Raw genomic sequence first — 60,948 nt, forward strand, 5'->3', positions numbered from 1 at the left:
CATAGCAAAGCATGAACAAAACACAGGAATTACGTGCACTAGTACGAGAAGGGGGGAGCTCTTGGTTAAAATGAATGCACAGTAGAAGTCAGGGTGTGGGATTGCAGCTCCAAAAATACCTTCTTCAAGCATCATTTGTGTCCTCCATCTATAGTTCACATCTACTGTATAGCAAAACTAATTTTAGCCACACTCTCATTGCACTAACAAGAAGTCTTCAGAATACACTGACATAACTGCATGTAGAACTAGTCTCGCATAGACATTAGTATATCCAATGAATTTAGTATCCCAGACTTGTGTTTATTATTATTTTATTTAGTTGACACTTTTATCCCAAGTGATTTATAGAAAACAGACTTTGTGCCATTTCTTGCTGTGTACATCTTCAGGGACCCATTGATAAACCTCTGTCTGCTGGTGCCCCTCCAGTACAGCAGCAGTGTCCACACCCTGGTTTTAAAACCCTCCTGTCAAAAGACACAAGCCCTTAAGACTATTTCTCAACACCACCCAGAGAAAACCATTATTTTCACAGTATGTTTATTTACTGCACATTTTAGAACTTGATACTGATTGCGGAAATGTTTCTAGTTGACAGAAGCAGCTTTAAAAAAGCGCAAGTGCCAGTTCTTAGTTTTATTTTTACAAGGAATATTTGCGGGTTTATTTGCCTTATCTCGTTGGTTAGGTTATTTCTGTCCGGTTTGTGCAAGGCAGTCAGCTGAGCCTCGTTGTGCCTCAGTTTCGTCCTGCCCGTTCTGAGCACAATGCAAAAAAGCATGAGTCGCTCCTGCAATCGAATACTCATTTGCAAGATTTCATAATATAGGCTTTCATCCTTCTTAAAAAATAAAACTCACAAAGTATGTGGCTTGTTAATTGCGCTGCCTTCTTTGGTAAGACGAACATCAGTCAGCTACAATGCAACACAATAGCAGACACAGTACATTCGTGAATTGGGCAAACCCCACTGGGACACAGGAAAAGCTGAACACCAGATAGCTGTGAGTGCTTCAACAGAAGTGTTAGACTGTCTTCCCACATCAAATGAACAAGCGGAGGCTCATTCCATACTGAATAGTAGAAAAGAGGAAGGTGAAATATGTTTCAGCTGTGCGAAACACCCCAAGAAGACTACAGAGCTGAAATGTTGTGTTTCCTCTTGACACTTCTCAGCATGGAATGAACCTCCATGCTCTGCTCCATCGTTTGCAGTGAACACCATTGCCTATGTGAACCTCTTTAACATCAAATACTGCACTGTTCCTCATAGAATTATAAATATCTGTATATAGCCCTAGACGCTGTGTAGTACATTTACGTAACTCACTGTAATAAACAGCTGCCTTTACCAAACTGTGCAAAAAAAAAGAAAGAATGGATGTGCCGTGTAACACATGGTATTCCCTGCATGAATATTGTGAGTTTTTACAATTGGTGCGAATAACAACCTGGGGTCAGGACCTGATTTATTTGATATTAACTGATACGTCTTATAATTATGATCCCCAAACTAAAAACTAAATCAAGCACAGAAAATTGTATTCAAGATGCATATTATTACAGCTGTAGGTGGCTATGGATGTGCCTCAAAAGAAACTAGACACAATGGGTAACACCTGGCTAGTATCAACATTTTCAGCTTCAAAGCAAAGGGATAGTAGGTAGGTAGTAGTAGGTAGTCCAGATTCACTGATCAAAGCAATCGTAAAGTTTATCCTGATTTACCTTAGTGAATTAAGTTCTGTGTAAATGATTGAGTGTCAAACCACAGTCCAGAAAGACACCAGATAAGATCAGATCAAGACAGAATAGAGGCAAAGCACAGGACAAAACATGAAGAAAGATGGGAGACAAAATAAGATGTGTGCCAGGCAAGAGGTTCTTGTTTATTTAGTTTAGAAGACAGTTTATCTCTTAATCTGGCAGGTGTTAAGAGTTGAATATTTGGTAAATGTCTGGGATTTTCCTGGATAGTTAGGATTTTAGGCCTCTGGGACACCTTGTCTGTAAACATGTACTGTTGTAAGTTGATGTGGTGTGTAGTATAGTGTGTGCATTGTCATTGTTAATAAATATTTGTTTAACTGAATTATTACTCTTTTCACCAAGGCTGTGTCACAGGACAAAGAATTAATGTGCCTCTAACTAGATCAACTGCTTGGGTATATTCTTAGAAAAATAATTTACAAGTGGGTGGTGATGATCATTTATTTTATTTATTGATTTATCTGCTCAGTTAAATTCCTGCTTATTCTCTAATTTCATAACCCTTCATTTACAACAATATGAATAGAAAATAAGGTGGCATGTTTTACCAGGATGCTATAAAAGTATAAGTAATAGGTTCATTCCATGCTGAAAACAGAAGAAAGGAAACACAACGTTTCAGCCGTGGAGCCTTTCTCACACCTGAAAAAGGCTCCACGGCAGAAACGTTGTTTTCTTTCTTCTCTTTTCAACATGGAATAAACCAATTACTTGTTCCTTTGCAGCCTACGCATGCTGACACAGCTACCCACCTGAACTACTATAAAAGTAGGCTACCATATACAGTTCTATAAAAAGGCCCAATGTAAGCTATAGTGTACAGAACCTGGAAGACTTGGGTTGTTAATATATTGCTTATTGAAGCTAAGGGGTTCATAGCCACAGACCATATTATATTTAAGCCATGACCATAAGGACTGCAGAGCTCTGACCAGGTTCAGTCCAATTCAGAATGCATTTTTCAAAGCCAGAACTGAAGCAGACTGCCAAGCCTTGTCATTCTTACATCAACAGCTCCTCTCTTCCAGTCTCCCAGGAATTTCTTCACCGCGCGTTTGGGCAGCCCCGTGATCTCCACGATTTCCGCCAAGGACTTCCCACCTTCGTGGTAGCCCACGATCAGCCCCCGCTCGAAATCCGTCATCTCAGGATCTGCTGCCCCGCTGCCGCACAGCTCCCCCCTGAGAGCAGAGCACAAAGAGTTAAGATAAGATAAGATCACTTTATTGGCCATGTACAATTTCTTGCATTAGGAATTTGTCTTTTCGCATACCCCAACTTGCTCTCCATGAGACACACAGACAGGGAGAGAAGCTTGGGGTCAGAGCGCAGGGTCAGCCATTGTACAGCACCCCTGGAGCAGCTGGGGTTAAGGGCCTTGCTCAGGGGCCCAACGGCCGCGGGATTTGAACTGGTAACCTTCCAGCTACAGGCGCAGATCCTTACCCACAGAGCCACTGCTCCGCCCCTAGTTGATGCCAATCTAACATGAATACAGATCCCATTCTGGGGTGGGAAGGAGCGTACTTACGGAAGACAGGCCAATACAGGCTGTTAAGAGAGAACATCGTTAGTTCAACAGATACTTGCAGTTAAACAGGATGTTTTATTTTTGATCACCAATTTGATTGCGAGACGAGGATCTTTTGTGATCCGTTAGTAATTACAGTGGTTAATGTACGGTACCTCTGCTTTGAGATTTACATTTGTAAAATGTTGTGTGTTGTATATAAGGTACAATCAAACCTGAACTGGAATGCTGTACAGTGACAGACTAAACTAAACTCAAACTAAAACTGCGTGAAGACTTTATGACTCATTTCAGTTTTTGTAGTCAATACTGGGGTAAAAACTGTTTTTAACTGTGCATGAACTGTGCATCTACCTGAATTCAGGAGGCCTGTCTGGATCGCTGTGCTGATCCGAGAGGGGAATGAGCTGCATACAAGTTAACTCATGTCAAACTGTGCCTTTCAGCAGCTATCTGCTTGTGCTGCAATGACACACTGGTCTGCATTTTCCACTTACAGGCATCTAATAATTCCACAATAAATTAGATAGGCTTTTGACAAAAGTGGAAAATTGTGCCATGCATCTTTACTGAAAGTCTGTCTTTGATGGCTTTTTCGATGAAAAAAACAATGCTCTGCCCGACATGGGCACAAAAAACTAAAAAGGATGAGGACTGAATGTTGCGGACCAAAGACTTTCCGTGTGCTGTGGAGTCACAACGCCACCTAGTGGACACAGCAGCAGCATGCGTTCGTTTGCAAATTTCAGTATTAGTACTCTCATCACTCACTATTCAAATCACATTATTGTCAAAAGCAAAAATTATTGATATCTTTAGATCACACTTGGTTGCATTAATTTGCAGAAATGACTTTTATATAAAGAAGTACAAGTAGGTTGGATTTTGATAGCAAAAATAAACTGCATGGTCTTATGCTTCATTTCCAAAATTTGTTTAACATCTTGCCCATTTGCCTGTTTTATTAGTCTTGGAGCTCCAGTGTTCTTAACGCGGTATAATAATTAATAATAAGTCCTTAAACTTATATAGCGCTTTTCTGGACACTCCACTCAAAGCGCTTTACAACCACCAATGTGCAGCATCCACCTGGAAGATATCTGTTATATCTTCCTTACTGTTCTTTCTTCACCAAAAATGGTTTCAAAGTAGCAAAAATTATTATGAGTTGAACACTAGGTGTCCTGTTGTAAAGGGTGTTGAGGGATGCTCTGGTGCTGGGATCTTAAGGACACCGCCAAAGCGAGACTGTGATGCACATTCAACTGCGTTTGAATCCGTTTTCCGATTACTCATGCGGGTGATGTTTACAAGCTGATCTCGGGTGTAGTTTGAATGAGTCCCTGCTGCGATTAGAGGCACGTATACCCCTTAACCGAAATGCAATTACGACGTGCGATTTAACCACAGGAAAACCGATAACACTTTTCAGTGCAAGGACATGAGCAATACATTTTTGCGTCCGAGAAGCACATCGCCTTTTTAGAGGGCAAGCTTTCCTCTGTCAATGACAGGAAACACCACCCAGCCACTTCTAGAGCTACATCAGTAAACAGGATGTATGTAAACAATAAAGCAAAACAATTTAAAGGTATCACTTAATTACGCTGGTACTTTTCGATGGCACCGTGAGTCTCACCGTTTTTTGCATCAGTGCTGGTTGCCCTAGTTTCCATACAGCACTCGCTATGACAGACGATAGCTAAACGAGTACGAATACTTCTCTGAAGTACATCTTACCTCTCTTCAGTTTTGACAGGCACGCTGACTTCAGACATTGTGCCACACCACTCTCTGCTAACAATAACAGACGCACTCCGATGACAGACGTCCGACGCGCACAATTGTCGTCACAGAGTGGGAGTTCGCGGCGCATCAGTGATGAAGAGGAGAGTGTTGGTTTATTCATATTCTTAATCACGGGACATCGAGCTCACCTTTTCATTCTTAAAGTTGTGTTCTGCTTTTTAAAAAATAGCATTTGTAATTGGAGTCAATCCTGTAGCAATTGCAGAGTTTCAGATGTGTTGCCTGAAATGTAACTGATGGGACTTCCCTAGCAAGAAAACAAAATCCACAGCAGCGTTTGATAAACTATTACTCCCACCTGTCTGTTTAGAAATTGAGCTCCGATTAACAGTTGTTTAAGCAGAAACAAGGGTGAGCCAAGAGTTTTTACAGCCCTCCACACTGAAGTTGTTTGAGACAGAGCCTTTGAAGTGAGATACACTTGGCACTCAGGACTAAGAGCAGAAACAAGCAAACCAGTAGTCTAAAGAAGGAAGCAGATCAATTAACTGTGGAGATTTAACGTCCAGGAACAAAAACCAGTAGACAGAGGAGTTCTCCAGTCCAGGAACAGTTGGGAACCGTTGGTTTAGAGAAGTAGAAGTCAACCTATCTACCATTACAGCACTTTGCACCTTCCAATAAATCAATTACAATTATTTATTTGGCTGAGACATTTATCCAAAGTCACTTGTTTTTCACTTCAGAGCTACCATTTGATACACATTTCCCTAACCCTGGACCCTGAAACAAGTAATCTAAGTGACAGAACTGATTGTGTTGTTGCTTTATAGCTGAATTGATCCTCAAAGGAGGAGGGCACTGGAGCTCTAGTCCCTGATTCATACATGGGGAAAAATCTTACCTTCAACCAGATTTACATGACGATAGAATGCACACTTTTCTGTAGATGCAAATGTTAGAAAACACAGTGAGTTGGGGGTCATAATGGGGGGATCACAGTGTTGTGAGAGAGCCACAGTTCTTGGGTAGCTCTGTTTGCTATCCAGTCCTGCCAAAGCAATGCACCATGAGGATCCAGGAGTACAGGATTGGGTCCCACATTGCTCCCTGCCAGCCGTGTTAATAACCTGTAGCCTGATCTCCTCAGACCTCAGAAGCTACAACAGGCTGCTCCTGCGCAGTACTGGGATGGCAGATCTCTGAGGACAACCAGGTTGCTCCCAGAAGTAGTGTTAGTGGACTAGTAGATGTCGCCCTTGTTTCAGGAAAAGAATTTACCATTACCAGCACCCCAGCATGGTGACTGTGCTGAGGAAGGCATCATTGATCTGTTAAACCAAGGTCCTGACTGCTTGGTGACTAATGATCCCACTATATTGTTCACAAGTGTAATAGTGTCCTAGTTAATTCACAATGCAGTTTTTCATAACCTCTGTGTAATAGGGCTGGTGGCACATGATGGCTGCTGAGAGTCATCGAGATGTCAGTGGATGAAGTGGATCCCTTCTTATCTCATCTATGTTATATTGCCTTAGTGTCCTTAGAGGTGAAAAGTGTATATAAAATAAAGGAATTCTCTACTTAAAGCACTTTGCTCAGAATGTACTATGGAGTGTAGGAGGCATGGTAGAAGATATTTCAGGTGGGTAGCTGTGTCAGCATGCGTAGGCTGCAAAGGAACAAGTAATAGGTTTATTCCATGATGAAAATAGAAGAAAGAAAACAATGTTTCGGCCATGGAGCCTTCATCAGGTGTGAGAAAGACAGTTCTTTGAAAGGACTGTCTTTCTCACACCTGAAGGCTCCACGGCCGAAACATTGTTTGCTTTCTCCTATTTTCAGCATGGAATAAACCTATTACTTGTTCCATGGTAGAAGATATTCCTTTTGGAAAACTCCTTGTAACATGGTTACCTTTGGAAACCAATGGGGAAATCATGATTTTTGCCCCTGCTTTTCCAGGAGATTCTCACTTTTCCTTTCAGTCATGTTTCGGCGTGACGGGATTTCTCTCATGGAGGCTGTGCAACATATTGGAATATTTCTCCAGGAAGTCATGCATCGTATATGTTACACATATTCTGAAGATATAGATACATTAAAACACTGACTGACCTCCCAGGTCTTAATTCTGTGTGGCATACTTCAGCCCTCTACCAGAAAAACTCGGGTTTTCATGACAGGTCAGGCAAACTCAATCCTTACTCTGGTAATGGTTAACTAATAAGCTTCCTTTATACCGTGACAATAAGGAATAAAAAGTTGACACCAAGCCCGTGAGACAAAAGGCTTTATTGTTTTTCCTTCAGCTATAGCAGAATCCTTCAGGCCTGCCCAGCTCCTGCAGGGAGGAGTTGGTGAGCAAGACCGTCACCCACTGCTGTATAGCAGAAAGGTCAAAGGGCATAAACACAATGTGCTGTGGGGAAAGTGGGGGGAACTGAAGTTGGGGACCAAATTATTCCTCAGCGTATATGACCGTTATGGTTTATTCTCCATGTGGAGCTGTGCCACTTCAGTGACACAGTCCGACATGGTGTAAGAAAGTTCCGGTGGTTATGCCTTAATGGGGTCATAAAAAGTTTAGTTGGGTCATGGAAATGATTTTATTTTTATTGTGGGATTTTAAAATTCTCGTATGAGATCAGGGCTACAAGCCTATGATGTTGTCCAGATGTTGTCAGACAGAGGTCAGTACTTTGTGGTTGGCACAGATGTCTGACTCTCCCCCCATTTCCCAGCTCCACAGCCAGTGTGACCTTTAACCTCAGGAACCGCACTTCTGGACGGCTGTCTCTCTAGATGCGGGGCTGTTGTCTGGGTCAGAGGTCAACATCGCCGCTGCCTGCTCCGACGCCGACCCCTCCCGTTTCTCACCTGAGGACACATGAAACAACACAGCTGTGAGCACACAAGTGACAAACAATTTAAAAAAAAAGTATTTCTATTGGTTTGTCCCTGCAGCATTCTGAAAATAACCTTAAGTTCTTATGCTGAATATTTTCAGACTCTAAGTCAACTTCTTCTGCAGAGTATTTCACTCCAGTTGCTTCAGCAGATGCCCTGACATATAAATAGGCATAATCCAGGTCATCATTGTAAAGGAGAATATGTTCTTATCAGGGTTATATCATAAAAAAAGTGTAAAACGTGAACCATTAATAGTAATTTAATATTTGCATGCGATCTGCAATTGATACCAGACCTGTAAAACAAAACCTCAACAACAAAGAGCTGTTGATTCTAAATCCTTGAGATTAGTTTTCTACAAAAGAAAATCCTTACATCTGGTTGCACTGACGTTAGGAAGTCTTGTGTGCCCTGGTGTCCAACAGTCAAATTGTGTTATCCCTTCATGAAGCCACATACAAACGCTCACCAGAAGGGGGCAGCAAACTCACTCACAGCTGGCTTACATGAAAAATCGGGCTAAATAATTCCCATTTGAATTACATCTTGTACAAAAAAGATCCCATCAGGAATACTTGGGGCAATAACTGTATTCAATTTAAGGAGCCAAAGATTGACTCTGCCCTAACTCCTAGTGTAATTTTGTAAAGTATTCAATGGGGACCTACTTTTTTAGTGGATGTATTGATATGTGTGTGCAAAAAGTTCTGCTTACAGTTGTGGCTGCAGCTCTGACTCTTTATAGTTTTACATAGGTGAGTTAAAAGGATGAAAACAAGTTTCTAGACTTTTTACAGTCTCATCAATTAAGTTGATCAACGATGTAACCCAGTGACGTGTTCTGGATTGTAAACATTGAGACCAAGTCATATAAACGACCTACTGAGGTCAACACTGAACCCTCTTTAATAAAGTTAATAAACCCAAAGCTGGCTTTGGCAAATGTATTTCCTCCTTTCAAAGTCAAATCAGACACTGTATTGTGAAATGAAAGGGAATTACTTTATGATGCAATAGAAAAAGATAAAAATATTTTTATCTTCTGTGTCAATACAGAAGACGGACACCAAAGGTTAACTGAATCTCTTAGATGAGTTTCATACAGTCATTACATTTGGTTGCCTTGAAGTTAGGAAGAGAGAAAAAATATACAAAACTGTGTTAGATGTTGAACAATGTGACATTTGTCTCCTCACTGGTGTGTTCATGTGTCCCTTCGTGAAACCACTTACACACACTCACCAGTAGGGGGCAGCACACTCACCTTTCGCAGGCTTACATGACGAAAAATCGGGCTTCTCCGGCTGCTCCCTCTCTGCGATGGAGGCCGCGATTTTCCTGGCCACGAAGCTGCAGGCTGGAGGAGGAAGGAAGGATTTTGGAGTCTGGTTTGGCAAATGGGCTCATGTTGTTCTACAGAAATACCGTGACAGGACTCTCCCCGGCGATCAGCCCCAAGTCCTGCGCGGACGTGTACCGTGACTGTCAAGACTCGCTGCTGTCAATCATTTCTGCCAAAGGAGCTTCTACCCAAACATGATCAAAGGGAGCGTGAACACCTACGCAAGCAGTTCTTTTCTGTTTTGTAATTCTGCTAGATTTAGGAGGATCTGTGGAATTTTGTTTTCACTTTGACATCATAGAGTGTTTCTATCAGTGGTAAAAAAAATCCCAATTAAATACGCGACGATTCCATATTGTAACACCATTAAATGTGAACATGTCCAAGGCGGTGGATACTTTGGATAGTCACTGTAGCTTAAAACAGTCACAACGTCTGAGTCATGGCTGGCCAATCAGCAGGACTGAACCCTCACTGATAATCTGTGGGTTACCCTAAAAAAACAACCTAAGCATCCCAGCACGCTAATCTCTAAACAGCTCTACAAGGTGAATCCATTTATGACGGACAGGCAGGTTGAGAACACTTTACCAGGCTCACGACAACCGTGTTTTGTTTCCTTCTGCTGAAGTCCAGCCGGTTAGCTCAGATTTCACACCTCCATGTGACACTCAGGAACCGGTGCGGGCTTGATACCCATAAGAAACGCCTTGTAAAGTTTTAAGGACTGAACGAAAATTTGAAACCGTCTAAAACAGAAAATATTACTAAATTACAGTACATCCGTTATCATGCCTGTCATTATGAACTTAAAACCAACTGACAATTGTCCCCCAATTCTGTAATTGTCGTACAGAACCTGGTACCCCGGGAAAACCCCAAAGACTGCGATCTATTGGACTAAGTGGGAAAAGAAAAGGATAAATAAAACAATGAATACAATAACAGAGCAGTGTTAATAAAAACAAGTAAAAAATCTAAAGCATTTAACCGAACAACTGAAAAAACCCTCAGCTAAGAAGCTCCCTCTGCGGATTGTTCAGGTGTTGAATCCAGGATACGAGACCTGTCACTGCCAAACGCCAAACTGAAATTATTCTAGTATAACCGAAAACGGATCTGTTTTAAATCCATTTCCTGGCGGTATTGTAAAGTTCTGGACATCGAAAACCATTTCGGAATGGACCGCCACATATTCCAACATTAGATCTTTTGAAAAATGGGTGGGGAGAATACAAAACGAGAAACCGAACAGAAATTGTGCAAAAGCTGTAACAGAAGCGTCTACCTTTAATGAGAAGTCACACCATCTCGGTGAGTGTTCGTGTGCCTCGGTGTGCGAGTCGCTGCCGGGGACTATTTGTCAGTATCTGGACACCCCAAAAACCGGAAAGCTCGCCTGTTTGTGTGAGCAATCGCTTACAAAACCGGCTACATAACACGCGGGTGTGTCTGTGGGAGGGACGGGAATGATTCGCTGTCAATCCCGTGACAGTCTCCTGCAATGCGATCTGGGTAATGTAGTTCTAGGTTCAAGCTGTGATGTAATCGCTTCTCAGTCACCGAGTGGTGGGGAACGTGCCGCCGTTAGAGACGGCGGTCTCCATCCGCTGTCCCGGAGAAACCGACTCCATTTAGTCTTACAGACCAAGTCCATTTAGTCTCACACCCTTCGTAACCTGTAGGTATTGGTCAGTTAAGCAAGTCAGGAAAATTCTCATCCATTAGAGATGAAGACCAGAGTCTCCTAAATTTTTGTTCCAATTAATCTTTCAATTGCCCTGTGTGGCCTGGCATCATGTCAAGGGTGTACCCTGTGCCTTATGTCTGTTGTGTGCCGGGTAAGGATCCGGCATCATCGGCCATCACAGGGCAATTAAGAGATTAAGACTCTGGACTTAATCTCTAATGGATCTCTGAAGTGATTAGAACATGGGTAAATGTTCTTAGGTTCTTATGTACATGTTTAGAGCTTCTCAATTACTGTCAATGTTTTACCTTTACCTCATCCTCCAATGTACAGCTGGCAGCACACTGAAGCTCAGCAGGTGTGAGCCTGGTCAGTACCTGGATGGGAGACCTCCTGGGAAAAACGGATGGGAAGGCTGCTGCTGGAAGAGGTGTTAGTGGGGCCAGCAGGGGGCGCTCACCTTGCAGTCTGTGTGGGACACTGCCTGGGACACTATACTATAAAAAGGTGCTGTCCTTCAAATGAAATGTAAAACCGAGGTCCTGACTCTCTGTGGTCAAAATCCCAGGATGTTTCTCAAAAAGAGTAGGGCTGTTACCCCAGCGTCCTGGCCAAATTTCCCATTGGCCCTTACCAATCATGGTCCCCCAATAATCCCCATCTGTGAATTCTCTTCATCACTGTTCTCCTCCCCACTGATAGCTGGTGTGTGGTGAGTGTACTGGTGCACTATGGCTGCCGTCGCATCATCCAGGTGGTGGTGGTGGTGGAGGGGAGTCCCTATTACCTGTAAAGCGCTTTGAGTGGAGTGTCCAGAAAAGCACTATATAAGAGTAAATTATTATTATTAACTACAAATGATGTTGGGCACCACAGCAAAAGGAGGCTTTTCAATAGTCGAAAAGCTATTCAAATATGTTTTGATTTCCTTCTGTGCTCCATAAACACAGAATAAAACATTAGTACTATATTCTGCAGTCTAGAGAGACTCACATTAACAACAAACAGCACCAGGACAGTAATTTATTGTTTTAAGGTCAACAGCAGCCCAAAAGCGTAACATAGATACTAACGAAAATAGTGTTTTTCTATAGATGCGATAGCCCACAAGACAGGCTACATCTATTATTAATACAGTTTTCACAACCTGTCACGGAAAATCAGCATGAGACAGGTCTGTATATGCTGGGTCACATTCTGAGGTATGAAACCACAGACATGTCACATATCTGTGGTATGACATCCTGTTTATTGGCTCTAGTTACTATTATAGGCAATTATTTAGTTACACAAAGCATGGGAATGCAGTTTTAGAAAGACCTGATCTGCTAAACAGCCCTTTAATCACATGTTTTCTATTTGCAATTTTATTTTTATATAAGAACAGTCTAATACGTGTTGCAGTGTTAGATTAGAAATTAACTACTGTTCATTATACAGTCATAATGTTAGCTAATATAAATTATATTTTAATAGATTTTTCACAATTAGAGAAGTAAAACAAACAGCAGAAAGCCTACTATCGGGATATAAAGCCCTTAAAATTTTTTCTCATCCTGCCCTTTTGGCAGATGGGTTATTAACATATTGATTCAAAAATCTTAGAATTTGTAATGTAGGACCCTCTAGTGTTTTAGATCTATATGCAATATGAAGAAGTGCCTATATTTCACTGTCAAATGAACCTCCTCTTTACTCTGACTAGTGTCCTTATTTCAGTTTTATCCTGACTATTACATTGACATAGTCAGTACTTTTTTTAAAAAAAAGCAATTACATATAGAAGAAAATCCATCTTAAAAGAACACAATTGAAATATGCGACGTTTTGTTATTACCAAAGCGAACAAAACCTTGAACAGGGCTGCATATGTTATGAAATAGAAAGCATAAGAGTCTCTTCAATTATTCATGTATTGAATGAAACTAAAACCTGAATTTAACGAACACGAGATATAGGATAGGACTAATTTACATTCAGGAACAAAAAAGTAGACTGGTATTTATAAAATATTTGATTATTTTAAAGTGTAATAATGCATTCAAAAATTTTTGTATAGTATTAAATAGTTTCATAAAACTTTGGAGTAATCTGAGAGATTTATGCAATTTCATTTATAAGTACTTGCAAATAATTGATGTATTAAATTATTATATTGATGTTGCACAAAATGTACTTTCTTTAGTTTCATGCCACAGTGTTATTTACAAATTTTCTTTCAGTTTTTTCTCAAACCACACAAAACAAATAGTGATGTTTTGAACAGCACAGTACATGAACAGTATTAATATATTAACTGATAGTTTCATAACAGAGAGAACTGATTTCACAGAAGTCTTATTTGGCCTTTTGTGTGTATAAATTATATACACATAAGCAAGTTAGAACTAGTCAAAATTGTCTATGCCACACTGAAGAAGTCGAAACAGCTATCCATCGCCGCTAATATTGACTTTAAATGCACAAAAGGCAAAATTAGAAATCTCTTTAGACGATTCTCACACATCACTGTGAAATGGCCAAAGCTGATTAATATCTGTTGCCATTATATATTATATAGAGCGATGTAAAACTGCAACCAGATAAGTATTAATTCCCAAAAAGATAATGTATTTCTAATGAATTCGAGAAGCAACACTTAAAGCTCGCGGGTTTGACAAAAATCTAGATGAGTTTGTTAAAAACCTCAGCTGGGAACATGGCTTTTTAATAACACATGATTGACTGGTGTATGAGACTGTTCTGTGATTTACTGTCGTGCATCAGTGGGCAAATAATTGGGTCTCTGCTACAATGCACAATGTGTAAACCGAGACACTGCTAGAGCAAAAAAGAATTTACATTAACTGGAGTTTATTAGGAACTGGAAAAAGTACAGTAGCATAAAGTTTGCAATGAACCACAGATCCAGTACCTTCTATCCAGTTAAAAAGTTGTCTCTTTGTAAGCGGGAGGAAATCAGAGCAAGCATGCAAACTCCATCCAGACAAAGACTGAACCTGACCAGGTGAATTCCTTGGCTCACAGGCTTGGTTGCTCCTCAGGCCTCCGTGCGGCTCCTGTGAGGCTGAGAATGGCTGATGTCAGAGTAAATAACATCCATGTCCTTCACTCTCTTCTTCCGTTTATTCTGTTTCTTCTGGGGAGGTTTGGCAGAGAGCTCCAGAGCAGCATACTGGACATCATCCATGCTGGCTCCCTAAGATATTACAGCAACACATTACTGCAGCACAGGGCACTGCTGTCAGCAACACAGCACTGCAGCACACTCCTTTCTTTGAAAACTTTAATTGTTCCATTATTGCAGTATGAAGCCTTAAAAAATTTAAATGAATCTGATTACAATGAGTCATTATGACCAAGACAGTACAGTACCAAGGACCAGTACCAAGACTATACAGTATGTGCAGCGACTAACTTTAACTAAAGTAAACACCTAGAATGCACAAAAATGAACAAATATACTTAATACTATGAATCTGCATTGTCACAGCTAGGTAGATTGTCACACTTACCTTCTCTTCACATTCAGTCTTAGTTTGGTGGGGAAAATTATCTATAAATAATTATAAAGGAGAATCAGCTTCTTAAATATTTTAAGAATATTCGTTTAAAACTACAAATTAGTGCAGAACTGCGGTGCAGGAACAACATTTTTATTTGTGACAAAATTGTGAAAAGCAACCAGATATAGGTGTTTCTTTGAGCCCAACCTATCACCTGTTACCTCAAAAAGCTTTAAAATTGTTATACAGTATATGCCCACATGTGAATTAACGTGGTTGTTGTTTCACACAATTGGTTCTCTCAGAGAAGCATTTTGCAAGAATACGACTTGCAAATATGAAACACGTTAAACATTGCATGCAGCTTTGTAGTAGAGTTTTCTGTGATTACGATTCATGTTAATGTTACTGTTATGGTATGGTATGGTATGAAACAAAAGCCACAGTTTTATATGGTTTCAGAAAAGTGTGATGAGACAGCAAAATATGTAAACTTCACTGAAATTCCTTCCATTGTGAATTATCAGTTCATCAACCATTTTAAAATTCTGTTAAAACAGAAAATGCTACAGCCTATGCAATACAGTTCAGTATAAGACGTATACAGTGTAGATAATGAAATATCAACCTTTTCTTTTCTTAACACAGCAAAATACACCAACTCCACTGCACACTGCTGTGATCAGTGATGATCCTATCAGTCCATAGATGCAACTTTCCACAAATAAATCTAGAAAAGACAAATCACCAGGATTAAAGACAGAATGTGTCCCTTACACAATGCTGTAGAATTTTCTGAGAGTGTATTTTCTTCCTTTAAAAAATGCATGTAAAAACATGTACTGAATGGCCTTGCTGTATTTTTAAAATCATTAATATTTTTATCTTACAACAAAAATGGAGGGTTTATAGCTCTCGCTGGTTTCTTATCTGGGGATAACAGACAGATTAACAGGATGTTCTTTAAATCTACTATAAATAGACATCTTATTTCATTACAGCAACAAAACACATCTTAGTTCAATTTCCCAACAATACCTAGAAAGAAAACATGGAGCTTCACTTCCAACATGAGGTACCATTTTACCTTTTACACTGGTGCAGCTACAGTTATGGTTCTTCTGGGTGATGTTACTTTGACCTGTAAATGTATTTGAAGCCTGAGTTAAGCATTTCTTTGTCAGTATGAAGTTTTATATGTCCAGTTATCTGCCATGAACTGTCTTTGGACCTGTTACTTTCATTTCATTTTTGCAGATGCGTTTGAATTTTTTAAAGTATTTAATTTAAGAAGCTTTGAAAAATCTCAACAAAAACAAAAAGTAGAAAACCATACAAATAAAACAAAAACCCAACAGCCAGACATTGAGCAAAAAGCACAAACATACTTATGCCTTTTTACAATTTTCTAGGTGGAATAAGAATACAGTTAAATCTTTGATTGGATGTAAAAAACATCCAGTTCAGTTTTACTTTCAAAACATTTAAGAAAAGGACCCCAGATCCTATGGAATCACTCCAGAGTGCCTGTTCTATAGAAATAAATCCTCTTCTTTGTAACAGATCTCATTGAGACAGCTTTTAAAACAGGATACAATGACTGATTACTATTCTTTAAGAATAGATGTGTTTCACATAAACTCTGATTGAACGTAAATTGCCACTGAATAAACTGTTACTGTATATGACAATAATCTGGCACATTCATCAGCTGCAGTCCTATTTATGCCAGCACTTTTCTAACACAATGATAACACTGAATTCATCTATATCATTCCAGCTATTCTTTGCAGATTGCAATTAAGAAATTGTACTTTTTAAAAATAGCATATTAAATATATGATTGCATAATTTATTATTTTAAATTCTGCATAGATACAATATACAGTTTCATTATAGTTTGAATCTATTGTAAACGTACTTAGCCTTTTTTTTCCAGCCAGTGGTTTAGTTTCATGTCGGAAAGCACACTTCTAGTTCAACAGCGGTGACTCACTATTATTGATGAGACACAAATTAATGTTTTAACATTAATTGTATCTAATTCCTGCTGTTGTCTTACCAGTTATTGTCACCAGAGATCCATTCCCAATGGCCACCTTCCCACTCTCCTTGCTGCAGTAGTATGTCGCTGTGTCGTCCTCAGTGACATTAACAATGACCAGAATATTAGATCCTCCTTCACTGGAAGCCTTGAACTTTGTGCCCAGGAATCCATTGTAATAAGATGGAGGCAGAGCAGAGTTCTCTGAGTAAACTAGGATGGCCTGAGGGGACTGACCAGGCTTGTGTCTGTACCAGGTAACTTCAGGGCTGGATAGCCCACACCACACTGTCTCATTGTGTCCAGCATACACCTGCACAACTGGAAGACACAAATGTCTAACAACAGAAAATTCTTCCACCTACTATTAATAATTAAAAAAAGAGCCATAATTGAACTTACAATTAAAGTAGTATGCACAAAGCAAGATGATCCTGATCATGGTGAATTAGTCTGCAACTGCACAGATTCTTTCGGTGTGATCTACTGATAGCACTGTGTTTCCAACTTCAGGAAATGGACCGTATTTATTTGACACACTAACCACGTGGGCCCCCTTCCATTACCTTACGGGTCATCAAACAGCACATCGGAAGTTAACTAAGCAGATGAAAATTAAGCATAGCATTATAAAAGTAATCATCTCAAAGTGTGCTTGAATTGACCTTGGAATTCAGGATCGTTAGTGCAAATGTGTTTTTTGTTAATATAATTACAAGTCAAGGAGCAGTGTGCAAAGTGTTATTGAAATGTTGCACTTGTAGCAGCGTAGAGTTACATTCACAGACAAAACCAAGGCCCGTGTTTAATCAGAACTTTCACAAACCCAGTAACTACAAAAAACAATAACTTGTTGGGGGCTTTTTTTGTTGACAGAGGCTTCATCCTTCGACCCAGCAGCAGAAAATTCCCATTGATCTTCTGATTAGTTGATTGGTTGATGTGTTCACTTAACCCAGGCCTAACTTTGGACCTCAAATGATTCTGCTTGACCTAACAATTTAAATACAAATAAAACTTACCAAGCTACAGTATGCACAGTATATTCAATTGAAGTGTTCAATCATTCAAATGAATTATGTAAGAATAATTGCAAAATTAATAACTGGATTGAAAATTGTTTTGGAAACTCTTAGATGTGCTGTTCTTGCACAGATCTTGTCCGTCATATCAGGATCTCTCTTCAGAGCCAGAAAAAGGCCACAAGGCGGGATACACTGTGGACGGGACACCAGTCCATCACAGGCCACATCACATTGCTGCCTTGCAGCACTGGGGCTGTGGGTTCAATTCCTGGGGTGTGCCCCGAGCACTAAGCACAAATTCATCAGGTCTCCGTTCGTTGCAGTTGAGCTCCGAGCTGGAGATGGTCTCTAGATAGCACTGTAACGAATACGGCCCACATACAGGTTGTACGAGCTGGTCGCAGTGCAGTGACGGCACCGCCCTCCACTCCCCTGCTGCATAATGGGGAGGTTGGCCGCCTGCGCTAAGGAAGGTCTTCTTTAGCTCTGATCCTCTTTGGATACCGCGGGTCGGAGGTGGGGGGGGTCTCGGCCTGGTGAGGGCAGCTGTCTGGGAGAGGAGGAACCTGGTGATGTCCAATGGCCTGAAGCCAGACCTTGTCAGGCTGTACGTCGCCAGGGGGAAGGACTGCTTCTCTCTCAGCCTGGCCTACTGCAGGGCTGAGAGGCGGACGGCCGACTTCCGCAGGATCTTCCTAAAAAATAACATCTTCGTGGACCTGCGGGAGGAAGGCCTGCAGGGTGAGGGTGTTCAATGGTTGCTTTCAGAATGGATGACTAGATGTTGAATTTAGAATGTATTTTATGTATATGTTTATGGGTTGTTATATGTGTTTTGTTTTGTTGTCTCTCTTTCCTTAGTTTGCTTTGTTTTTTGTACTACTGTATGTTTTGTATATGGATGTTGTTTAAGGATGTGTTGTATATCTTTTTCTTGCTTTAAACCATGTAAATATTTTATTGCCTTTTTTATAAAGAAAAGATAAAAAAAAATCCCTGTTGAGGGACGCTGGAGACCCGGGTTCGATTCCCCATGTGATGAGAAACGAAATGGGGCGGGAGTGGCAACGGCAGAAACCCCAATAATTCGACTTTGCTACAGTGCCGTATCAGCTAGTCTGCAGTCTGCAGTTTGCTGCGCAGCTGCGAGCTAAAACCGAAAGTGTGATGCAATTAACCCCTAATGTCCAGCCTCCAACATCAGTGTTACCTTCTACCTATTCGGTCTTGTCCTATTTTGTCTATGGGTCATAGTTAAACAATTCATCTGTTGATTACTATTGTAACGCAACGGGGGCTCAGGCGGGCGCCCTTGCCGCATCAGGTCGGCCCCACACTGTCCGGGGCTCGAACCCGGGACTTCCGCGTCTCTCTGCAGCGACCTAGCCCCGTGAGCTAAAGAGAGATCTCTGCTCAACCTAGTAGCTGTAGTCCTGCTATCACAGGGAAGGGCGGTGACGTCACCTGCTCTGGTACGCCGGCTCTTACACAGTACCTGTCGGCCGTAAGCGTTACACTATTCTTTCCCCCCTCCCCAGTTTCCAGTCCGGCGATCTAAGTCTGCCATGTACTGTAACATTAAACGTTCAAAAGAGCACCACGGCTTACGCCCGATTGACAAAATTGGTGGAAAACGATCACCCCCCATGCCGAAAGAGTTTTTTTTTTAATAAACGCTATGAGCTGATTAAGATCATTTCATTCTTCACAATAATAAGGAATACGTTTCGTTTTTGACAAATTGCGACTGGTTCTTTTAATTCCTGTAACTCCTCCAATGAGAAGACGCAGGGAACCCGTTTCATTTTCGGTTTACAGTACGTGAACGGCAGCATGAAATCTTTATAAGCTAAAATCAAAATGAGGTGAGTAAAACGCATTTGTATCTGATAAATAGTCCGTTTCTTTTACAGATGTCTTATGTTACGTAACTGTGTGTTACACGTCTTAAGTTACACGACTAAGAATCCTTCGCACAGCAGAAATTATGATCGAGAATTAAGCAAAAGAACAGCCTTAGTCAGACAATATACGAAGGTGAGGTAAGGAGGGACATGATGGTTGTGAATCCCCTAGCCTGACCTTTAAACTCCGATATTAGCGGCTGAACATATGGAATCGTCAAATTCAAGCAGCATCGCGATAGAAAAAAATCATGAGTATACAGTACCTACAATATAGACTTTCTGTATACTGTAGATCGTCGTATAGTCCATTTCAATGTCAATTATTAAAGATCACTGTGTAGGACGACGTATAACGCTACAGCTCGTAAATACATTTGAGGGATATGTATTGTTTTTTTATTATAAATCAGAGCATTGAGTTTTATCTGAAGCATTCCGTATAAAACGAGTAAATGCTATTGACCAAAGTGCTGTGCATGACTATGGGACTGTGTAATGATAAAATAAAAATAAAATCTTGCACTTATTCAGCGCCTGCGATCCAGTTACTACAACACAAGTATTGTCATATGTTATGGCGTCAGAAAGAGGAACTGAAAAGCTGAAACACCATGCTACTCATGCAGTTAATGCTTGGGCCTCGAGGACGACGAACCGTAGATTAACACCACAAACATTAGAAATATTTTTACCCCTTTTCTAAACGTTAACAGACCTATAAGTAGGCTACCTGCCTTAGATTTGGCTACTCGCTTCGTTTTACAATTTAAATGATCAGATCTCTCGTAGCAAAACAATTTAAGATTTTACATTTAGACATGAGAACAAATACACGTATTGTAACGAATTCGGGTTTCGGTACGGAATGGAGCAGACATGGGACTCAGGGAATAGGGTTGAACACATTTATTAACTTGAACTTGAACCGGGAAAGGTACACACACACACAAGGACAGGGGTTACAGCGGTGCACCGTCACTAACACACAAACAAGAAGGGAAGAGACTGTCTCCCAGCCTCCGCCAACTAGTCCCGCCCCCAGGCGCTGTTCTCAGCCCGCCATGAGTGCACATGACTAAAGCGCTCCGCGTGGCGCTACAGTATCTACAGGAATGATGTCTATTACCTTAAATAAAAAACAAATTACCTTAATACCTGTGTGTCAGTAAACTATTTTAGCCTGCTTTGTAGAATTAAATTCTCTGAAAAAAAAGGTGCACTTAAATATTAAAGCCGTTTTAGTGATTAAAGAATTGATTCCTAAACAAATATATCATTCCATTATCAGATGATTCCTGATAAGGAATGGAGCAACGTGGGAGTTTGAAAGCACAGTGTACAAAGTGAGACACTAGTTCATCACAGAGCGCACATACAGTACTGTAACACATACAGCCTCCATTGGTTGTTTGAGGCGGCTTACCAGCGCAGTGACGTCACCACCCTTCCCTGTGAATAGCAGGGACCGCAGCTGCCGGGCTGAAGGGAGATTTCCCTTTGGCTCAAGTGGCTGGGTCCCTGTTGAGTGACGCCGGTGGCCCGGGTTTGAGTCCCCAGCGGTGGGGGGGCCGACCTAAGGCGGCAGCGGCGAGGGCGCATACCCCCATGAATCTGGGAGCATTACAGTACACACAAAGGATAATTCGGAGATTCCGGTCGACCCAGAGCATTTATTCTAAAGAACACCGGGAACGGTTGTTATCGTAAAGCGACTCCAGGTGTTGTAAGTCTCCAGGTGATTAGTTTCTGCGGCATTTGGAGAAGGGAGACAAGTTGGCGATGACGTCATGCACAGCTAGCGGCACAGCAGCAGCCGGCGCGACCATGTATAACATTCAAACTCCACACAAATTCGAAATTAAACCTGTGACCTAAGTGCAGTGTGGCAGCCGCACAAACCGCTATACCAGCATGCAGCACAGAACACATTCAATAACTTTGAGTTGTATACGTCGGGATGCAAGAACCACGGCAAAGTCAGTGTCAAGTCAATAAGTTTATTGCAAAATAACTTCCAGAAAACTGAGCACAGAGACACCAGCGTTCTCTCTTTCCCTCAGCTCTTGAATTCAGACATATCAAGAGTAGAAAAGGTATAGGAATTACAGGTGAGGTCTGACAAACTGAGTATAGGAAGGGTGGATTAATCCTATTGTCAGCAGACTATAAAAACACTTTTAAAGCCTATTTTCAATTTGTAAGAGCAATGTTCTTTCTGACTTGTGAATTTATGTGCACTAGAAGTGTTAGCATTTTGAAGGAGCATAATAATAAAATATTTAGGCATTCAGAGACCTCTGTCAGAGGTCTAATTGGTTGAGCTGTTAAGAGAAAATCATTTTCAACTTTAAACAAGATGAAGAAGGTAGATGTTATACATATGTGAGAATAGGGCTGGGCAATATGGCCAAAAACATTATCACGATAAAAATGTTCATATCAGTCGATATCGATAATTATCACGATAAATGTCAAATCATTATTTCTTTCAAGTTTAAAGGCAGATTTTTTCTCCTGAGTGAAAGTCGAAGAAACCAGACAGTTAATTGGTAAATTAAACAACTCTTTATTTTAAGAACACAACAAACACTTGCCAAACAGCAGAAACATTAAACAAATCTGAGGTAGAGAGTATTCAAGTCAAAATTTATGTCAAAATATGCATGAGTAAAATTTACAAAATAAATATCTTAATAGAAAAATTAAATACTGCAGTGTGATAAAACACACATAGAAGATGGCTCAGACAGACTGCAAAGTTTAAAGTGCTCTGATTTATGTCTGATCATAAAAAGCCAAAATATCTTAAAAATACTGAAGTTGAATGACCTTTTGTGTCGACGATGTCATCGTCCTTCGAGCTGGTCATTGGCAGCACTACATTTGCTTCATTAGTGTCGCTCATTTCTCCACTCTAACTACAGTCCTGTCAGCCACCACCGTGTGGGTAAACACCACCACGTTAGCTGCCCGGTCTGCAACATGCACGCGCACTCGCGCAGTATTTTGTTCGCATGCGGATATCATGTGCAAAGCCTAAACATATATATTGAACATTTATCAAACTTTTGTTAAAATTATATCGAGGAAAATTATATCACGATAATTATCGTTATCGAATTATCGCCCAGCACTATGTGAGAATGTGTAATTTTATTTTTACTTCTGATTCTGTGCTTTTGTATTTTTTGGGGGAAATAAAGGTAAATGTTAACAATCCCAGTTTCTCCAATGTTTTCGCCACTCATACTATTATCCCTTCCCAGGTGGCAACTCCCCCTCTATCCCCAAAAGAACCCCAAGAATCCCACCGGATAGCAATAGGTAGGACACAGTCAGCAACATCGCTGATTGTGATTTTCATTTTGTGATTGACTGTAACGGGAACCGGTCCAGGCTCCCGCGAAGCATAGTTCAGGACCCTATGCAGACGGTATAATCCAGAAGTAAGTGGAGAAGGACATCAGGGGAGGAGACAAAGAGGATCAGGAGGGGTTGACAGACAGGGGGTCGTGATGATGGTGATCTGGTGCTCGGGGGGCGTTGCGATGGCAAACAAGTTGAGGCTGTCCAAAAGGGGGAATCCGGGGCGCAGTCCAGAGTCAAAAACCAGGGGATCTATCCAAGACAAGACAAACACAGTTAAAATCGGTAACGGGATCCGGAACAGGGACAGGGAACCAGGGAGATAAAACAGGATAACGAGGCCAGGCTCTCCGAGCCCCAGAGTCGGACGATCACGATGCCGTGATGAAGCCTATGCCATTGGGTCTCTCCTGGACTCACTGGTAGGTGGGCTTCCGGGCATCCATCTTCCAAGGCTGAGCCAGGAATAGTGGGAGTGCCAGGCTTAAATAGTGTCAGACTAAACAGGGGGCAGGTGCACAAAATCAACCAAAATACGAAATGGTCAGAGCACCCTTTAAGAGGAGGGATGCCGATCGGGACATAGATGTTTGATGATGTCTAGTGCCTCCCCCAGCCTCAGAGAGCCCTGTACTTAGTCCTGTTGATCAAGTACAGAGAGATCCAAAATCTACAGCAAAAAGAAAGGACAGGGCAGTCTGAAGGTAAAGACACTGTCAAGAGAGAATGACCATGCTTTCAGCCAATAAAAAATACCAGGCAGCCAAATCCACCTCTGCATCAATCTAGCGAGGAGCTGTCATTCATTCGAAGAAACACCAAATGGGGGATATTCTCCCCAATAGAAGAGATAGTTGAGGAGACCAGCCCTCCTGTACAGCCAGATTTAAACTCTTCTACAATATGTGAAGCAGGTATCCAGGTCCACTGTCCACTAAGTTCTGTGGACAAAGCTGAAGTGGATCAACTGATAGTGAGAGACTTTAGAGGCCAACTTCAAATTACTCCAACCAGCAGGTCAAGAGATGTCTTCATCTGCCTGATGTATGAGTAGAGAGCACGGAGCCCAGTGCTTTTGTTTCATTCAGTCTGTCAGAGGTCTGTGAACGTTTTGATTTTTTAAAACTTATTTTGTACATTTAAATAACAAATGGTATTCTGCAATTGTTGACAGAAAGTGGACAATAGGGAAATCTGTCTCTTTCTTTGCTCTTAACTAAAATCTGATTCTGTTCTGTTTCTTCACAGTGAGAATGCATCTTCATTGGCAGATTGGAGTTTTTCTGCTCTACAAAACTCTCTGCATGTGCGCAGGTTAGTCCTACACTGAGATCACATTGAGAAATTAAAATTCTAGGCTGCTAATAGCATCAAAACGTTTTGAAATAGAACTGATTGAAATTGCAATTGGAATATTCCTCTTTGTTGTCGTAAAAGAATCCAAACAGGATTTGAATGGTGGGATCTTCCATGGGTTAATCACCACTATTTGCATATATCAGGTCGGGAAACACTCTGTAATAAGACATTGTCACAGTGGAGTGAAGAACACCTGGAATTAAATGAGAACAAAAACCTAGTGCTCTTCTCTGTACATATTAGACTGAATTGGGTCAATCAAAAATACTAGAGTTCTTCACTCATCTCTGTGGAGCTGCCATTAATGCAGAACTAAATTTCTTAAAAGGGTATACAAATTGTCACTGCTTTACAAAATCTGTACAACAAAAAACTCTATATCTCCATATCTGCTGAGACTGGGGCCACACAAGATACCACATGCCCAGTAAACTTTCCTCATTAGCCAGTCGATCCAGATGATTTTCTCTGTCGAAATGGTCAATTTAAGTGAATTAGTCATTACATTAAACTTTCTCATGCAAAAAATGTAGTCTGTTAAATTAGTTGTAAATCATTAGTTTTAGTGTGAAGTGTATTAGTTCAAAACATTAAGCTACAGACCATTGAACTAGGAAGATAAATTTGCAATTGAACAAAACTAAGATAAAGAAAACTTGGTCTTCTTAAAGTCTTGACAAATAAAAAAACATGGTAAAAATGAGAACACTCAATTTAAGTCAATAATGGAGGGTGAGAATTTGGTGTTACTGTATAGTTTCATTCAAATCCCTGAAGCAGTAATTTTCTTTGTCACTGCTCATGTATGTTTACTCCTAAACTGTTTGTTATCCCTGAACAGGGAAGGACTGTACTGTTGCAATCATTGGAGAATCCACTGTGCTTCCCTGTGTCTATAAAAAAGGAAGTGAACTGGACCTAGGCAGTATTGCCATTGAGTGGAGATCAGACAGTGTCATAGTGCACAGCTTTGTCTATGGAAAAGACGCTCTGGACAAACAAGGCGAAACCTATATCAACAGAACGCACCTCTTCCCAGCAGCACTAAAGAAGGGCAATTTCTCACTGAGACTCTCTGACATTAGCATGGACGATGCACGGATATATAAGTGTATTTTTCATCAGAAGGGGCTTGAATCAAGTATACATTTGGATCAGGTTTGTCTCACACCTGCAGGTGAGAAAACTTCACATTAACCTAAAATCTAAAATGTCACAAAAAGTGAAGATATGTGTTGAAAATGTTGCTTTGTTAAGCCAGCTGTGAGAGGGTGCTCCATTGCTCTCTGCTCAGAGCTCAGTACAAACAGTAGCAGTCTGATCAGGTCAGTGTTAATAAAGTTTTTTGTGAGGACCGAGATGAAAGATTCATGACAATCGTTCATACAACTTGAAGAAGAGAATAATATCTCTCAATATGATTTTTCTTTGTCACCATCAGTATGAACGATAGCACATTTGACTTTATGATAATAATATCCTACTCTGTATAGGTTATTGGCAATCATTCCCTTTTTTATTTTTCACTGATTTTATGTGCTTTTGAGATATACAGCAAAATTAACTGGATTGTCTGGCTTGAATACTTTGTGGATAAAGGGCTTAACTGGAGGTTAAATATTTTAGATATGTGTTTTGAAATCTGCCTATTATTGTACTGACAAATTAAGCATCTTTAGACAGATGGATACAACAACCCAGTTTGCTCCTGAATCCCAGCCATGGTACCATGAGAAATCCTTGATTGATTATTCTCTGAAACTTGAAACTATGGTTCATTCACATTGCACCCAGTTGTGCTTTGGTTTCTGTCATAATATTGGCTTCCCACCAGCAGAGGGCACCTCAGTCAACAGGAGAAGGCATAAACCATCTGGAATTAGATCACCAATCAGACCACTCATTTACCACTACACCTCCACTCCCTAGTATACTTTAGCCCAGCTCACAGTAGTTACCTTGCTCAGTATTGGGTATTACCTGGTGAACAACACTTCCTGCTTTGCTCTAGTATATTTCTGTGCGTGTGTCTCTCTCTCTCCCTCTCCTGGACAAAGGCTTCCCTTCTGACTACGATTTCTGGATTTCATCTCTGGCTCTCAGTTTTCTTTTAAATTCCTGGTGGCCATTCTCCTGAATCATATCTACATTCATATCTGGATCCCTGCGCCTCTAGAGAATCGAAACAGAATTGATTCCTGGGAGTTCTGCTTCAGTCAAGCCTGAGTGCTGGGGGTCTTGAATAGTTGGGTAAATTCTAATGAATAGCAGCTCATGGCTGATCTTGTCTTTAATAGAAATCTCTCTTAGCTCAGATATGCTTTTTGTGTTTGTTCTGGGGAGAAGAGAGCTGTGAGCCCTGATCTTCTGTGTGCCCTGAAGTGCAATCTTCTTGCTAGGACTAGGAACAGGCTCTCTTTCTCTCTGGATACCAATCAGCACTTTTTTATTCCTGCCTCCCTGCCACAGAGTCAGTAACACAAAAATTAGAACAAGGTGGTACTGTACTTGCCTTCTCCCATTTGTCATCCTGGAGCCATCACATCATGGTGCAGTACATGTCGTGAGTGACACTGTCATGAGTGACAGATCCTCACTAGATTGAAAAGGTGGATTTGGTTGGCTGGTCCTACTGGCTGGCTAAAAGCATGGTCACTCTGTGCTGATAGCTTCTTCACCCCTAGAGTGCCCTTTCCTTTCTTGTTGCTGTAAATTATGGATTTCTCCATACTTGATCGGCAGGACTGGAGACAGTAGACATCATCAAAAGTCAAGTCACAACAAGAAAATCACAATCAGCAGTGTTGCTGACTGTATCCTACCTATTGCTATCTGGTGGGATTCTTGGGGTTCTTTGCTTTTGGGGGTACCATCTTAGAAAGAAAAATAGGTGGAGGATGGGTCATGAATAGGGGCATTGGCATTGGAGAAAATGTTATTTCTTAAAAAATTAAAAGCACAAAATTATAAGTAAGAAATAAAATTATACATTCTAACACACAGTATGCATAACATTTACATTTAGCTTATTTCAAGTGTTGATTTTCTCTTAACAGCTCATTACACAGAGCCAGTGGTGCAGAAAGATGGGGTCGCAGAAGGAGGTGAAGCCCAGTTCAACTGCTCCTCTGGACAGGGTTTCCCTGAGCCGACAGTCCACTGGCTCGTTAACGGAGAGCGCCCCCCTGTGGACACAGTGAGATCAACTGTCACACAGGAGCCTGACACTAAACTGTTCTCTGTCAGAAGCCTCATCACTGTCAACGTCACTCAGGAGATCACTGTGTCCTGTACCATAGAAAACCACAGGCTCAAAGAGAACAAGACTTCAGCAGTCATTTACTGTAAGTTTTGTATTATTGTAAAGTAACTGTATTTAAGAGTATATACCTATATAGCTCAACCTGTGAGACTTTCTGCTCAGAGAACAGCCTGTTGATCAATAATTCACTGGTTACCCCAGCTTCCTTTATTTCACTAGCGTAGGTTACTTTGGGATAATTAGCTATCTGTTCAAATTCAGTTCAAATTCAAATTCCTGTTATTCTGTGAATGGAAGATCCAGGCTTTTGTTTTATGGAACCTTCACAAAAGAAACTCTCAAAAATCTGATATTTTGAAGATCCAGAATAATAATAATTATAAGAAGAAGAATTCCTTACACTTATTTAGCAGTTTTGTAGAAATTCCACTCAAAGTGCTTTACAGGTAATGGGGACTCCCCTCCACCACCTACAATGTGCAGCCTCACCTGGATGACGTGATGGCAGCCATAGTGCACCAGAACGCTTACCACACACCAGCTATCAATGGAGAGGAGAGCAGAGTGATGAAGTCAATTTATATAGGAGGTTTATTAGGAGGCCAAGATTGGTAAAGGCCAATGGTAAATTTGGCCAGGACACTGGGGTAACATGCCTACTCTTTTTGAGAAACACCCTGGGATTTTTAAATGACCACAGAGATTCAGGACCTCGGTTTTACATCTCATCTGAAGGACAGTGCCTTTTTATAGTATAGTGTACCCATCACTATATGGGGACATTAGGACCCACCCATGCTTTGGGGTGAGCGCCCCCTACTGGTCTCACTAATACCTCTTCTAGCAGCAATCTTAGTTTTTCCCAGGAGGTCTCCCATCCTGTTTACCAGGCTCACACCTGCTGAGCTTCAGTGGACTACAAGCTGTGAGTTGCAGGGTGATATGGCTGCTGGCAAAGGATATTTCCTCTAATTTTTTTAAAGATGTTCAACATAAACACAGAAGTCTCAAAGAAACAGAGTTCTTAACGATTCTGACTTAACAAGTCTGACTGTCAAGTCATCGTAATTGTATTCAATTTTTATAGGGTAGGCAAAAACATACGTACATCACTTATTTCTGCAGTTTCACATTAAGAAAGCTGTGTCATTTCTACTTGTCACAGAAACAGCGAAAGCAATATGCATGTAACACAGGAATGGTCACTGGCACGGTGTTGTACATCATGTATACAAAAGACAGAACACTTGCTCCTTTCGATTTTTTTATCCAAAAAGAGGAGTTTGACAATATTCTTCTGTTGTTAAAGTCAATGCTACTTTGCACAGGGCAATATTATTGCCCTGCAAGATTAATGCAAGATTAATACAGTAGGCAATATTGTTAATAAATTAACTATTGCATTTAAAAGCAATAATATCTCTTCTAAGCGCAATAATTTTCTGTTAAAATGCAATACTATCTTGTATTTTTTCTCCTTGTTGCTCATAAGCTTCCGTACTTGTCTCCAATCTGCCTACTTATAAAGATACAAATGATTGAATTTATTATTATATTTATGTTCAGAGGCAAATACACACTGTGGTGTACTTTCTTTAACTCATTTTATTTACTCGCAGCCAATGAAACATTACAAGCAGGTGTTTCTTCAAACACCACCTGCAAAAAACTCCAGGATGTGATTTTGACTCGGATATTTCAATTTCATTTCAGACAGCATTCAGATAGATGCAAACACTGGCACCAACACTGCAGCAGTGGTTGGAGGAGTAGCTGGAGTTTTTCTGATAGCTGTTCTGATAGGTATAACTATGTACAAGAGGAGGAAGTTATTCAGTCTATGTGGTATAGCCCAGTGAAGGTAAGTGAAGTGACCTAATGAAATATTTGTCTAAGCTTCCCTGTTTGCTAATATGTGTGTGTCTCAGTGTCTGTGCTGACTGCACATTGCGTGTGTGTTTCAATGGGATCCTGATGAGATTGATGAATGTCCTGAAAAATCTCTGAGCACCTGAGAACTGAAGCGCTCGTGCCTCCTGAGCACAGATAACACAGCCCTGTGGTGAAATGAAATGATCTCACTCCACACTCCACACATGTTGTCAGAATCTCCCTGCCCTGTTCGCTGTCCTGTGATGCTCACATGGGGGCAGAGGCCTGGTGTTTCTGGCAGTGGAGCAGCACAGTGTCAGCTCAGGCCCTGAGTGTCAGTACGCTGTCACAGTGCAGGTCCCCAGGCTTCAGAAAGAGCCAGGTAGATCACAGCCTGAAACTCCACTGCAGGAGAGCCTTGCGGCTGGAGGACTAGAGCGATCAATGTCCTTAATAATTAATTAATAATTGCTTACACTTATATAGCGCTTTTCTGGACACTCCACTCAAAGTGCTTTACAGGTAATGGGGATTCCCCTCCACTACCACCAATGTGCAGCCCCACCTGGATGATGTGATGGCAGCCATAGTGCACCAGAACACTCACCACACATCAGCTATTAGTGGGGAAGAGAACAGAGTGATGAAGCCAGTTCATAGATGGGGATCATTAGGAGGCCATGATTGGTAAGGGCCAATTGGAAATTTGGCCAGGATGCCGGGGTTACACCCCTACTCCTTTCGAGGATGGCAACTGTTTTTGTTTTTGTTTTTTTACAGTATAGTGTCCCCGTCACTATACTGGGGCATTAGGACCCAAATGGACCGCAGGGTGAGCGCCTAGGTGAGCTAGGCGACTGCCTAGCTAGGGCCTCGAGGCCAACAGGGACCCCTAAATGTGCAACATATTCTTCAAGCCACATTTTCAAGTTAGACACATAGACTACTTGAGGTATTGTAAGAGAACTTAATGGGTGTTTCATGTTTGTACTTTCAATGTTATCTTTGTAGAATTTGTGCTTCTTGTTTGTAAATGATCTGTTCTTCAAAGCTGGTTAATCATTTAATTAATTAATAATAATAATTTTTCTAGTTATGTTATTCGTTTATTTAATTGTTCTAAATAGTAAAGGTGTATTGGGAGCTAATGATAGTAGTGAATATTGAAATCGTGATCTGGTGGGGCCTTCCAAGATCTTGCCTTGGGGCTCCAAAAATGTAAAAGTAAGGGCCTTCCCTGAACACAGTTAAACTGTCTGATTTTGTAATTTATATGGTACTCTGTCACGATTGTAATCCCTCCCCCTTAAGGGCGCTCCGGCTCTTTCACATTGTAGTTGATTTTGTGCACCTGCTACCTGTTCCAGCCTCCCTACAAAAGCCAGACGCTCACTCTGTTCCGGGCTCTGCATTGGAACACGGATGCCCGGCTCTGGGGGCATTCGCCTCCTATTGGCGTCCCGAACCAGCCAGTCCGGGACTTGGAGCGCCTGGTCCCGTTACCCCTTTTTCTCCCTGACCCTTCACCGGATCCCGTTCCGATTTTTAACTTTGTCTTGTTCATCTTGGATGGATCACTCGGCTCTGGACTTTTGCCTGCACTGGATTTTCCCTTCGGACTCCCTTTTGGACTGTTTGCCTGGAGCACGCCCCCCATAGCACCTTTGTCACACCCCCCTGTTCATTGACTAGCCCAGTTCCTCGTCTCTTCCCCGTGTCTGTTCACTCCCTTCCGGATTGTGCTGTCTGCATAGGGTCCTGAAAGACGTTTCGTACGCTATATGATTTTGTATGTATATTGTTATCAAACAATCAGAAAATGCATATTTTTGTATGAACATTTTGCTCATCTCCAAAATGTGTCTTTATTGCAGTAAATACAACTACTGTACTTAATGGACTTTTTAGTTTTGGTTGTAATTGTAATGAACTTTATGTAAAGGTTTTAAAGTGGAAGACCACTCCATGAAGCGTTAAAATATCCATCCACTTGTTTTTTTATTACTCGTGTAACGTTGCCATAGCCAAAATGTAATGTAGTGGCTCTCTGAAGGCACCAGTTCTGTAGGGTTTGGGCATTTACTGGGACAATTATTAATTGTAGCAGTAAATCACAAAATTGATTCTTGCGATGGCTTTAGAATCCAACCATGCGACATAACTCAAACAACGCACACACACAGGTACCAATACACGAGGATACATTTATGAATACATAGAATATGCATATAAACCTAACAGATCTTATCGAGAGGGTTATCAGAATACAAAAGGTATATATTCAATCAGTTACGAAGAATTACATATATCAAGAGGACATACGTTCAGTATATCATTCATTTAGACCGTTTCATAAATGAACTTGGTTATAACTTCTACATTAGATACTTGAAACAAGTACATAACTCTTAGGAATTAAATTGATATCAACTGGTTGGGATAACAATTGAATTCTCGAGCTGTAATGCATTGAAGTTGAATACTCATCCAATTTCTGGGGATTCATATCTCCTGCAGGCACAAACAATCAGCTGCAGGCTTGTTGCTGTCCAATCCGCGCTCTCTGGCTCCGTGCCAGGCTGTGCTGTGCGGCTTGCGACGGTGCGCTGCTGATGCTCACTGACCGGCTAGTTAGTGTTGGCTTTAACTAGCAAAGTTTGTGCACAGGAGAAAAGATGACTGTGGGTCCCAGCAAGTCAGGAAGAGGACCGGTTCGTTCCTGATGAAGCGCTAGTTCTGAATAGTGATTCAGCTGTCCACAGTTCCGACCTGTTCACGAGGCTTGCTGCTGATGCTAACCTTGGGTGGATCCTCTGGTTACTCTCTGGCAACCTCCGCTCTAGACTCTTAGAACAAAGGAAAGTTCTGGCACTCGGACACACTGGCCGTTCCGTGGTTGTCCGGGCTGAGTCTCAGGATGGTCAGGAGGCGCGCTGCGAGAATGTCCTGCCCTTGGGAGCCTTCTGCTCCTGGGCCATCCTGCCCTGGAATTCTCCTTTGAATTCCCTTTAGAAAAGTTCACAGAAGTCTCACTGAATCTCTCCTGAAATCTCTTGAATCTCTCAGGCTCTCTGTGTTGCCTGTTTTTACCTGGAGGAACTTCAGCTCGTTGATTGGCTGAAAGTTCCATGGGCATCAGAGTCCCACGTGGGTTACTCGGCCCTACCAGTCCCTGATTGGTTGATCAAGGTGAGATATGAGTCACTTACTCCTGACACTTAGGAATGCAGTCCAGATGTCCATCTGGCACTCCCTAGACAGATAGGCGCCAATGGATGACCATTGATCATGATAGCCAGGCTTAGCTAAGTGCATCCCCCTTTGGGAGCTTGTTCCTTATCAAAAGAAAACATCTTAAATCAGCCTGCATGAATACTTTCTCTGTGGCTGCACCACAGAGATGGAGGGTGAGATGGGGCCTCCTTTAGGACAGCATACCAACGCTTAATTCTGTCTTATTAACAAGCATTGCCGCTACATATCCCCCCTTTTTGAAGGTCACGAGGTCCTGAGGCGTTGTTGCCTTCAAAACAAAAACAGAGTTAAGTGATGTCCCTTGTCATTAGAACATTAACCTTAAATGTCCACATTACTCCTCGAGAATTCATACCAGAACCAGCATTGGATGCAAACATTATGAACAACATCTGGAGTATGTATAAACACGGTAGGAGACATCGTTTCAGTCTAGGCATTACACATCAGGAAGTTCACTGTCAGTATCTGATACCTCTGTAGGCAGATATTTGGGGAGAAGTCACTTCCTTTCTTTTGACATGCTACCTTTGACTCATTCATGCTACCCGGAGTACATCTTGATGTAAGAGTACAGCTTTCAGAGTACACTGTCAGTCATGATCCAGCTTCCCAGCAGCAGTGTTACAATAACACCGGTTCCTGTTCCCAGCCCCCCTGATGAACCACAACACCTGTGTTGGGCACCTGCCAGGGTGGTTTGGAGGTTTGTTCCATTAAAGCAAACTAACTACCTGTACCTCTTCAGGGCTTACTGTTTCTTGGATTTCTATCCAATTCAATAGTGTGGCACCTGAAGGCATCCATAACCTCACGTTTGGTCTTATGTGTCTGGTTCTAGACAGTACAGTGTTAAGTCACCAAGCTGTACTATGGCCTCCTCGGGAACTTACAGGAAACTGTTTGATTAAGTAGCTGCCTTGTGGTAGCTGTATCATGCCTGTCACAAGTCATAGTGACAGTTAAATGTGGTGTGCTGACCAGCCATTTACTTCCCACCTGCTCTTCATGGGGTTCATTAACCTCCCTCTGCTCGTTAGTAGCTTTACACCCTTCATTGGTGAATCGTTTAGACACAGCCAATGGATAGCTTTGGTAGCCATACCCATCTCAAGATTTGGAACCAAATTCAATCTTGGATTGCCTTCTGGGTGAGCTATGAGCGATGGGGTTAATGTCACATACTCCTCTACTGAGAAGAGTGGAATCAAGTGGGTTGGGAATTGTGCCGTGGCTAGACTGGCTACAGTGGCACTAAACTCCCTTAACAGGTCTTGTGTCAACATTCTGGCCTGTTGCACACAAGCATAAACCCACTGTATAACACCAACAATCATGTCCACTGGTTGGGGAATAAGGTTTAACCCTGTTACATAGGAAGTTGCCTGTAGGATTTTCCCTAAGCTTTCCAACTTTTGCTGCTGTTGATACAGTCTGTCACTACCCTCTGGCATCTCTGACACCTGCCTTCTTGGGGCAGTCAGGGTGAGAGTGCCAGTAACAAACAAACCTACCAAATAGATCAAATGCACAACAGTGGTGGCAGCAATCAGTCCTCCCAAAAGTCTTTTAGGGTGGCTGATCCCAGTCATCTCCTTTTGAGTGACTGTTGCCTTTCTAAGCTGGCACAGCGTGTACATGGTGTCTTTCTCAGTATGCCATGTGGCATCCTGGGCACCAACATCCTGGAAATCTGGGGAGATCTGACGCAGCGGCTGATGCTGCTCCTCCATTTCCAGGGCATCTGCTTTTTCGATTTGTTCATGCCTGTGCTCTAGGAAACCTGCAGGGGGCGGTGCAGCGGTGGAGCATGCCTGACCCTCGGCTGAGTGGTCATCTGGAGCACCTGAGTGATCTGGGATTGTTACCCCATTCTCACTGTTCAGGTCCACCCTGCACCCTTCCTGATTGAGGAATCCCTCTATCGGCATGTTTACAATCGTTAGCTGGGCGTGGGTGTAGGACACCTGCTCGCTCCCCCCTTCCCTCGCTAGGGGTTCAGGGAGCTGCCCCAGCACTGAGATAGCTAGTTCACTGTCTTTGAACTCACTATCACCCACCAGGCCCATGTCAGTGTAGGCAGGGATTCTGACACCCCTCTTTGCGATGTCCTGCACTGGCAGGCGGGTGGCTTGACCATCCAACTCCAGTCTGGGTGAACCACTGTTGGTCAGACTCAGACTGACAGACTGAGCTGGTGGCTGTAAGAAAACCGGCTCGGCTTTCATTCCCTGTCCCTTCTGGGGGACTGGGTGTGTTGGAAACCCTGCTGTTGAGGCAGGAACAATCAGGTCAGTCTCACTCACTACCTGGTAGTTGTGAGAAATAATGTTACCTGACTGCAGGTTCCCTGGGTCACAGCAGAGGGAATCGGCATCTGGGATCAGGTGTGTCCACAGCGCAGTAGTCTCAGCGTCCAGCTGGACCTCCTGTCTAACCTGTGAATGTTGCACCAGGGGCACCTGGCGGTGGACCCGTGACAGCTGCTCAAGCAGATCCTCACTAATAGAGGACCTCTCAGGGTTAAGGGTGAGGGCTACATCACCAACCTGCTCTCCTGCCATCTGGATCCCTTCCACCACTGCAGGGTGGTGTTCCTGACCCCTCTTGGGTGCCAGGGTGCACAGGGAAAGCTCCTTTTCATCGCCAGGTGGGGAGATCTGCTCCTCTTTAGGGATGTAAGAGGTGTGTGCTTTACCTGGTGGATCAGGCGGCTGCTTGGAGCACCGCTCCTGTGGCAGGGAGGCTGTTGTGACCTCAGCCGGGACACGACTTCCCTGTATTTCCGGGGAACAAGAAAATATTTTTATTTCTTGTCCAGAGGGAACAGAAGGAATCTTCACATAGGCTTCTGTGTTCGGTGGGCACTGTGTGAGCACAGTCTGCCTCTTGGCCCCCCTTTCCTTCTGTACAGAAGGCTTAGGAGCCTTGACCTGTTTCCACACTTTGCCTTTCTGGTGATCCACCAAAGGTTCCAGTCTGAGTCGCATGCCCTTTTCTTTTTCAACCCGTTTGAGCTTGCCGTGTGACATCAAACACCTTTCAACCTCAGTGTCAATCAGTGTCTCACTGGGTAAGACATCTCCCATGGCAGCCTTGAGGTAAAAGCTTCCTGCTTTTCCTCTGTGTTTTACTGCCTGCTCTGTGACTTCAGGGTTGGAGTCAGCACTCGCTTGGGAGTGGCTGACCTCATCCAGGCAGGAACCCTTCCGCTCAATCAGATAGACTGAGGGAGGGAGAGGGGGCGGGTCCCCGCCTCCTCCAGTGGAGAGTATCAGCTCATTCACGCTTCCGGCAGCCTTGGGGAGCGGTTGTCCCTGTCCTGATAAAGCTTGTTCAAGCCTGGCCAGGCGGGTGGCTACTGAATCCTTTTGTTCAGCCTTTTCTAGCCCTTTCCCTCCCCCGGTGTTCTCATGGCACTTAGGACGCTGGGTGCGGTCCTGTGTGCATGCTTTGGAACGGGGCTTAGCCAGCTCAGGAGCCTGTGCTCCTTCGAGCAGGAGGGAGTTAACCCTGCTGGCTCTGACGGCGAACAGAGTCGCTTTAACAGCTTTTTGCTCAGAGCAACTTTGGACATCATACTCCCAGGCTTTCTGCACGAATCTCTTAATATCAGTCATTTTCATGGTCTGTGCATCTGTATGCATTAAGATCATCTTTCTGACTGACGGGTGGAGATTCGCAATGAATAAACCCTTGAAATGTGTGTTCTCTTCGCAACCCTCATCATTTCGCCCTGCAAAATAAGTTCGTCTAAGTCTCTCATAATATTCGCGAGGGGACTCTGCTCTCTCGTGCTTAATGTTAAGAGCGGCGGCTATCGCGGCAGTCGGGTCAATAAACGCACTGTATTCTTCGATAAGTGCATGACAAAGCTGTTCAAAGTCATTACAGACTTCTTTCATCTGCCTAGCCATCCACTCATGTACAGCTCTGCTGGTAGTTTTCCTGACCAGAAACACTTTCTCCTGTTCTGTGGCGTTTGGCAGGTACTGCAGGTTATACCTGAGGTCTTGAATATAACTCTCGATATTATTCTCTGACACTGCGGGGTCAAATCTCTCTATGTCCTTTGCTAGCTCTCTCAGAGAATGGGGATTTATTCTTCTAGCTTCTCCGCTGACGGAGATATGGAAGAGATCGTGGTCAGACTTGTCGCTGCTAGAGAGAGTGCTTAATAGCGACTCGAATTCAGACCTTTTAGCAACCATCGTTAAACTTAAAGAGTATTACTTTTAAGTACGAAATCACAGTTTTACCACAGAAAACCACAAGATCAAGTATGCAATCAACCCGGTAGATTGCAAAAGATCACAAAACAATCAAGCACTGCTTAAAGAGCAAGGGGAACTTTTTTCCTTTCGGCTTTCAGCACACTGTATTATCGTGTATGAAACCCGCGGCGTTTTATATGAATTATTCCGCTTGGTTGATTCATTTCAGTCTTGCCACGCCCACCCAGGGACGCCAAAAATGTAACGTTGCCATAGCCAAAATGTAATGTAGTGGCTCTCTGAAGGCACCAGTTCTGTAGGGTTTGGGCATTTACTGGGACAATTATTAATTGTAGCAGTAAATCACAAAATTGATTCTTGCGATGGCTTTAGAATCCAACCATGCGACATAACTCAAACAACGCACACACACAGGTACCAATACACGAGGATACATTTATGAATACATAGAATATGCATATAAACCTAACAGATCTTATCGAGAGGGTTATCAGAATACAAAAGGTATATATTCAATCAGTTACGAAGAGTTACATATATCAAGAGGACATACGTTCAGTATATCATTCATTTAGACCGTTTCATAAATGAACTTGGTTATAACTTCTACATTAGATACTTAAAACAAGTACATAACTCTTAGGAATTAAATTGATATCAACTGGTTGGGATAACAATTGAATTCTCGAGCTGTAATGCATTGAAGTTGAATACTCATCCAATTTCTGGGGATTCATATCTCCTGCAGGCACAAACAATCAGCTGCAGGCTTGTTGCTGTCCAATCCGCGCTCTCTGGCTCCGTGCCAGGCTGTGCTGTGCGGTTTGCGACGGTGCGCTGCTGATGCTCACTGACCGGCTAGTTAGTGTTGGCTTTAACTAGCAAAGTTTGTGCACAGGAGAAAAGATGACTGTGGGTCCCAGCAAGTCAGGAAGAGGACCGGTTCGTTCCTGATGAAGCGCTAGTTCTGAATAGTGATTCAGCTGTCCACAGTTCCGACCTGTTCACGAGGCTTGCTGCTGATGCTAACCTTGGGTGGATCCTCTGGTTACTCTCTGGCAACCTCCGCTCTAGACTCTTAGAACAAAGGAAAGTTCTGGCACTCGGACACACTGGCCGTTCCGTGGTTGTCCGGGCTGAGTCTCAGGATGGTCAGGAGGCGCGCTGCGAGAATGTCCTGCCCTTGGGAGCCTTCTGCTCCTGGGCCGTCCTGCCCTGGAATTCTCCTTTGAATTCCCTTTAGAAAAGTTCACAGAAGTCTCACTGAATCTCTCCTGAAATCTCTTGAATCTCTCAGGCTCTCTGTGTTGCCTGTTTTTACCTGGAGGAACTTCAGCTCGTTGATTGGCTGAAAGTTCCATGGGTATCAGAGTCCCACGTGGGTTACTCGGCCCTACCAGTCCCTGATTGGTTGATCAAGGTGAGATATGAGTCACTTACTCCTGACACTTAGGAATGCAGTCCAGATGTCCATCTGGCACTCCCTAGACAGATAGGCGCCAATGGATGACCATTGATCGTGATAGCCAGGCTTAGCTAAGTGCATCCCCCTTTGGGAGCTTGTTCCTTATCAAAAGAAAACATCTTAAATCAGCCTGCATGAATACTTTCTCTGTGGCTGCACCACAGAGATGGAGGGTGAGATGGGGCCTCCTTTAGGACAGCATACCAACGCTTAATTCTGTCTTATTAACAAGCATTGCCGCTACACTCGCATCATCCACTTCCAGGTTGCGGTGGAGCCAGAGCATATCCCAGCAAGCAATAGGTACTTGGCAGGGAACACCATGCCACCCCCCCTTTTGTATACAAAACACAAACAAACCGTGAGAGACACACATCTTTTTTGACTTACTGATTGTCTCGAGAAGAAAAGTGTTCTAATCTCTAAAACCTCTGTAAATACTAAAAAATATTCTTTACACGGGAATGGGCATCACTTGCCTCCTTTGGGCCAAGTTTCACTTTTGTTTTTAAAAAGGCAGCTTGATTTATACAGAATGAATGGTGAAATATGAACCGGAGGACACTTGGTGGAAAATACGTGGAATTGCATTTAAAACTGAGAACAGTTGACAATTGTTTACCCACACAGTTGTAGGAGTGTGGAACAAGCTGCCCAGCCATGTGGTGTTAGGGATTCGGTAAGAGAAACCGAAACCGGTGAATGAACCCACTTGCAGGAGCTGATAAAGCCTAGCCGTGATCCAAAGAAAACAGTAGTCGAAGAAACGAGCCGAGAGTCCAGGGGAAGCCAGAGGTCCAAACAGGGAACGAGTTAGCGAAGCCGAACCGCGATCCGAAACCGTAGACAATAGAGCAATCCGGGAGTCCAGGGGAAGCCAGAGATCCAAAACAGAGAGTGAGTACCGAAGCCAAGCCGTGATCCGAAAAACCGTCATCAAAGTGGGAAAAACCTTAATCCGAAAACCAAGAAAGACACAAAGCAGAAGAAGGAGTAGCGCAACTAGGAAGCTCGAAAGGAAAACCAATATTGAGTGAGGAGTTAGGAAAAGACTGGTGTTTAGGATGAGACGGGGGTGTGGTGGTTGGTTTTCCTTGCACTATCAATTGTAACAGCGCATTAGTGAACTGGATCACATACTCTACACCAGGGGCAGATACACCCAACCCTACAGCTCCATGATACAAAAAGTCCTACACGTAATCCTTTACTTTTCAATTTGCCGAAGACTTGAAGATGTGTTAATTTTTGTTCAGTTTAGCAAATCAATTGGCCCTCACGAGCTACAGAGCTAGAGTTTTGAGATCTGCCTTTCAAATGACCTCTTAACTATTCAATTTACTACTAACTGTAACTACCTGATTCAAAACAAATCACCTGCTTTAATGGTTCCAAGGATGTTGTTCCCTGTGTTTAGAAATTGACAACTTATGATAAAACCTGTTGGATCTTGGCTCTTTGGGGTCAGGGTTGGCCACCCCTTAATCCCAGTGCTCTCTGCAATCCAGGGTTGTCACAATGCACCATGGACAATAATTCCCTTCTTTCGTTCCCCCTCTCATGCAGGGCCTCAAATGAGTGTGATTCAAGGAGGTTGAACTTCTATAAGACAGCCACTAGAGGGAAGTACAACAGCAGATGTGAGAGCTAATGGCACAGTTAACCAAAAACACTATTTGGACAGCTGCTCAGACATTGGTTTGTAATTTGAAATTTCTTAGGACTATTAAAAAAAGGATTTTAAACATTTTAAGTCATTTTCAATTTACAATTTATGTAAAAGGTAAATAAATGCAGTTACAGAATTGTTCTGATATGCAAAGAAACATGAAATTGGACTTTTCTAATGGTTTATTTCTCTTTGTTTTGGTTTTCTTTTTAATTACATCACATTTGCATAAATGGTTTATTAGCGAGGAACACATAAAGTTTATTCCACTCTGAAAGGAAAAGAAAACAGAGTTGGGGCTGTGGAGCCTACTTCAGTCTGACATCTTTTCCTTTCAGCATGGAATAATCCTTTTCCTGTTCCTCTGCAGCCTATACATGCTGACACAGCCACCCACTTGAACTGGTTTATTGCTATACATACAGTGCTGAGTAAAAGTTTGATAATGCTACTTGGAATTACAGATTCTTGCCAAACTTTGCCAAACTTGTCTAAATTTACCAATTCAAAGTTTTTAGAGACACATCGGTACTGTATATATGAAGTATAGACAATTAACAAATTAGGAATCAGTCCAAGTGAAATCATAAGTGAACCCTGCATAGCACAATTAAGGGGTAATTAGAATCGAGTGATTAAATAAGTGGGTAACAAGTAAACATGGACTGAGTCTGGGCAGCCCCAGTTCTGTATGATTCTCACTTTGGAAGTTTCGTTTTTCACCAGAGAGGTTTTGAGGAAACATACAGAGGACCTTAGGGGAAAAGTCTGGAAAGGGTTACAAGACCATTTCTAAACACTGGCTCCAGCCATCCACTGTCAACCAGATTCTACAGAGTCTACAAATTGAAAAAATTCAAAGCCAAGGAGATTCTAGCTAGGACTGGTGGTCTAACCAAGACCTCCCCAAGTCACGAAGAACCCCACAGTTACATCTACAGATCAGCATGCCTCTTTGAAAAGAACATTGCTGCTCAAATTTGTTAAAGAGCACCTTAAAGATTTACAAGATTAATGTAGAAATGTTTTCAGTCCTGACAAGTCAATAGCTGGAAGATATTCAGATACATCTGGTATAATAAAAACAGAAGAACCTCATTCCGTCTGTCAAGCCTGAATGTTGGAGGAACATGGTTTGGGGCTGCTTTGCTGCCTCAGGACCTAGGCAGCTCGCCATCACTGATAGCACTATGAACTAGGTGTTGCATCAGGTAATTTTGGAGGAGAATGGTGGGTCTTCCATTCATGGAGTTTACAACAAATGTTCAGGAGGGATGAGAACTACCAAGCTCAATCAGACTCAGCTATCAGTAATTAGCTCCTGAGAATCCATTCCACTCCCAAACGCTATAAATACTTACGGGATCCCTATCTCTCTTGCATGTCTCTTGCATCCCACCTCCACCCCATCTCCACCTCTGCAGCTGCCCCTTGGTCACCCTGCATGGGGGTCCTGGTCTCCTTGTCCTATGGCCAAGAGGCCAGCCCTCAGCCAAGTGGGTTTAGCCACAATTTTGCTCCATGACGCTTTCATCTTGGGTGTTGTCATTCCTCGTGAACTCAGCTCAAGATGAGCTGAAAGTCAGTCTTGCAGCAAAACTGATTCTAAACATATGGGCAGCTCTACAACTGATTTGCCTTTTGGATCAGGCAGGTCAACGTTGGGACCTATAGCCCACTGAAATGGTTAGGGCAGGACCTGAAATAAACTGTTCATGCAAGGAAGCTCTGAAGTGTCACCAACTCGTAGCAGTTCTTCACTGTGCCAGAATTCATAAACAACTGATGCAAGAGACTGACGTATCTTACTGACGTGTCAGTAAGCAATTAGCTGAAGTCATTGATGCTGAAGGAGGTGTAGTCATTTACTGAATATAATGGCTCACATCCTTATTCACACAAAATATCACCCAAAGAAGGCTCCACAGCTGAAACATTGTGTTTCTTTTAGCATGGAATAAACCTTTACTTGTTCCATTGCAGCCTACGCATGCTGACACAGCTACCTACTTGACCTATTCAAATTCGCATTGAATCCTTTGGATAGTAAAATAATCAAAATATATCTTATATTATATTTAATCAGGTTATTTGTATTTTCTAATAAGACTTTCAAGAGGATCTAATAACATTTTTGACCTAAAATGTAGATTTAATAACATTTTGACCCAAGAATACACTCTCATCCATCTCGGGTCACAAACCTTTTCTTTGTACTGTACCATTGTCACTGCTGCTCGGCAAGATATCGTAAAAGTATAAATTCACCCATTATTAGTCAAGAGATAAAATACATTTTGTTTGTTTATGCTATGCATGTAGCTGCAAGGCTTATTAATAATACAGGAATGAAGTTTGCTGTTCCCTTGCCAGTCTCTCTCTCCCTCATCTTAGTGGTGCTGGACACAGAGAGGCCATTCCATTTGGTTCAGATTTAAGGTGTTTTTCTATCTGATAGAATTTCCTGAAAAGGAACAACTCCCAAGGCTGAGATTCTCCAGCCACCCTAATGAATGGTCATCTCTGCCGTCTTACTGTCTGGGAGATTCCAAGGGAGAGTCTCATCCCAGGTTGTTTACAACCCTAATGTCAGAGAACATTGTTACTCAGCCAATCAGGAACTGGTAGGGCAGGGTAACCCCACGTGGATCTCGAACGCCTGTGGAACTTTCAACTTTCAACAAGAACGACCATAGTTCCTCCAGATAAAAGAGGCAGCACAGGGCCCAGAAGGTGCCCCTATAAGACATTCTCAGACTCATCTCGGAAAATCACGTGATGGCCAGTGTGTCTGAGTGCCAGGACTTTACTGTGTTCTAACAGTCGAGACCGGAGGTCGCCCGCGCGTAACCAAAGGATTCGCCCGAAGTTAACCCAGCAGCAAGCCTTGTGAACCGCCAGTACCCCACCGCAAACGCTCGCCTGATCAACGAGTGAACTACGGTCGGAACTGTCGATAGCTGAATCGCAGGATTGAGGACTAGCGCTACATCGGGAATGAACCAGTCTTCCCGTATAAAGACTGTGACTTGCTTGGACCCTCAGTCACTTTTCATGTGCACAAACTGTGCTAGTTCAGCCAGGACTAACTAGCTGCTCTTTAGAGAGCCACTGCCAGCGCGCCGCAGCAGGAATCTCACAATCCTTCTCCCACACCTCACAACGCACCAGGACTGCCTGGCACCGGGCCAGAGGACGCCGATTGGATGCAGCAACAGCCTGTCACTGTTCCTTTGTGTCCACGGGAGACCTGAATCCACATAGATTGGATGAGTATTCAACATTCTGCATTACAGCTTGAGAATTCAATTGTTACCTCAACCCCAGTTGATGCCAATTTAATTCCTATGAGTGACGTACTTGCTTTGGAGTATCTAGTGTAGGAGTTGTAATCAAAGTTAATTAACGAAATGGTATAAATGAATGGTATACTGAATGTATGTCCCTCTTGGTATTTGTAACTCTTCGTGATTGAATATATACCTTTTGTATTCTGCTAACCCTCACTATAAGACCTGTTATGTTTATATGCACATTTTATATATTAATAAATGTATTGCCGGGTATTAGTATCCGTGTGTGTGCGTTGTGTTGCTGAGTTATTCCTCAAGGTCGGTTTTCTAATAGCCATCAAAGAATCATTTTGTGACTTACTGCTACGATTAATAATTGTCCCAGTAAATGCACAAAACCCCTACATGCATAATACACAATATATTTTGCTAATGGTTCCCTGCAGTTTCCTGAAGCCCATTCGTAGATGTTAAACAGATTAAGTCATTCCAAGTGAAGTCAACAATCAGTACTCAAAACTGGCTCGATCAAGTGAATATTCTGCTATGTTTCCTACTGCATTACTGAAGGTCACATGAGAATCAACCCAGACAAATACATCTCGAATGTGTGAAAACATCAACACACATAATCTTCCATACACACAGAGCTAATTAAGATGACAGTAACAACTTGATGTTAATGCTCCACTTGCAGAGGAGTGTTTGACTTGTTTTTGCAGCTGTTTGCAGTCATAGAAAATAGGCTAGGGCCCCCAGAAAGTAGAAAGTATTCTGGGTGTTTCAGTACAGTGGTAACAGAGTGTGCTGTGTGCTGGCCAGCTGACCCTCAGCCCAGCCCTTATTTCCTGAATAGCGCAGTGTTGTGTGCAAATTCCAGTCTCACAGCAGAAAGACTCTAAATACAAAATGCTAACGACGCAAGAATTGCTGTTTGTTCTGTGTTTCACTTGTAAGCAGTCTTACAGAGGTTTTATCTACTTAAATTGGTTAAATGCATTTTAAATCACATTATTACTATAGCTATGTCTTACGTATTTAGTATATACTGAATTTATGCTGCATAACTAGTATAACTAGTAGCTTACTATTAGACTATTTTTACATGCAGTTTTAGGGTGGTCAAGGTGAAGCTATGTTCAAACTTTTCAGTATTGACAGAGATATTTTAAATTCTGTTGCAATATTAATGTGTAATTTGGAAATAATATTTTCCTCTTTCAGATGCCTTGAGAGCACAGGTGTATGCTGGATGCAGTGAGACAGTGTGGTGTGGTCTATCCAGCCCTGAAGTTACCTGGTACAGACACAAGCCTGGTCAGTCCCCTCAGGCCATCCTACTTTACTCAGAGAAGTCCGCTCTGCCTCCATCTTATTACAATGGATTCATGGACACAAAGTTCAAGGCTTCCAGTGAAGGAGGAACTAATATTCTGGTCATTGTTAATGTCACTGAGGACGACACAGCGACATACTACTGCAGCAAGGAGCGTGGGAAGGTGGAGATTGGGAATGGATCTCTGGTGACATTAACTGGTAAAATATCCAGTTTTTCTTTTACACAGTTAAAACATTGGGGCTGAATCAATCATTATTTTGCACTGTCATTCAATGTTGATGTTTAATTGAAACAAAAATACAGTACCTGTATTTTTTTCCATATGCTGGCAGGACGTTCTGCAACATGCACATACATGCAGTTTATATGTTCTCCATGTGTTCTTGTGGGTTTCCACTGGGTGCTCCAGAGACATACTGTACTGACAGGTTAACTGGTTTCTGGGAAAACTGACCCTACTGCGTGTGTGTCTGTGTCTGGTTCTGTGTGTGTCCTGTGATAGACTGGTGTCCTGTCCAGGGTGTATCCCGCCTTGCACTCGTTGCTTGCTGGGATAGACTCTGTCTCCCCCGCGACCCTCCTGAATTTGAAGGAGTAATTAAAAAAAGGATGGATGAAACAAGATAACACATGTGAGAGCAAGCGTTTATATAATCTCTCTTAAAACTAAAAAAAAAACATTGTGTGGATGTCTGTCCTACCACTTCTATTGATACCGTAGCTCGTCAAGTTCATAAAGAAGAAAAAAATAGATACTGAAATTGCAAGTCTTCCACACAATTTGATTCACAAGCTCTTGTAGGAAGAAAACGATTATTTCATCTTCGTTGTCGCGAGGAAAAGAAAGCAGAATTTCCTAAGGTCTGTAAAGAAAAAATGTGTAAAAGATTATAATTGGTATACATTTGGATCGAATGTCTATAAGTGGAACAAAAATATAGAATAGAAATAAACGAAAGTGCTCAAGTGAACTTTCATGCCGCATAAACAATTACAAACTAATATTAAAACAAGAATTTGAGATAAGAAATCATAGAATAGTATAATTAAACAAGATCAGAAAAGGTCTTTTACAGATACAGATATAATTTTGCAAAAGGTTAAATGTTGAAACCTGGATTTTATCCATTGCCTGTGGGGAATATCAATTTGTGGAGAAATGAAATCATATCTGATGGTTATTGTTCTCAGGCACTTCATAATTTACAGAAAAGAAGTGGAGTGGAACAGCCAGTGCTGTTAACTGTACTGGTGAAGTCATGTTATCAGACCTCATGAAAAAAGCAGCTGTTTTTCTGAACTCCCACTCCCACATGAAGGGAATAATTATAAATGTAAATGCAAAATTAGTGCAAATTCTGATTACTTTTAAATTGTATCAAACTTTCACTCATGAATCTCTTGAAATTCAGTAGTTTACAATAATAATAATAATGCTTTCAGTACACAAAATTAAAAACTAAGAGATATGATTACATAATTATTTACCCCTTTTGCATTTCTTATCTAAATGAGTTCATTAATTCATTTTCTAACTGCTGCATCCAATTCAGGGTCACAGGGGAGCCAGAGCCTATCCGGCAAGCAAATCCTGGACAAGACAGCCAGTCCATCACAGGCCACACACAGACACAAACGCACACACACACTCACACCACAGGCAGTTTTACAGAAGCCAGAAGAATTTACATACAAACTTACAGAAGTCAAACATACTGTATAGCGCTAGAAGCTAAGCAGGGTTGAGCCTGGTCAGTACCTGGATGGGAGACCTCCTGGGAAGCTATGGTCGCTGCTGGAACTGGTGTTAGTGGGAGCGGGGGATGCCAGCAGGGGGTGCCCACCCTGTGATCTGTGTGGGTCCTAATGCCCCGGTATTGTGGCGGGGACACTATACTGTAGTGGGCGCCATCTTTTGGATGAGACATTAAACCGAAGTCCTGACTCTCCGTGGTCATTAAAGATCCCCGGGCATTTCTCGATAAGAGTAGGGAGTTATACCCTGTTCCAAATTTCCAATGTATGATTGGCTTGCACTTGCCCTGCGATGGACTGGCGCCCCATCCAGGGTGTACCCTGCCTTGCGCACGTTGCTTGTCTGGTAGGCTCCAGCTTTCCGCGACACACTGAACCCAGGGCCCCAGTACTGCTAGGCCGCAATGCTAACCACTGCACCACTGTGCCAGGAAATCAGCTCAGATGAACAAAATAAGGATTTCAGAACAAACTTCCCCTGGCTCTATAAGGTCTAGCAGGCAGGAAGTGAAGCTCGAGCAAAGTTTTAAATATGAAGACCAAAGCGTTTGCAAATAACTCAGTGATTTCCAATGGTGGCAGAGAGACACAGATCAGGAGAAAGGCATAAAAAATTCAAAGCATTTGGGCACAATACGTCTATCATTTAGAAGCGGAACTTGTGTTTTACCACCCAGACACTGCCTAGATCAACCCAGCCCTCCAAACTGAGCAGCTGGGAGAGATCATAAGGCAAGAATCTGATTAGGGATGCCAGTGTGAGGCCAACAGCGACTTTGAAAGAGATACAGAGCTCAGTGCCTGAAACAGAAGAAAATGAATCATCAACATCCCCGTAACTCTACAAAACTGCCCCACATGGCAGTGTAGCACGGAGGAAGACATTACTGAAAAAAATGGACCAAAGCATTTTGGTGATAGTAGGTGATGCAAAAGATTTTGTAGTCGTTTAAGACTTTTTGGGCGAAATGCAAAGTAAATTCAAAGTATTACATCTGGTACAAACCCAGCACAGTACGTCACTCAGTGAACACCTTCTGTGCTGTTAAGCTTGGTGGTGGCTACATTACGTTATACAGTAGTTCTGCTTCTCGTCAGCAGGCACTGTAAAGCTGGTCAAGACTAAGACAACAAAATGGTAAATCACTGGACGGGGATAAATAGTTTTTCAAGACATTGGAGCTGGAAAAGTTATTTTTAGGAGAGGTTTTCATTTTACAAATTCAATCCTACCCACGCCAGTGTTGCACAGAAGAGAACACTGAGAAAGAACAAAAACCAGAGAACCAGAGAAAGAACAAAAAAATATCATAATGGAACATAACAGGATGTGGTAGTATCAAGAATTATAGGTGTCAGTCGGAACAGACTTACAGAAGTGAGAATACAAAGGTGGAACGCTTATTTTACTGGGTTTGTGGTTTGTGAACAGCAGATAAAGCAATCTTTTTCATTTTTAACTTTTGAATAATGTTAGTCATTTGAAAGACTGTACACTTTACTGTTGTCCTTTATGTTCTAAAATGCAATTAACGATAATGTCATGAAGGCCTCAAAGTAACAGATGTGTGGATAATGATATCATTTTGTTCCTTAACTAAAGCCAGTAGTGCTATACTATGAAATGTGCCTAGTACAAGATTAAGTTTAAAAATAAAACACTTTTTCCATGGTGTATTTGCCTGTTCAGTACCAAACACACTTATGGAAGTTTGAGAGTGTTAGAAAGTGAAAGTGATAGTCACTTTACAGTAATTAATTTTGTTTGGTTTTTTATGTCTTAATTCTACAATTCAGGCAACATATGTGGAAGAATACAAGATATTCACACTGAAGGTATGAAGCATTCACTTTAAAGATGGATTTAAGGGTTATGACCTAAATTCTGGTTTAAGGTATATCAATAGTGCGCAAACATGGATAATAATATTTTTTTATTAGTTGCTGTTAGGAAACAGGTCAAAGATGTTGATATCTAGTTTCTGTTTCTCAAATGATCTAAGAGAGGAGTGGGTGTATATTATACTATACAGTATCATAGGTATTATAGTGTATTTTATTGTGAGAAAATAATAAGAATATGATCAAATTATTTGAATTGCACTGCCTATGTTTTCTAATCTAGTAATCTGGTTCCAACATTCACATCTAAAAAAGCACTAGAATTCAAAGATTTTTTCCATATATTACAAAGGTGTTAATGGAGCACATTAGCAATATCAAATACTTTTATTAGGAGGATCCAGGCTGGAGGAGAATGTCTGTGTATCTTATTCTCTTCTGAGAGGGTATGAGCCAGAGAACCAAATCTTCAAACAACTGGACATATATAATAAAACAGTCATTAGCCTAATTAAAAGGAATCACGTCTTAACAAATTTCGGTGTTTTGCATTACATTTACATTCTTTTGTAACTTGGCATTGTTGTCTGTGTCAACATCACAGGTCAAACCGTGGATATTTTTCTGTGTCTTTCAATCGTCTTTGCTGTCATCATATCACTGACGTACATGGGAATTGCTGTCTATTGTTTCAGAAGAAGAGGTGTGAATGAGTAAAACTAAATTGTGTGGTACAGTAGCAAAAAATACTACTTTTTTAATTAAGATTTTTTTCATGCTGTATTACATTTATATACAGTTACAAAAAGACTTCCAATGTTTATGACTTATTATTATGACTACCCCGTAGTGATTAATTTATAGTTGAATCATGAATATCCTACAGTATATGAATTATTCTGCAATCAATAGTATCAATTATTTGGCAATTCAGGGATTTCAGTGATTTAATTTAACCCTGTCATAGTATATATTTAAAATATTTTTTTTTTACATTTTACTTTTCCTTTCTGGTCTAAGTAGCACAATGAAAAATGTTCCATAAACCATAATCATTTATTTCTTATTATTTTAAATTGCAGGTTCAAGGAGTGAACAGACAAAACAGGTAATATACATTACCTACCTGTGCAGAGTTCACAAAAGAAAGTCCAGTGTCTGTCAATAATACTCTATACTATTACAGACAATAATACTATTGTCAATTTAAAGGAAAAAAATGTTTCCTTCCAATCAATGTGGCCTACTGAAATTGAAATTAGTTTTTTTTTGCTTATACATAGTAAAATGAACACTATTACTACTTTACTTTTTATTTACCGTACAGATTTGTCACGGTAAGAATCTGACTAGAATTTTTCTGACTCTTTCTTGGCCCTTACAACAAATTTGTCTGGTAGCAGTTTTTTAATAATAACCTCTGACTGCTTGAATTACTACTGCTAAGGTCCTGTTGGTCGTATGTGTTTGATGGTAAGAATTCCATTTGATCCTAAATTTCCCATTAATTTTTGTTTATTCTGTCATTGAAATATAACTCAAAGTCTCAAAGGATTTTAAAAATAAATTGATCAGGTATGTCTGATCACATTCAGGAGGCTGGGGAGGCTAACTGAGAGGCTGGTTTCTAGATCCATCCTGGTTTCTACAGTACAGTATACAGAGATACAGTAGCTGGATGAGATCCTGGTATCAATTAACTACTAATTACCGAATGGCTGGATGGGCTGACTGACCTCTTCTTGGTAGAAATCCTTCCTGTGTTCTCATGTTCTTATGTTCTACTGCCCTGTAAGGATGGAACTAAAATGACTTTATTGAATGTAACATCTGCAGACGTGGTATTAATAAAGTAGGTTGTGAAAAAGTACTTTCAAATACAATGTTGTCCAACCGGTCGATATACTGTAGGCATTCAAATGAATTTGACGGTCACACAGCCCCTGTCCAACTGTCAAACCACTGTGGTGAACATACAAAAACATTTTTCCACTTTGAAATTACATGCAATCTAAATGAAACACGTTTTCTTCAAATGTAATACTATCAGATCACGTTGCTAACCTGTGTTTTGTACGGTAGTTGATATTTCTTAAATCACGCCTTATTTTCTTCCTTTACATCCTTCAGATTAACATATTGATTTACAGCCATTCCAGCAACTCGCTGGTGAACACTGAAAATGTTCATTGAACTTATTTTCAGTGTCGGCTGAATCTTGTGAGCACACCTGCATTCTGCAGCATTTGGTCCTTTCAAAGGGTAATTGTGCCATCTGGACTGCACATCTGCAATGTTGTGCTGATTTTGTCAGCACATATGGAAGGTTGCATTAGGTTTCTATCACAGAAGATTTTACAATGCTCTATAGATTTGGTCAATTGCATATTTATGTAATTGTACAGCACAGATTGATCAATAACATATACAAATATATCAAAAATGGATCATTCATTGGAAGTCAAAGGTTGAAAACTGTGAAAGCAGATTTGTACCATAGAATGCAATAGGCATCATTCTTAGTTGTTATACAGTAAGTGCACTTAAGATCATGCATTTTATTCTCTTTTTATTTACAATTATACCTGATTGTTTTAATTCCTATGCACATGAGAAATATATAAGACGTTTTAGGAGGCGCCAAATCATTTCGCTTTCAATTATGCATTTGAAACCTAGACACCCTTGTTGTATTTGCTGATTTTACACAATATGACTATGCTGTGTGCACTGTATAGACACGAAATTTAGAATTAGATTCCTCACCTCATCATTGAGCACATGGAACCTCACATAGAAACTGCGACTTCCCTGGAATGCAGATGGTGTAGTTGCGTAGGTGTTGGGTTATTTTCATGAATCCCCGCTGCTTGAATTCCACTAATGTGCTTTAATCTAACGGATCTCCTCTCAATCATTTTAGAGAGATAAGAAGACGAATGAAACGGACTATGTTTATGAGGTATTCATATTTTACTTTCACCTGCTTATTTGTTCTCCAGTAAACCTTATCCATAGACAAGTTTTATGTATTATCAATAGACCATGAATGGTATTTGCAGGACCTGAGACACGGAGACAAGGCCGTTTATGATGTCTGCAGGACACAGCTGGATGTGACATCAGCAGAGAAGAGGAATATATACAGATAAATTACCCACAGCTGGATTCCAGTTGACTCCAATGCTTATTTTGTACTGTATGTGTGTGTGTATGTACCGGTTGAGTGAGATTGATAGATTATTTTTGTTTTAATGATTAAAATCCTCAGATCAAAACTTTTTTTTTATTAAACAAAAAGATCTAGAAAAATATTGAAATTGTTCTTTGGATTTTGATTGGATTTCCCTACTTTTAAGGCTAGTTGCAATGCATTCACACCATCTTTGCTTTCAAGCCAGGATTTTGGTATTACCCGGACAACAATCTTTATCCTCAGAATTATTAAATGTAAATACTTGATGTTCTCTGCATGTTCATTATCACAGTACAAAGTGGTGAGATAAACAGATAGAGGAATGCATTCATGAAATCACAGAGCTGGGTTAAATTCACAGGGACATTTGGACCTGGGTGCCTTTCCTTCTTTGTGACTTCCCTGGTTGTATTGGAGGTCATCCACTTTCCCACTAGAGATGCAGTGTGATTCCTTGTATGTCCTTGTATGCTGGAGTGATTTTATCCAGTTACTGTATGTAAAATACACAATTGGAAAGTAACACTTCTTACAGTAATGTTCAGTTGTGTAAACCAGTAATTATAATAATGCCAAAATGAGGTTGGTTGTCCTTTGTTCTAGAAAATGTCAAATTTAGCACAATATCTGAAGAAATACTTCACACAGAACTAACACAGAGCTTGTTCACAGCAGGTGACTCGGAGCTGTTTCAGTTTTCAGCAAATGAGATGATTAACCGGAAAACGTTCAAGTAAAGCAATGTGGCTTTTCACACACTTTTCTTTCAGCTTCAGCTCTTATAAAGAGAAATTTCCATCAGTGTCTAGTTTTGAGACAATATGTTTGTGAGATTATCAAATTATATTATTGTGCATTTGAAAATTGAAAAAAGATTTTATTTTTAATTATAAATAGATTTTTTTTTTTTTTACCAGCTATAGCTTGATTCCTGTTTTTTAAAGTAAAGGAAATAATGTGCAATGCATTGACACCACTATACATCACTAAAATTTTGTGTTTTCAAATTTGTGCAACTCCATCCTAAAATGCTTCCGTCCTGATATTCATTAGAAACTGTGCAAACAGTTCTATGATGTTAGAAAATGTAGAATTTTTACCCCTTAACTAAATCTTATTATTACATTTTATTCAATAAATTATAACATTTTACAGGTTTAGCATAAACCATGGACTGAAATAAATAAGAAAATGAGAGAAATTATAAACTTTGGATATTCCATACAGTTGCATTTAACATTGTGTTCTTTTTAACTGTCTACGTTATTGGAAAATAGGTATGAAAGGAACAGGATGTCACTAACCTAAGTGCTCGCAGGAAATGAAGTGATGTGCTTTACTTCACATTATTTTATCTAGCTTATCTAGCTGCCAGAGCACCTCATTTTAGATAACGATCGATAGTTCAGACACCATTCTTCTCTACCTTAGGCTACACCTTAGCATGATTGTAAGTGTTGTGAAGACTTAATAAATTTTTCATGACTAATGGCATTCAGTTAATTTTGGCTGATGTGCAAGTTTGAAGATAAAATGTTAATAACAGTAAAAGGAGTTCGGACTCTTGATTCAAATGTAGGGGGTGCAGTTTCAAATCCCAGATCAGATGGTATTGTACTTTTGAGCGAAGTACCTCATTCAGTTTACGCCAATAAAATACCCAACAATGGGGTATAAACAGTAAGTCGCTTTGGATAAAGTTATCAGCCAAATAAATTTATGATCACATCTATTCATCCATCCCTTTCCTCAACGCTCCATCCAATTCAGGGTCACAGGGGAGTCAAAGCCATTCCCAGCAAGCAACAGGCACAAGGTGGGGTACAACCTGAATGAAACACCGATGCATCACAGAGTATACCCTGTCTTGTGCGCATTGCTTGCAGACACAGACACACACTCACACCAGGGCCAGTTTCCCCAGAAGCCATTTAACCTACCAGTATATGTTTGGATGGTGGGAGCAAATTGTAACGGGAGCCAGTCCAGGCTCCCGCGAAGTGTAGTTCAGGACCCTATGCAGGCAGTATAATCCAAAAGTAAGTGGAAAAGGACATCAGGGAAAGGTACAGCAGGATAGGACGGGTTGACAGACAGGGGGGCATGATGACGGTGATCCAGTGCTCGGGGGGCATGGCGAAAGCAAACAAGTCCAGGGAAGTCCAAAACGGGAAATCAGGGGTGCAGTCCAAAATCCAGGAACTGGGAGATCCATCCAAGACAGATAAGGTTAAAATCCAGAACGGGATCTGGAACAGGAACAGGGAACCAGGAAGATAACGAGGCCAGGAGCTCCGAGCTGGTCAGGACTCCATGATGAAGCCTATGCCGTCGGGTCTCTCCTGGACCTGCTGGTAGATGGGCTTCCAGGCGTCCATCTCCCAATGCTGAGAGAGGAATAGTGAGAGCACCAGGCTCAAATGAGGAGACAAAACAGGGGGCAGGTGCAAGTAATCAACTAAATACGAAAGGGATGGAGCGCCCCTAAGAGGAGGGATTACGATCGTGACACAAACTGGAAGATGATTTGATTTACTGTAAGCAAAATGTAGAAGGTCGTCGCCTTTTTTTTAAATTCAGAGTACAATTATCAGAGTCCTCCATTGCTTTTCTGAATAGCAGTGATACCTAGTTTTTCAGGGTATGTCTTTCACATAAGTCCAGCAGGGTTTGTAGACCAGCTTTACCTTGGGCTCTTGTGACCACCAGACATGCCAACTGCACCTGGTTAGTCCTAAGTAAGAGTTCTGGCAGTGCTGGTAAATCTGTTCCATTTTAAATCACTGGGGAGATGTTCTATCACACTGACAGGCATCAAAATATAGGCAGAGCAGAGCGGGTGGTGTGGTGGCTCTGTGGCTACAGATTGGGACTTGTGGCCAGAAGGTTGTTGGTTCATATCCTGTGGCCGGCAGAGGAATCCTACTTTGTTGGGCCCCTGAGCAAGGCCCTTAACCCCAACTGCTCCAGGGGTGCTATATAAATGACTGCCCCTGTGCTCTGATCCCAAGCTTCTCTCCCTGTCTGTGTCTCATGGAGAGCAAGCTGGGGTATGTGAAAAGACACATTCCCATTGCAAGAAATTGTATAGGGCTAATAAAGTGATCTTACCTTACAAAATCACCCTGTCATCTAGGGTTACTATAATATCTGTCATCATCATCTGTACCTTTTATGTCATGTAAGTTCATTAGCATGTCCATGTTCTTTGACCCAGGTACAGATGTCAACACAATTATCTCCCTGACTTCCTCTTTTTCAATTTGTCCAAGTTTTTCCCACTGACTGTAGACTCTTGAGTCGGTGGTAGGTCTCTGCTGGGGTTCTCCAGAAAGTTTGGTCATGCTGTTAAACTGTAACCAGTAGGTTTTGAAAAGAGGCATCAGATGTGGTCAGCAATGCTGCTTTCAGGTCAATGTAATGACTTAATGCTCTTCATTAGTGGAACTATAGACTTGTAATGCCAACAATGAAATCAGACGGCACGCCTTTTCCACCTTTGGCCACATCCCTGTGTGAATTAACGTAAGTAGTTCTCCAATTTGAAATGGTGTCACCTTTAGCTCTTTTTGCTAGGCTGGTAATGTTGATGGAGACCCGGGTAGGGCTGCAGGTCCTGGTCTAGTGTGGGTTGGAGCTGGTATACCAAGGGGTAGTTGAAGACTTCCATCAGCAGCACTGCTTGGTGTTGCTTCCAGATTTCCCAGAGGCAAAGTGCCTTCCATGACAGTGGTCTTTAAGTCTCCATCTGAGATTGTAACACTTTAGTGCCAATACAATCCAGATTAATAACAGGAGAAACTTTGCCTTCAGGCACAATAAAACCACATGTTGTTGTGTTGGTCTGGTGTTAAAGATAGTTTAATGATGAATGTCATTAAACTAAATGAATTTGTGAAAAAGAATTTCAGATAGATGGTATTGTCTATGATCAATGAAATATTAAAGGTAGTCATGTACCACAGTGGACTGCAGATGACCCTGTGGATATGCTGCAGCAATATATACATGACATGTGTCACATGTAGCTACAGTGTCCTCTGGTTTGTGTTGAAAATGTGTCGTTAAATCTTAATTTTCGGAATTCTAGTAGGGCCAATTTAATTTTCAAGGCTGAAAAAAGGAAGACCTTTTAAATTGTTTATAACAATTATAATATTAACACTTCCAGTACAGATTTCTTCAAAATAAACCAACAAGACCATCAGAACCAAAGTAGTTCAGCACTGTTCTGGAATTCAAAATCAAAGAAAACAGTAGAATCCAGCAGAGGTACTGTATAAAACATAATTTTGCTATAATGTTTTAAAGATGATTGTTTTTCACCACCAGGTGGCTCTATTTTACTGTATAATATGTTTTCTATAGATTTCATATGCTACTTGGGAAACCTTTTGCCCAAACATAATTGTTTTGTGTGTTGATGGATGGAGAATGCTCATTTTACACCAATTTAAAGAAACGTTAATTTATACACATGGTATACACATTAACTTGATTGATGTCAGATCTAGATTTTCTATGTTTCTCAAGAATAATTAACAACTAGATAATAGGAATTAACAAATAATTCTCAAAGGTGGAGTTAAATCACCTTCCAACTTCAAAAAACACACATAAAAAGGTGTAGTATGCTAAACAACTTGGCTGTTTTCCTCATGAATTGAGACATACTTTGATTATAGCAGCAACACACTTTTTAATAACCTTTAAAAACCAAACCTATTGCACTGTGTTGAAAGCATGAACTTTGGACGGCAGTGGTACAGAGGTTAGTATTCCTGCTATGCAGGTCTGGGGAACTGGGTTCAATTTCTGGAGTGCTATCTGTGTGGAGTTTGCATGTTCTCTCTCGGTTCATGAGGTTTTCTTTCCGGTGCTCTGGATTCCTCCCACAGTCCACAGGTAAAGGTTTGTATGATATGAAGATGAACCATAGTATATCCAAGGACATACTGGTAGATTAATTGGCTTAATTGGCTCCTTATTGACACTGGAATGTTAAAAAGAGTAGATACAGTAAAACATGTACAATATCTTATTACTACCCATCATTTTCTGTGTTTCAATTTTTCATTCCTCCTAGTGTTAGTCTTGAGAGTAGCTCAAGTGAAGGCTAATTTGGAAATGTTTCACTTAATACTTACAAAAAATATTGTTAGCCATTTGGTGCATACACAAATTCTAAACAATCACAGTAGTATATAAATTATCATATTGAGCAGGATATTGTATCAAGGCACCGTGAATGAGGCATAAATAAAGAAATTCATGTTTCTCATAGCCTTAGTAAATTACTCAGTATACTGTTCTAATGACAAAGCTGAGGAGCACAGATTCAATAAGTGACTATTAATACAGTAGATGTCTGTGAGTCCTAACTGAGAGCAGTGACGTGTTTAGCTAATCAGACATCAGACCTCAGTAGATGAAATTGCCTGGTAACAGTGTCATGTTATTGTTATATTGAACAGGAAACAGGAAACTAAGCAGGAAATTGAACTGTGGTTTTGAAAATTATTCAGGTATGTTCTAACAGATTTCAGTCTATAGTATAAATCTATAAGTAAAAAGGAAATTGTCTGAAGGTTTACATGATGGAGTCTTTGCTCAACACAAACTTAATATTTTTTAGGGTTACACAATATTGATGAGCATGTCCAAAATCGCAGATTTTTTTAAAAATTCTTTTCCAACCATCTCCCAACTTGTGGATGTCAATGACCTCTTGCCTGCAGTCTGAAGAACTCTCTGACCTTAACCATGACGCTGCCACTATTTAATATCTTCCATATACAGTATGTCGTCCTTATATACAGTATCTCAGAGAAACAGAAAACATTAGGAGACCTCTATTGTCTAGGGTCTTCCATTCACTTCCAAAGAGATGAATTGTAATGCAGATGTGTTGTTGATGAATTTTATTTAAAGATAAAGTTAAGGATAGGCTTTTGTTCCCCATGACCCTGAATTGGAAGAAGTAGATGGAAAATGCATGGAAATACTGAGGGAGTATATTTGACACTCTTTCTGGAATTTCAAATGATTATATATGACAAATATGACTTTGTTCTGTGTAGTGCTATTATCATTACATCATTACACTACAATATTTTTAAAATGAGACACATTCCCCAGTTTTTAGTTTGTGTGTCATTGGGATTATGAATAAATCTGTAGCCTACTGTAACACAACAGGGTTCAGGTGGGCGCCCTCGCCTGCTGCCTACACAGGTTGGCCCCACACTGTCAGAGACACGAACCCAGGCCTCCGGCATCACTCAACAGGGACCCAGCCTGGTGAGCTAAAGAGAGATCTCCCTACAGCCCACCGCCTGGAGTCCTGCTATTACAGGGAAGGGCGGTGACGTCACCGCTCTGCTAAGCCAGCTCTTACACAGTGCCTGTTGGCCGTATGTGTTACACTACTTTTCAGTCGAGCTATGTTGCTATTCATCCACTCATTTCATCATATTCTGACAAGATGTGGGGCAAGGTCATAAAGGGAATGTACAGTGCAGTCCGCAAAGAGACAGAGTGAAAGAGAGTAAAGGCTTCTCAAAACTCTAGGCCCAAAGTACAGTGCAGTCTTTATGTATTTTGACAGTGACACAATTTTTGTTGTTTTGGCTCTGTTCACCACCACACTGGATTTGAAATGAAACAATGACTATGAAGTTAAAGTGCAGAATGTCAGCTCTAATTTGAGGGTATTTACGTATATATTGAGTGAACCATATAGGAATCACATTTCTTTTTATAAATAGTCCTCCCAATTTAGGGGACCAAAAGTAATTGGACGATTGGCTGCTCAGTTGTGTCTTGGCCAGCTGTGTGTCCTTGCATCGTTAGTACATGCACAAGAGAGCTAACAGAAGGTCTAGAGTTGATTCTAGATGTGTCCCCCATCACTATACTGGGGCATTAGGACCCACATGGACTACAGTGTGAGCACCCCCTGCTGGCCCCACTAACACCTCTTCCAGCAGCAACCTTAGTTTTTCCCAGGAGGTCTCCCACCCAGGTACTGACTAGCCTCACACCTGCTGAACTTCAGGGGGTTGCCAATTGTGAGTTTCTGAGTGATATGGCTGCTGGCCACATCAACTAGCCAAAATCAACTGTTTGGTACATTGTTAAAAGGAATGAACACACTGGTGAGCTTAGCAGTAGCAAACGACTTGGTAGACCACGGAAGACCACAGTAGTGGATGACTGAAGAATACTTTCAGTCGTGAAGAAAAACTTTTCGACTGTTGAGCAGATCAGGAACACTCTCCAGGATTTTGGCTTAGATATGTCAAGACTACCATAAAGAGAAGAATACACCAGCATAACCTCAGAGGGTTCACCACAAGATGCAACCACTGGCAAGCCTCAAGAACAGACAAAAACAGGTTACAGTTGGCTAAAAAAGTACATAAAAAGCCTGTAGAGTTCTGGGACAAAGTCTTATAGACAGATGAGAAGACAATTAACCTGTACCAGAGTGATGGAAAGTTGAAAGTGTGGAGAAAAAAAGGAACTGCTCATGATCCAAAGCATACCACTGTAACAGGAGCCAGCCCAGGCTCCGGTGAAACGTAGTACAGGACCCTATGCAGGCGGTATAATCCGAAAGTAAGTGGAGAAGGACATCAGGGGAGGAGACGTAGAGGATCAGGATGGGTTGAAAGACAGGGGAGCATGACGGTGGTGATCTGGTGCTCTGTCCAATACTGCTGTTGATGTATCCACCACACAGTTCCGTTTTCTCACTTACATGAAGCTGTTGCACTCTGGCAGAACACCTCTCCTTCAAATCTCAGTTTCTGAGTTGAGGAGAAAAGCACTCCCCAGTGCACTTACAGTAACTAGGTAAACAGACTTCATATTACAAAAGACATCGGAGCTGAAGACCTAATGTAGACATTTGTTAATTACATATTTATTTATTCCTATCTGGTCGTTTACTTTTATCTGAATTGAACTGAATCTAAAGTGTTCTTAATCCACATTTTAAAGAAGAAATCTCAGATTTGACTCAAATCAGGGCCTTTCTAAAGGATTTAGTGAAATCACTACATTCCGTTTTTCAGATTTTGATGTGAGGGGCACCTTTGTTTTTTTAACCTTATATTTAAGAATTTTTTTTTCTTTGCTTTTCTTCTGCAGTTGTATGGCACCACTTATTTCCTTCCAAATGAATGTTGCTTGTTTTTCTCTGTGTGCATCCGGTTCCGTTTCCCTACATCAAATAGGCTTGTTCGGAAGAATCTCTCTCTCAAGGAGTGATCTTGCAACCGTTGTGGTTGTTGGCGCTGTTTGATATCAGGTCGACACATTTGCTGATCTGCTTTATCAGTGCAATCTTTGCTGACGCTTACAGCTACCATGTCAAAGGTGTGAATTCCTTCTTTGTTGCAAATACTTTTTTTTTCCATTTCATGTTGTACTCACAGATTTGCTATTGGACAGGAAATGCGTGAATCTTACCATTTGTAAGAAAGGATTCGATAAAAGGATGACAACATTAAGGCTATTAGCAGTGCTAGATGGATTTCAAAACTAGATGTTTTTGTGTTTTCTGATCTTTTGACATTTGTAAAAATATCTGTATGTTCTGATTAATTAAAATTATAAAACGGGGAGGTGGCAGTTTTAAGTTATCTTATTTCTGGATTAAAAGGCGGCACGGTGGTTTAGCATTGCTCCCCTGCAGTGCTGGAGCCCTGGGTTTGACTCTGGACCTGGGGTGCTATCTGCATGAGGTTTGTATGTTTGCATTGCAGCATTCCAGGGGTCTTGGGCTGTGTTGTCGCCCCTGACCTTCTCCCTAGCAGCTTATCCTCTCCCACTGCACCCCATAAAAAGGGGGAACCCCTAGATTTCTTCCTCTTAGCAGCTGCACTCCCTCTTTCTCTTAGGGCAGGGAAAATCGTGGCTGACCCCTCACAACCCCGGCCACTCTCTCTTCCAGCGACTTCTCTCTCAGCAGAGACCGAGTGTGAGAGCCCTACAAACCGGGACTAACCGACACCTGCACAGCTTCTTCTCCCAGGCCAGAGTTCTTATAAACAAGGACACGTCTCTCATCCCTCCTCTGTGATCAGTTGTACATTTTCATTTAACGGCACATGCTACCGATATTTTCTGTAAATATACGCAGTATTCACTGTACATTTTATTACTCAACTGTATATACGTTTAAACTGTACGTATCACTGAGATTTGTTTTTATCTGTAGATTTATTTTTTGTTACTTTTATCTTATTGGAATTTATAAGTTGACACCTGCACCAAGAGAAATTCCTTGTATATCTTGTACTTGGTGAATAAAAGTTTCTGATTTCTGATCTCCAGTCTCTCTCCCTCTGTATCTCTCAACTTTTGAATAGCACAATTTTATAACCTAAAGGGCAATAAAGCCTCTGCCTTGTGAAGCTGCATACCTGCCTCCTGCCTTCTTTGTGTCGCCATCCTCATTCAAACTGGGTTTGAGGCAGACGTGCCACAGTGTGGATTTCTGCAGGTCCTCCATTTTCCTCCGACAGTCCAAAGATGTACTGGTACTGTAGGTT

General features: G+C 41.4%; 1 protein-coding gene and 2 long non-coding RNA genes across 7 annotated transcripts in view; 1 reads left to right on the forward strand and 2 right to left on the reverse strand.

Annotated features, from left to right (window-relative positions):
* LOC148836442 (uncharacterized) overlaps positions 1 to 5,123 on the reverse strand; it is a 6,822-nt gene extending 1,699 nt beyond the window's left edge. The window contains exons 1-2 of the long non-coding RNA XR_016090954.1: positions 5,045 to 5,123; positions 2,780 to 2,954 (exon numbers count right to left, since the gene is read on the reverse strand). This is a non-coding gene — a long non-coding RNA (uncharacterized LOC148836442). The remainder of the gene's footprint in view (positions 1 to 2,779; positions 2,955 to 5,044) is intronic.
* A 2,208-nt stretch (positions 5,124 to 7,331) lies between these two features.
* Positions 7,332 to 10,768, reverse strand: LOC148836443 (uncharacterized). The gene is made up of 3 exons (XR_016090933.1): positions 10,597 to 10,768; positions 9,231 to 9,323; positions 7,332 to 7,933 (listed from the first exon to the last, which is right to left on the reverse strand). It is a non-coding gene; the product is annotated as an uncharacterized LOC148836443 (long non-coding RNA).
* An 8,568-nt stretch (positions 10,769 to 19,336) lies between these two features.
* LOC148836444 (ICOS ligand-like) lies at positions 19,337 to 51,451 on the forward strand. Of its 5 annotated transcripts, none has more exons than XM_088913513.1 (7): positions 19,337 to 19,438; positions 22,747 to 22,804; positions 24,095 to 24,160; positions 25,047 to 25,382; positions 27,262 to 27,549; positions 29,181 to 29,328; positions 30,707 to 31,235. In XM_088913513.1, the coding sequence occupies exons 3-6, from the start codon at positions 24,100 to 24,102 to the stop codon at positions 29,324 to 29,326; spliced, it is 831 nt and encodes a 276-aa protein (XP_088769639.1). In that variant the 5' UTR covers positions 19,337 to 19,438; positions 22,747 to 22,804; positions 24,095 to 24,099; the 3' UTR covers positions 29,327 to 29,328; positions 30,707 to 31,235. The 5 variants fall into 5 exon arrangements, with proteins under 5 accessions (XP_088769639.1, XP_088769640.1, XP_088769638.1 ...); XM_088913516.1 differs by lacking the exons at positions 19,337 to 19,438; positions 22,747 to 22,804; positions 24,095 to 24,160; ... (2 more) ...; positions 29,181 to 29,328; positions 30,707 to 31,235 and adding exons at positions 44,149 to 44,208; positions 44,481 to 44,792; positions 48,148 to 48,186; ... (2 more) ...; positions 51,116 to 51,154; positions 51,235 to 51,451; XM_088913515.1 differs by lacking the exons at positions 19,337 to 19,438; positions 22,747 to 22,804; positions 24,095 to 24,160; ... (2 more) ...; positions 29,181 to 29,328; positions 30,707 to 31,235 and adding exons at positions 44,149 to 44,208; positions 44,481 to 44,792; positions 48,148 to 48,186; ... (2 more) ...; positions 51,116 to 51,154; positions 51,255 to 51,451.
* Positions 51,452 to 60,948: the final 9,497 nt, after the last annotated feature.

This window comes from Atractosteus spatula, chromosome 4 (genome assembly GCF_055471065.1).
Source record: "Atractosteus spatula isolate fAtrSpa1 chromosome 4, fAtrSpa1.hap1, whole genome shotgun sequence".
NCBI lineage: Eukaryota > Metazoa > Chordata > Actinopteri > Semionotiformes > Lepisosteidae > Atractosteus > Atractosteus spatula.

Bases quoted from the DNA above. Each gene is read 5' to 3' on its own strand.
- LOC148836444 (XM_088913512.1), top strand. The intron at 25,383-27,261 runs GTGAGAAAACTT...TTCTCTTAACAG, and splicing joins GGTTTGTCTCACACCTGCAG to CTCATTACACAGAGCCAGTG. The intron at 27,550-29,180 runs GTAAGTTTTGTA...ATTTCATTTCAG, and splicing joins GACTTCAGCAGTCATTTACT to ACAGCATTCAGATAGATGCA.